Source organism: Diospyros lotus, chromosome 2 (genome assembly GCF_014633365.1).
Source record: "Diospyros lotus cultivar Yz01 chromosome 2, ASM1463336v1, whole genome shotgun sequence".
In the NCBI taxonomy this organism is placed as follows: Eukaryota; Viridiplantae; Streptophyta; class Magnoliopsida; order Ericales; family Ebenaceae; genus Diospyros; species Diospyros lotus.
The window spans coordinates 17,265,249-17,323,185 of record NC_068339.1 but is presented as its reverse complement, the minus strand read 5'-3'; the positions used below and the strand labels follow the sequence as shown (position 1 = coordinate 17,323,185).

The 57,937-nt window shown below is 34.4% G+C and overlaps 2 protein-coding genes and 1 long non-coding RNA gene across 3 annotated transcripts; 2 read left to right on the top strand and 1 right to left on the bottom strand.

Moving 5' to 3' along the window:
* The first annotated feature begins 38,234 nt into the window (after nt 1–38,234).
* LOC127795152 (aquaporin NIP1-1-like) lies at nt 38,235–42,140 on the top strand. Its single transcript, XM_052326640.1, has 5 exons — nt 38,235–38,612; nt 38,820–39,044; nt 39,806–40,003; nt 40,523–40,584; nt 41,767–42,140. The coding sequence occupies exons 1-5, from the start codon at nt 38,475–38,477 to the stop codon at nt 41,987–41,989; spliced, it is 846 nt and encodes a 281-aa protein (XP_052182600.1). The 5' UTR covers nt 38,235–38,474; the 3' UTR covers nt 41,990–42,140.
* Nucleotides 42,141–42,185: 45 nt separating this feature from the next.
* Nucleotides 42,186–49,930, bottom strand: LOC127795151 (seipin-2). Its single transcript, XM_052326639.1, has 2 exons — nt 48,606–49,930; nt 42,186–42,869 (listed from the first exon to the last, which is right to left on the bottom strand). The coding sequence occupies exons 1-2, from the start codon at nt 49,752–49,754 to the stop codon at nt 42,384–42,386; spliced, it is 1,635 nt and encodes a 544-aa protein (XP_052182599.1). The 5' UTR covers nt 49,755–49,930; the 3' UTR covers nt 42,186–42,383.
* A 3,427-nt stretch (nt 49,931–53,357) lies between these two features.
* On the top strand, nt 53,358–54,066 carry LOC127794174 (uncharacterized). Its single transcript, XR_008021580.1, has 3 exons — nt 53,358–53,427; nt 53,507–53,575; nt 53,864–54,066. It is a non-coding gene; the product is annotated as an uncharacterized LOC127794174 (long non-coding RNA).
* The last annotated feature ends 3,871 nt before the right edge of the window (nt 54,067–57,937 follow it).

The window sequence follows — 57,937 nt, the reverse complement described above, 5'->3', positions numbered from 1 at the left end:
CCTATAGCAATGCAACTCACTTGTCTAGGCCCACTTCCTTCCGAGGGGGAGGGGTGTAGCATCCCGGTATTTTGAGGAGAGAATGAGTTCTGGAATTATTATGATTTAATTAATATTTGTGATCTAGAGAAATCTAAAAGAAAATATTAAATTTATTACATTTTTGAATAGGGAAGTGATCGAAAATTTGTAAAGTTTTAGAACCTAAGTTAGTATTTAATGTTCAAGGTGAATGAACTATTAATATATTTATATATAAAATAAAATAATTAAATGAAGGAACCGGTAGCAATTTAGAAGGAGGTGGCCATGTGTAATCGTATGTATCTGTACATAATGATGTAACATATAATATCTTATGTTAATGTATTATATTAACATCATATATTATATTAAGTTAGTAAATATATTGTGTGTTATAAGCAGGGAATGCCATATCAAGCATTATATATATATATATATATAAATGTAATGGTGTGTGTGTGTGGAACGCGTGGCAACGGCCTAAGCCTCAATTTCATTCTACTTTTGGAGGAAATTTCATGTCCAAGGCTTTACTTTCTCCTGGGAATTGTCAATGAGCTAGAAAGCATCTGGAGTCCTCTCTCTCTCTCGTTTAATTGCAGAAAGCACGCTGGGCGTGCATCTCCCTTAGGGCCTCTATTCCGTTTTCTTCTTTCTCTTCTCCTCTCCTTCTCATCTTCTTTTACTATCTTCCAATCTTGTTCTACCAATTTAGTATGGATATATATAATAAACCTATTATATGTAAAATAGGTGCTGAGATGAAGGAGAGGGCAGCTACATGAGGTAGCCGCATGAGCCATTCTATGCATTCGTTTCTTCCTTTTTCTAGTATAAGAGTAGCAGCGAGTTGGAGCTTTAGTTCCTCGAGTCTTCTTCTAAGTACGGTAAAGAAGTTAAGCCAAGTTCCTAATTCTCTCTTCATGAGCTTTAATTCCTTTACAAGTCCTTGCCATTATTCATGTTTTATTCCTTCCCTTGCAGTTATTTGGTTGCACGTATTAATTGTGTAATTGCGCGTGGCAACCATTTTTATCATAGGTGTAATATTTCTTGCTAACCGTCACGAGGCTTTGTATCGCCCCATTTCTTTGAAAATGATGCTGCACCTGGTTGGGTTAGGTTCCAGAAGGGTGTGTGTGTGTTCCGATTGTAGATCTTGGGTCTTTGTGTGTAGGATTATTATTTATTTAATTACAGTTGATGTTGACAATGTGTGTCGGGGTTGGGTTGCATTCATTGGGGACACATGCTTTGTGTGTGAAGGGGTGCGTGAGCATTAGTATGACCCGGTTGGTCTAAGAGCCAACTTGGGTATACTAGGTGAGCATATACATTTAGAATATTTCGCATGTGTGTATTCCTATGTGGGCGTAGCATGGCCTGATGTTTGGTTTATGGGGGCATTGCCATCACATTTATGCTGCAGAAGCCATTGCATTTCTTATGTGTTACATTGCATGGTTCTATGCGCGCGATGATTCTGGTTTCTTGAGGTACCTCTTTCGAACGGGAGTATCGATCCGAGGTTTTTATCACAAATGGGAGGACCGTTTAGTTTCAAGCGGGAGTATTGACCTAAGGTTAACATTACACATAGAAGAATCATTCTGTTTCAGGCGGGAGTACTGACCTGAGGTTATATTTGGCTCGTGGTTTCTTGCTTGCTAGTTCATGGCAGTTGCAGGTTTGTTGGGGACTTGGGTGCCGGTATCTTCTGTGTGGGCCCAAAGGACCATTATGCGCATGTTTATTTATACGATTTTCATTTGAATTGTGGTTCATGTTGTGCATGTGTATGCCTTGGGCACGGCGGTGCGGGTTGTTACTTGTTTACATGTGGTGTGCGAGTGGTTTGGGGGTTATATCTTCAACTATACTAGCCTTGTTTTTTGTTATAATTGCTGAGTCTTGTAACTCACTCTTGTTTTACCATCATTCTAGGCAAAGGAAAAGCCAAGGTCGAGGGCCAGGGTGGCGGCACGTAAGTTGACTAGATAGAACGGTGTACAGGGAAATCCCAGTCATTCGAGTCCTGTGGCGTCTAGAGTCTCTGGGAGTGTCAGAAACTTATTTTGTCTTTTCTTTTGTGATATGCCAATATGGACTTTGTATATATGGGCCATGTAACTGCGGGGGTAGCGGTTGGCTATGTATGTATGTATGCATTTTGCGGCTTCGTTTCCGTTATGTCAGGTTTCGTTTGTGCTTGCCGCGTGGATGTTTTGTTCATGTCTGCTTTTTTGCCACTGCGTGACGACCTTCTTACGGATCCCCTATGCTAGCGGGAGCTCTGGGAGGCGAGTCGTTACAAAGGGTTTCTTCTATAGGCCCTTTTGAGCTTAACCTTGGGATAACACCATGAACGGGGGAAACGCATCACCTGTTCTCAAGAAAAAGCACCACACCACACCCTCGCACACAGGTGTCATGTGTCCCTATCCCTCTTTGATTTCTATTAATAGTCTATAACTCTTTAGTTTTGGGGAGGGAATGAGAAACAGTGGTAGAAAGGTGGAAAATGAGCAATAAAATCTACACACATGTAATACCCCGAGAGCCCAATGTCAAGTCTAAGAAGGGACTCTAGAGAAGCTAGTATATATATCGAGGATACTAAGGAAGAAAATAATACTAGTTGGATACCTTTTGAGCTGAATATGGATAAAGAACTCCGGGTTAAGTGTGCTTAAGCTAGGGTAGCTCAAGGATGGGTGACCCCTGAGAAGTTCGCGTAGGCCCATCAGGGTAAGTTGATCCGGTCCTTTTTATTGCTCGATGCAGGATGTTACAGGTGGTATCAAAGTTGGCCCTTGAAGAAGGCAGTTCAATGAGGACGGGGAGTGGCGCTAAGGCTTGAACAAGGAGCAGCTCCTGGCAGGCTTCTAGGATGGTAGCCCCCAAAGGGGAAAAGATCTAGGATCAGTTGTAAGGTCACATGACAAGGACATCATGTGCTCAAGGAGGGAGAATGTAATACCCCAAGAGCCCAATGTCAGGCCTGAGAAGGAACTCTAGAGAAACTAGTATATATATCAAGGATAGTAAGGAAGGAAACAGCACTAGCTGGATACCTTTTTGTGCTGAATGTGGATAAAGAATTCTCAAGTTAAGCGTGTTTGAGCTAGCGTAGCTCAAGGATGGGTGACCCCTGAGAAGTTCACGTAGGCTCATCAAAGTAAATTGATCTAGTCATTTCTATCGCTTGATGCAGAATTTTACACAACACAAGGCTAATACATTTCCACCAACATCTAAAAAATAAGTGACATTAATGATTTTGATGTTATATGCACATAAATATGTTACGCGAACTTATTCCTAACAATTGTAGTACGCAACTTGACAACTAGATTGCAGCAAACTTCACTTCTTGGTTTAAAGAATATATAAGTTGCATTATTCTCATATGTTTCTATTTTTCCATCTTCCAATATGTAAATGTAATTAGCAGGCATTTTATGATTCTAGGTTTTTAATCCAAAACATAGGGTTGAAGACCCTTTTCTAAGGAGTTTGGCATGGGGGCATTAAATATGGTTGCGACAGATGTTTTGGTTTTGATTATGCAAAAACTATTTGTCTTATATGTTATCTAATACCTTGTCTCAAGCAAAAAAAATCAATTTCAAACCAAAAATAAAATTTCATTCAAACAACTTATTTCTTTGCCACAATTTCTTAATAGAGATTAGAAAAACAAAATAATTTGTCTCAAATATATCTTCCAAAAAGTTTTTCAAAAATTGATTCTTTTAAAATCAACAACTTTGGAGAATAAAAAGTAAATTTTTTAAAATCAAGAGACAAGTTGCCGACCGGTTATATAAAACGATCGACTGTTTTGTCATGTGTTGTCGATCGGCCATCATATGCTATCGACCAGTTGAATTGAGTGTTCTCAATTGTTTGCTGTCGACCGCTCCTACATCAGGAGCTATCAACTGTTCTTAAGAAACGGTTGACCGCCTTGATTCACATGTTGACTGTTGTTTAGACTTTTGAACTAACCGGTCGACTGATTTATTAAACTTGTCGACTGTTCCTATAGCAGAAAGTTCCAACGGCTAGTTCGTCCACCCATCCAAAGTGCTCTTTCCACTTTCAACGACTATATTCTCACAAGATCTCATCATGCACTATAAATTGAGGATAGATGGATGATTCAAGATGCCCAATTGATCTTATTACAAGCTCTCAAGTGCTTATTCATTTTTGTACTTGATTGCTTATTCATTTTTCTCTCCAAGACTTTGTATTCACTTTGTATAATTTTATTTCAAGTCTTGCATTCATTCTTGAGGGAAATTGTAACTAAGAGTATATACTCTTAAATCCTCTCTTCTGACTAGAGGAGCTACTTGTGTTTGAGTAAAAGGTTTGATTTTCCTATCTTGTTTTGCTAGAGGACCTACATTTGTTTGTAGGATGATTATTTTTTCCTAACTTGTTTCTAAAGGGCTTACTTATCAAGGCAAAATGTTATACATTTTTAGCTTGTTGCTAGAGGGTCTATTTGGAAAGATAAGAGGATTATAGTGAATTGCTTGAAAAATTCTTAGTGGACAATTAAGGGAGTGGATTAGGTTTTTTTTAAACCGCACCACTATAAATCATTGTGTACCTCTTTCAATTGTGTTCATTGTTTCATTCATTACTCTAAGCATTTCATTAATCCTCACTTGCATTAAAATCTCATTTTTCATAAAAAGCAATTCAAGTTTTCAAACAAATTTTTAAACAATCCAATTCAACCCCCTATTGGGTATTGGTGTCATTGCTATACAATTATATCAACGACATAGTCTATGTACTTTCTAAATGGCTATAAGTTTCATACAAAAGACTGGAGTGAGGGGATGTCTACTTCTAAATATGGTGTGTGCGTTAGAGGTTCAGACTGTGGGCAATCAAAGAATTAATTTTATGGAATATTAAATGATGTTGTAGAATTGAAGTATACTAGATAGCCTATAAAAAAATTAGTTTTATTCAAATGTCAATGGTTTGATCCAATTCCTAATCAAGGGACAAGGATTAATAAAAATTATAGGATTATTGAGGTAAAAGCAAACAGGAGATATAAGTCGTACGATTTGTGTTATACTTACAGAACAAGTTTATTATACACCTATCTTAAAAGCCATCAAAGGTGGTTATGTGTTGTCAAGACAAAATCCCAAAATATAGTTAATGCTCCATATGTTACAAATGATGAAATCAAATAACCATAACAGGATGATGAGTCACCCCAAATGTAGCTTACAATATCAAATGAGGTTATAAACCAAAGTCTTGTAGATATAGATGATGACGCAATAGAAATGGATAGAACACATTTGATTCAAGCAAACTTAGAATGAGAACTTGTCAACTCCATCCAATATTAAAGAAGAATTTACTAACAAAGAGTCCAATTAGGTTAAATGTGTACTTTATTTCTTTGTAATTTTAATTGTCTATTTTTCATTGTTTATGTATTGTACTCTATCAAATTAATACATCTTAGTTGACACTTAATGTATTATATAAATGTTTTTATTCCATATATATAGATGGCAGATCAAGTTAGAGATGGGGATAAGGGCCAAGGAAGAGGCTAAGGTTAACTCACCCCACACATTAATACATCCCCCGAGACTTCCTTACCCTCCCAACTCCCTAGCACTCTTGTCACACAGCTTTCTTTTAATCCCACCTAGTTTCCTGTCACTCTGTTGACTTCTACATCCACACAGTTGTCTCCCCAACCTCTATTTGGGGAGATGGATTCTATAGACCAGTGTATATGGATACAACATGTCGTTGGATTAGAGTAAGTATTTATAACTCAAACCATATGTAGCTTTTAATTATTATATATATATATATATATTAGTCCTAACATATATATGGATGTGGTTGGAGGTCAACTGTTAAGTACCTCTTATAGCAACATATATATGAATGTGGTTGGAGGACGAAATAGGAAGAGACATGTTTCTAGCATCATGACAACATTCTTGGAGTACAATATGACACTTTCATCTAGTATAATTTTGTTTCCAAATGAGATAGATGCTATGCACCAGACACTCTCTAGCTTAACTTTCGAGGTACAGTCACAACAACAGATGATATGTGTAACATTCCAAAATTTTGGAGACGATAATAATTATTAAATTCTAGTATTTGAGGTCTGTATTGAATATTTGAGGATTTAAGGTAATCAAATAATAGTAAAAATAATACCAATAATAATAGAAATCATAATAATGGTAAGAATAATACTAATAAAAGAGATAATAATGATAATAATAATAATAGTTATAATAATAACAATATTAGGGATAATGCTAATAATAATAACAAATTTATAAATTATATTAACTTAACTTAAATTAATAAATTAATATATAAATATATATATATAGGTATAGGTGCGTGGCCCCCAAGCATGCTGCAGGGGGTCATATTTTTGTTAAAATCAGAGGAGAGAAAGAGGGAGCTCAAGCATTATATATATATATATATGTGTGTGTGATATGGTGTGTGTGTGTGAGACGCGTGGCGCGTTGAGGGCCGCCCAAATTGCCTTGGCCACCAAGCTCTTTCGCTGTGTCATTTTTAAGGCCAATTCGGCCATTCCAGAAGCCCAATTCGAGCAAAATAAAGACAGAAAATAGAGAGGAAAATGGAAAGGATTGAGAGAAATAAAGGAGAAGGAGGAGGAGGCGCACGGCAGCTGAGGAATAGGAGAAAAAAAAGAAGAAAAATGAAAAAATTAAGGGCTTTTTGAGACTATTCAGTGTTTAAAAATATTCTGGTAAGTGGGTTAAATTACTAGAGGTATTATATATGCAAATCATAGATTTTTCACGGTTGGATTATGTTGATTATGTGGTTAAATTTAATTAATTTGAACCGTTAACTTGTTATTTTATGTAGAACGTTTTACTTCGCATCGGGAGCGTAGAAAAGTCAAGAATCAACCATTTTTAGGCAAGCTCATAACTCTCTCCTCATGTTCTTCATTACCTGTGAGATTCTTCGTTATTTTTCATGTTTTAAACCCTCTCTTACCGTGACTCGGTTCTATGCATAAATAATAATAACCCGCGTAATAACTACTTTATGACTTTTATTTTATTAAGGAGTTTATTGTTAATAGAATGAGCTAAACAATGATATCTTGGTGTCTTTCTTTTCGACCGTCACGAAGCTTCGTACCGTTCTGCTTCCCTTAAGAATGATGTCGAACCTGTTGGGCTAGGTTCTTAGAAGATTGAACTACAGTTTAATTGGGATATGTGAAAAGTCTTACTGGGAGAAATGTAGTGTGTGGTAACATGTGTATTGAGATGGTTTCCTATGTATGAGAAGTGATGAGATCGTGAATGTCATAATGGTGTTTAAGTTGTCATGGATTAAGTGTGCGAAATGTTAGGTTTAAGTGACTAAGTTTAATGTGTGTCTTAAGGGTATGGGATACAAAGCCACTGACTGTCGACCGTAGGTCATGGCAGTTGATGGCGGGGTATATGAGCGCTAGTCATCGGCAGTTGATGACGGGCCAAAAGAGTTAGTACTGCTAGATTCCCGCCTTGATTGTATGCATATCATGATGTGTGTGCTGCATAGGGATTGGGTTGCATTCACTTGGGGACATGCTTTGTGTGTGACGGGATGTGTGAGCATCTGCATGACCCAATTGATCTAGAGCTAACCTGGGTTCTTTAGGTGAGCCAGTGCATTTAGAGCATTCCACATGTGTGTATTCCTATGTGGGCATAGCATGGCCTGATACTTGGTTTATGGGGGCCTTGTCATCACGTTTATGCTGCAAAAGCCGTTGCATTTCCTAATTGTTGCACTGCATGGTGAGAATGTGTGGTTATAGGTGATGAGTATGGGTGGTAGGTGTGGCTCACGGTAAGACCTTGGAAGTGAGACCCACGGCGGTATGGCCCACGGAAAGACCTTAGGGTGAGACCCACGGCGACAATAAGACCCTGGGGTGAGATCCATGGCAACATAAAAACCTTGGGGTGAGACCCACGGCAACAGATTATGTTGTGAGCGACAGAAATGGATATGTAAGGGAAATGGTATGGAGGTGGCTTATAAAAGACTGCTAACAGGTTTGTGTGTTGGACTTGGGTGCCAGTGTGTGTTTTATGTGGGCCTCAAGGACTGTTCATGTGAAATTTATTATATGTTTGTGCATCTAGAAATAAGGTAGGTATTAGGCATGGCATGACATGACGTTGCATTGGCATAAATTGCATGGGGTATTATGGGAATAGTCCTGTTTGTATCCTACACCCTTTCTTTCTAGAGCTTGTTGAATCTTGTGACTCACGTTTGCTTTCCATCATTCCAGGTCCGGGACTTATTTGAGTTGTCAGATTCGTTCAACAGGTTTGGGTCTAGACCATCGAGTCATGGTAGCAAGTGCAGAGCCCTCCCGAAACTAGATCCTGGCTGTTATGGTGCTTGTGTTAAGAGTAATGTCTTATGTTTGTAAGATGGAGGTATGTTAGGTAAGCCCAAGTGGGCTTGCATTGTAAATAGTTATGTAAGGATGGTTATCATGAGTTATATGATGTAAAAGAAAAAGCATAGTTTTAATAAGGGTTGTAAGTGTGTTTAACTTGTGTTATTGTTCGATATCATTTAAGTAAATGACCCTCTCACGGATCTTCCTTGTGCACGGGGAGGATCCGAGAGGCGGGCCGTTACAATATGCGCCATTTTCCAGCATTTGGGGATCACCCAGATGCCCCCAAGTCGTCTTTCACTAGCTCCCACCCCTCTAGACTCAACCAATTGCTCCATCCAACCCAACCGATCCAACTCATCATGACCTAAGAGACGACACTCATGGGTATGATGATGAATTTGATGATGACTATTAATTGATGAATGCAAAATTTATTGAAAGACTGTTATATATTTGTTATGTATTTTGAATACTTGTTATGCTACTTTATTTAATTGATAAATTTGTTTATTTGGAACTATTTGTGTATTTGTAGATTATTGGTGTGATTGGTGTAGGAACTGGAGATATTACATGTTAATAGGTTCTGAATCAATCATTTTTGGCAAATTTGGGCCAATTCTAAAGATGGAAATGGATTTTGTCTCTAAAATTCGGCTTAAAGTTTAAAGATGGAATTAATTTCCATCCCAAATCTAGTTAGAGACATATTAGAGACGGTTCTATCTCTAAAAGCAAAATTTTTCATCTCTAATTGGGTTCTGTCGTTGATTTCAAAACCAAATTAGAGATAGAATTTTTTTTTTTCATTTTGAGATGGAAAAAATTTCATCTCTAATTGGTTAACAATAACCCTTTTAGAGATGAAAAAAAATTCGTCTCTAATTTCGTCTTTAAACCTTTAAGGACGAAATTTTACAAGTTTAGAGAGGAATTTTTTCTAATCTCTAAAAATAGTTTTTTTTGTAGTTAGTGGAGAGCGAGAATAATAGTACAGCATGGTTCCTCAGCCATTTGAGCTAATCGGTTGTTAAGGAGCATAATGATATTTGTTTAATCTCTAATAGGCATACGAACATACTTAATGCATTGGAGAACTCACAAAATAGGTGGTGTGCGCCAATAGGACATCATACGTACTACTTATGTTATTTTCTCAACAACTTCATAACATATTTCAAGAATAAGAAGCTAAAATAATTTATATACCATTCTATAATTGAAGAGCAATTATGAAAATTTGAGTGATTTATGAAGATATTAGAGATGAACTATGCAGAAGTATTTGAATGGATAAGCCAATTCCCAATACAAAAGTGGTCGAAGACACATGATAAGGATCATTGTTGGGGACACATGAACACTAACTTGCTAAAGGCCATTGATAGTGTGCTTAAAGGTCCAAGAAACTTAATTATAGATGCACTCGTTGAGTTGACATATTACTATGTGGGAAAAAAAATTTCTCACAAGTTCTAAAATGACCTAATTGATAAAGTGCATATGACCATGATTTTGTCCCATGATTGCAAACAATTTTAAAGACTTACAATTGCAAGTCCAACTACCACAATCGCAATCCCCTATAAAAGCCCTTATTCGCCCATCATTTGTTCTGGACCAACTTCTTGGACCTACATGTCATAATTCTCCCAATCAAGCAATGCTCTGAGAGAAACCTAGGGAGACACATCCCCCACTTGCATTATCGCGTAGCAATGCAACTCACTTGTTCCTTCCGGGGGTCCTTTCTACCGAGAGGAGGGGTTTCTCCTATAGGCCCTTTGGAGCTTAACCCTAAGATAAGACCACGAACGGGGGAAACACATCACCTTTTCTCAGGAAAGAGCACCACACCACACCCTCACATGCGGGTGTCATGTGTTCCTATCCCCTTTTGATGCCTATAAATAGCCTATAACTCTTCAGTTTTGGGGAAGGAATGAGAAATAATGGTAAAAAGGTGGAAAATAGGCAATAAAAGCTACACACAACACAAGCCTAATACATCTCCACCAACATCCATCTCATATGACATCTCTGCATTTTCTTATATTTCTTATTGCGTGAAAACTTCATCTGACTTAAGCATTGGAAAGCCCGCACAGGAGAAATCCCCATGCATCCCTAACTGTTTCCTATCTTATAAACCTGCTCACAAGATAAAAGATCTCCCAACACCTCTCAGCAACCTCAGATCTTTCAATTCCACAATTCTCCCTCCAGCAGATCAAGTCTTTTATGGGGGGCCAGTAAACCAGGTCCACCTTGAATAACTTCCTTTTTTCCCTAGGTCCTATGATCAAGGCAAAATGGCCAAGGGACCCCTCTTGTTCTTCTGATTATTCATTGAGTTTCCTTATAATAAATAAATTTTAATTATTATATTTCGACAACAATGAGGAACATAAGATTAAACTAGATGAAGTTACATGATCTTGTCAAAAATGGTAGTTGGAGAAATATCCTTGCTCTAGGATTATATGAAATCTCCCTGCACTTAGGATTATGTGTAACTTACTCTCCTGTACTTTTAATTGCATCAAAAAATTACCTTACACTTTCAAAATATTACAATTAGCTACAATCTATAATTATTTACATTATTTTGTACAATAATCTGCATACAAAATACATAATTCTATATAGAGAATTTAAGTATATCAAAAAAAAATACATAATTTTGCATTAATTAATCAACCAGTAAATTATACAAAATTATGTAAAATAACAATAAATTGTAACTGATTACAACATTTTAAAAGTGTAAGGGAGTTTTTTTATACAATCGAAAATATAGAGGAATAAGTTGCACATAACCCTAAGTACAGGGAAGTTTCATATAATTTACCCTACATTCTATTTATTTTTGTAACTATTCTATAACTGTAATAGTATTAGTTTTGAACCACTTAACTCTATGTTGTGTTTGGTTAATCTATATAAATTCACATATTTAGTGAAGCATTTTATATTCCTTGTTGATGTTTACTAATAAATGTTCAATGTATTTTGAGTAGAGTTATGATGCCTTTGATGATGCATATGACTAATATCGACACAGGTAGTAGCCTGTATGGGCTAGGGAGCCTACGACCATATTACAAAACCGATATGTAGATAAGCATTTGCTAGTAAAAGGAGAGTAAGTGCCCCACGGATGACTTTTTTAGCATATGTTGAGATGGTTACATTTGGGCACGTGCATGGACTGAGGAGGGTAAGGGTGAGGTTGGACTTGGCTTTGATTATAACACTAGTGGAAAGATAAGTCGAGTGAAATACACATCAATTCTTTAAAAATATGAATTTAATGTATTTTGTATATATAATAAAAAAAATTCTAAACCAAGAGTTTAATGACTGAATTACCCCTTGAACTAGTGACCCAGTACTTTGCTTGGTGGCCGGTTAATGGTTATGGTTGGTTTTCTGATTTTGCCTATTCTTATTGTTTTTTATTTAATTATGATTACACTAGTAGTAATAATAATAATAATAATAATAATCATAATCAAAACTCTTATTTAAGACATGAATTTTAAAATTGAAGATAAGAATAAGAAGAGTGTTGATTACCATCTAGTCGATCGGGGGGCTACCACCATGAAGTTGGAATGTTTTTGTTTTAATTTTTTTGTTTTGTATAACTATGAACTATCTAACAATAAATATGATCTAATATAAAGGGTAAGACTATTCAATCTATTAATATTAAAATTACAATCAAAACATCAACATCAACGTCAATGTCTTTGATGTGCCTGATTTGATGTTTTTCTTTCTTATAATAATTAAAAACAAACAAAAGAGAGCAATTTTATTTTGTCAACTTGGGCCGCACACGTAGATGCGACCCGAACGATATCTAATAAATTATGTTTATCGTAATGTGCACTTTTAAATTACACGTAAATAAAAACTATTTTTGATACAAAAAAAAATAAAAAAGAGATAGTATTTTTTAAAAAAATAAAAATTCTAGATAAAATTTAAATTAAAAAATATAATTTTTAATATAAAAATAGTCCAAATATAATACAAATAAACATAAATAATAAATATAAATTTTATAATGTATTGAAATAAACATAAATATAAAGTCTACAATGTATTTATTTTAAGATAATATTTATTAATTAAGATATAAATTGAAAAAAAATAAGATATAAAAAATATTTTTTATATTTATTAAATTTATCTAAAAATAAAAGATAAAATGGTATTAAAAGCATCAGATAAGAAGCGTGAGCCCATATTAACAAAATAATAATATTTTCAAATTTTAATAATAGGACAAAACCAGACTTACATAGAATAGTGGAATCTTTGAACGTGAGGCGTGGAAGACGGCAAAAGGGAAAGGGAAAGGGAAAGGCTAAATTTATATTATTATTATATTAACTCTCAGTGGCGGTGGCTTCAATTTTCAAATTAGCATCATGATTCATGATCATGGTTTATCTTTAATTATATAATAATAATAATAATAATAATACTGTTATTATTTTAGATTAGCTCACCCACTGCCACATGTCAAAACCATCAAGGACTAATAGTAGCCAGCCAGCCAACCAACCAACATTTGTCATCCTTGGAGGTTTCTTCACCTAATCTCACGTGACATCCAAATTCAGCTCCTTTCGCATGTGAATTTATAATAAATAAATTTTATTTTTAAATTTCAAGTAATTTTATTAACTAATTAAATAATTTAAAACGTCATACTACTGCTATTATCATAATTAATAAAATTATGGGGGCCGGTTCATTAAAGTGCATTTACTGCACTCATTTTCAAATAAATTGTATTAACTATACTCTCTCTCTTTTTTTTTTTTAATATCCAAACACTCTTATTGAGTACTAAAATGTTACAAAATAATATGTTAGTATTTTACAAAATAATAACTAAATTTAAGGTTCGATTTAAATATTTACAATTAATTATATGGGATTTTTTGAAACTGGATATGAGGTTTCAAGTTGGGTATATGCCACTATGTAATTAAAGTTCAAATTTGGATTCAAGGCTCAATGATTTGGATGTTTGTAACTATATATTCTTCAAATCTTAGTTATGATTGATTGAGGTGAATTTGCTTGCAATTCAAGTTAATAAAATTAATTTGGATTCAAGGCTCAATAATTTGGGTGTTTGTAACTATTCTTCAAATTAATCTTAGTTATGATTGAGGTGAATTTGCTTGCAATTCAGGTTAATAAAATTAAACACAGTTAAGTACAACTTATGACAACATAAAATATTATGGTAATGTCACTCCAATTTAAAAATATAATAATTTATTTATCTTCTTTTAAGATATAGTGACTAATTTGTTTAAGGTTTAAATGTATAATGGACTATATTGTCAATTTAAAAGTAAAAACTTACTTGATCCTCCATCCAATTATAATTAAGATAATTACTTCTCTAGAAATTATAAGTTAAATCGGCTAAACTAGAAGGAATCCAGGCTTAGATAATCTTAGTACAAGGCATAAATGGGCTTACATAGGCCCAAGATGTTTAATGGAATACAAACTAGGCCTAATGGGCCAATGATAGAAGTATTTTAATGACAGTTGGGCCAAAATTGGGCTCAATCTCCTTAAAAGAAGCCCAATATCATAAATATAAGAAATCTGCCCAAACTTGTGTAAGAAGAGGCATCCCCTATTTTTATTAACCCAAATTGATTGGGCCTAAATTAGGACCCAATAAATTGAAAATTAAAAAATGCAAATCAAGAATAAAATAAGTTTAAAGTGTGTTAGGAATATGGATGACAATAGGTCAATAATAAATGAGTCTCAAATAATTGTGAAAAATTCATAATTTGAGCCATAAAAATAAAATTTATTTTGGGTTCATGGTATCAAAGATTGTCCTTATTAATAATTGGACATCCTTCATCATTGGATTGTATTTCTGTAATTATCATCAATAATGGATTCAAATGCAATTTTCTTTTTTTTTTTTGGATGAGTGATTTAATTGCAGTTTTAGTATGAAACTTAATCAAGTACTTTGTTTCTTATACAAGTCATAAAAGCAATTCCTTCTTTCTTTTACTGTTTTTTCCTTAAAACATCCTTAAGAAAATCACATTTGTTTTTGGAACTAACAAATAAATTACTTTTTGAGAATAAGACAGTCAAAACCTATTAGATGTTAAAGGGAATTAAAGTATTTTTCAATGCCTAAGTGATAATTCTTCTTTGATGCTATAAATAAATTGACACAGTTCTCAACTAAGTGACACGACATATGGCTTATTATTTGGTATAGTTGAACTTGTGAGATATTTGTTGATTTTGTGGGATAGCAGCATGGTATGTGGAGCCTAGAAGATTGGCCCAGTTATATAGTATATTAGACAGTTATGCCGGATAAAAATCTTAATGATCATCTAAGAATCTGATAATTAGGTGTGAGTTACCATCGCTATTATAATAAAATTTAAACTATCAAATCAAATTTGTGCATAATTAAATTAATTGATTACATATATTTACTACTACTACAAATTGTTTGGATTAGTCTTCAATTCCATAAGAAACACTCAACTGTCACCAAAAAAAAAAGTTATAGTCACTTAATTGTAAAAAAAAATATTAAGTACGCATAAGATTTATACTTAAGTAGCATTTATTAAAATGAGCAAGATAAAAAAAGTATCAAGATAAGATCGTAATAATTTTCAGACCAATATATGGAATGGTCAAGATAACGTCGTGAATCATTTCAAGATTTTTATCAAATTGCTTATTAAATTTTTTGAAATGCACTAAATAACACAAACGTCATTTTTTTTCTTATATGTAAGAACCAATATATCCTTATCTTGAGAAGAGAGGAGATAAACATATCATGACTTCTTTTCTAAGGGTCACCAGATAAGTTTAACAAGCACGTTAGAAATGTCAAACGCCTAGAATGCTTCTTATATCTAATCTTTTCCATCACATATCTTGATTAATTTTCAATCATGATGATTTTGTGTTATGAAAAAAAAATTCGTGCCATATCGAGATTAAAAGATATGGTTATCTTGAATTTTTCAATTATGAGATAAGTCAAATAGAGATAACGTTGATCCCTAGTTATTGGAAAAAGATATGAGTTAGGTAGAGATATGGCCTCTAAAGTGCTTGGAGATATGATGAACGGGTAGTTGTCTATTAATAGTCATCTTGTTAGTTGTTGTCTTTCAAACCAAACTAGGAAAAACTATGCTCTTCCCTTATCCTTTAATAATACAAACTATCTCTTAATTATATGGGCACGTGGTGCGATAAGGTTTATTGTTTTTTCAAAAATAACTTGATAATGTATTTTAACCTTCTAAATATTTCCACATTATTTGCCCTCCACTCCTTGGGTTGATCCATTGGGTCAACTTGGGGAGCCGTAACACAATTAGTTTCACTTCATAATATGATTCTCTTTTTCTCTCATGGTTATTTTCCTTTCTTTTGTTTCTATTGATTTTTGTCTTGTGGCTTGATAATTGATCAAGCCACCATTTGTCATTAATTGACTCCTCATCTCGTATCCTTACCCATTAATCTGTTATTAGTTTTCAATTATATATTTGATCCTCAGATTAGAGGTGATAGAGTTGTCTTGTGCACTGGCATCGGAGATTTTCTGTTGAGCAAAATCATCCAGTGTAAGAGGTGAAAATGCTCTCTGTGTGAGTTTTGTACAGTGGTGTATGAAGGTAAATTCTCACCAATGAGATCCATTGACCTCCATTGTGAGGGTGAGCATCCTATAAGGTCACAGTTACTTGTGGTTGGAAAAGCCCTAGCCAGGGTATGCATGATCAGAAAGAGTTTTTGATGTTGGAAGGAGTTCCAATATGTCATCTTGACTACACCGTATTGGATCTTGGAATAATTATCGAGTCTTGTGAGTTTAATAAGTCCATAACTCTCACTCAATCGGGATGTTAGTCAATAGAAAAATTATAGTGCACGATAATCGAGAGCTCTAATAGGTTTATTGAAGTATTAACTTCATTACCATTTTGATTGTCCTGGCATTATGCCAAAGGTCACTCAAGACCTTTCGAGGTGTTGTGAGGAAATGATGAGTTTCTCGTAGTAGACCAAAGTGTTTAGTCAGCATTAAAGAGTTTGACGTGTCATGATTACTACATGATGGTGAACCTAAAAAGTCACTCATATACTGAGTAATACATTGGATTAGTGATTCCTTACTGTCATGTGTTCTAAATCATTATTAAGAGTTAATGATGATGATGGATATATTGTTAAGAGTTAACAAATGAATCAATAAATTGTTAAGAGTTAATAGATAGAGATCGTTAAAAGTTAACGAGGCATATCGTTAAGAGTTAACAGAAGGTCTTGGTTTTATTAAGAGTTAGTGGAATGGTCATTAAGAGTTGATGGCAAGCCTTAATGCAATTTGGTGAAACTTGAAAATAAAGGCCTAAAACAGTCCACAGTGGTTCTTGAGCTGTCGATAGTTTGCTTGAAACTGTTAACTGGTTGTCTTGAACGATTGACAGTTTCACTCAATGGGATTTAATCCCATGTGCTTTTCTTCTATCATTTCAGTTAACAAAGAATTAAATGACAAACCTGAATATATATCATAATATTCATTTAATCCCATGTGCTTTTCTTCTATCATTTCAGTTAACAAAGAATTAAATGACAAACCTGAATATATATCATAATATTCAGGTCTTAAATATATCATTTTTATAACACAACACACAACAATTAACAATGTTAATATTGTTCCAATATATGTATGTATATATACGTACGTCCTGAATGTGAAAGATGCACTAATCCCGGAAGATCTTTGAGAGACAGAAGAATAATATTGTGAGGAAAAGTTTAGCTAGCTAGCAACACGGACGGACATATATATGTATATGGGATATGTACACTTCACTTGACCCAACTGAAAGCACTGCTCCATTTAATAATTCCTTATCTACTAATAACTAGGTGGCTTTTGAATTTTGGGACTGCATTGAAACCTGCACTTTTATTAGGCGACAAGTTTAGGGTCTTTATTTGTGATGTCGTTGCAAGACCGGGACTCACAATTAATGGTTTTTTGTTAATTTTTTTTTTTTTTTTTTTGTAAGTTTGGGGTTGCAATCCCTTAAAAGGTAAGTTTTGACAATCAAGTTAGTATATGATAATATATAGGAGAAGGACAAAGTAACAAATATATTAGTAATAAATAATTATTTATTATCAAAGAATTAAGGATTTTTATAACTTGATCTCAATCATTAATCATTGAGACATGATTAAATATTGCCTCAAATGAGAGACATGATCTCAATCATTAACCATTGAGACATCAAATATTTCCTGAACTAGAACTTAAAACAACAACAACAGTAATGATGATGATGATGATGATGATGATAAATAATGCAGATTTGTTGAGATTCAACCGCATACATGATTAAGGGTTGATTATAGAAGGTTAGCATAGGCCAATTTCTATTAGTGGTGATTGATTTAATTACTTGTGGTTAATAGTATTGCATCTTTCGGAAGATTGTTCTTGCGCAGTGTTTGGTGTTCGTGTTTTTAATTACATTAGAGAAAATAAATTGTAAGTTAGACCTTTGACTTTTGTGCAGGGCAAGGATCGAACTCGCAACTCACTAAACTAATATTAATATATTACTCATCTAATCACTCGACTTATCTCCCGAAGACATAATAATACTGCATCTCTATTTGTGTGGACATGCGGTGTGTGCATAATGTGAAACATAAAATAACATCCGTTTTACTTACCGACAATTTTGATGAATAATCTTCATAAATTAATATAATATATATAAAATCAACCTCTTTTCTGAATGTGTTAAATGGTTTTGGAAAATAGTCAACGACCAGAACATATGGTGCCTTTATTTATGAATGAATTGATATGTGGACTCCAAGTTTGAATCTTTCCTATATATTGACCCTTTCAACAACTTTCCTTCCAGAAAACGGTAAGATTAATTGTTTAGGGTATTATATTTTTTATAAATATTAGTTAAACAATAATAAATATATTTTATTTCTCAATAAAAGAGTAAATGCATTTGATTTTAAAGGTAATACTAATCATTGTTTTAAATAAAAAATAAATAAATATATTTTAATTTTAAGGGTAATACTAACAATAATGATAAAATAACATTTTAAGGTAGCATTCGTTAATCAAAATATAGATAAAAAAAATGAAATATGAAAAGTATTCCAAACAAAAGTGTTTTACATTGTATTTGTTAAATTTTTTGGAAAAAAAATTACATGACTTGTTATTTTAAACTTTTAAGATAAATATCTTAAACTTTATAAATAAATTATCTTAATAAAAATTTATTTTATTTATTTTAACAAACACCGCCTAAAAGAACATAACTCCACACTTAAGTGTATAACCCTTATTTTTTTTTTTTCTTATTTTTTGCTAAGATTCACATAAAGTTCTTGTGCATGATTAAGGTTTAATTACACCATCCATCCTATATAAGAGTAAAATTAAGAGTAGAGGTCAATTTAAGAATGAAGAGAATAGGAATTCATTTTCCAACACAAAGCATGGCCCAAAACATCATTTTCTTCAACGTTCAAAATTGGGCCCTGTGGTGCGCTTCTTTCCAAGGCTTTTGACAATTTCTTCTCTTCCGAGGAAATATGGTTTCCAAGTTGGAGGATGATTGATACTTAGATTTTTTTTTTTTTTTTTTTTTTTTTTTGGGAGGGGGGTCGCATAATCAGTCTTCAATATGGAGTGCCCCACTCTCTTTATAAATTCACAATTTATCTGGCATCTATCTCGAGTGCTCATGGTTAAACAAAGCACCCCTATATCCGCAAAGTACTTGTATTATTGAAAAAATGTGTGGAGCAATAAGCAATCTAGAAATCAGTTCGAGGGAGTTATGGCAAAGCAAACATTAAACACCATTAAACTATAAAACAAATTGGATTAATTGCAATCAATGTTTTGAAAACCGGACCGGATAGAGAACCGGCCTATTAATTGTTATATATGTTATTAAATAATTAATTAATAATTAAAATTTTAAGAGTGAATGAGGGATGAAAAAATCGAGGTCAACCCAATTTTCAATTTACCAGTCCGATCGCACTTTGACCGATTTTGATCGAGTTAAAAGATATTTAATATTTTTTAAGTCAAACTGAACTAGATAGAATACCGATTCTCGGTTAAACCAGTCCAATCGGCTGATCCAATTCAATTTTTAAAACAGTGATTACAAGAGAAGCAATGTAACACCCCAATTCTCGGGAGGGCGTTACGTAACGTAAGATTCCGGGGATATATTTTTTTTTTCCAATCAACAACAGAAAACCAACACAAACCGTACCCCGAAAATCCCGTTACACCTTCTCAGTATATCAATTATGAACCATTAATAAACTAAGACATGTTCACCAACTCAAATGCGGAAGCTAGATCGAAACCTTAACAGGTCATAACCAAAACCACTTTATTTATATATAAAGTTGCACCAACGTTTACATGACATTTTCAGAAGTAAACAACATTATTGAAAGGACATAATGTAAACTATCCATTAATCGCCATCACTTCTCGCCAATTCCCTTTCGTTTCGCACCGCTGCCTTCACCTGGAACGTTTGAATATTCTAGAGACATAGTCCAAATTAGATGATGAATCATCTAAGTGAGAGTTCAAAATCACATTTTTCATGAATGAATGCAAGACACAAAATAAACCAATACACCCGATAAGCCCTAGCCCAAGAGAATCCCCAGCGCTTAACCCTACCACGGGAAAAGAGCAATCTCTCTAAAAGCTATGCCACCATATCGACTCGATGACACGACGCGATTCTAGCTTAAATGGGGTTGCCAACGCATCTCACCAGAATACGTTCCCACCTTAAGCATCCAGGAACCACCATACAATCCTAACTCCAAAATTTCACATGGACCACCCAATCATTCTAGTGCAACTTCCCTGGCCAAACTGCCTGGCACGAAAATCAAGGCGACTATCCTGGCATGCTTACCAGCATCAGATACCCATATTATTCCGTCACGCCCTTGGAGAATTATGGCTACACTATCTAGACAACATCTTAGGCTGACATCCCACATGAACAACACAGTATGCACTACCTAGTCGTCCTAGTGCAACTTCCCTAACCAAACAGTCTGGCACGAAAACCAAGGCAGCTATCCTGACATGCACTCCAACATCAGATACCCATATTATTTCGTCACGCCCTTGGAGAATTATGGCTACACTATCTAGACAACATCTGAGGCTGACATTCCATACGTACGCACAAAACTCAAGACAATATCACATTTCACAATTCAATGCATCATATAAACAACAGCTTTATAAAATGCAATGCACAATTTCAAAACATTTAGGGACGAACCTCCCTCATAAAACCAACCGTCACCGGTTATCGTTTCAATGCACAAAACTATTTTGCATGAAATCTCCACATGTTCAGATAGAACAAGCACAATAAATCAAGTTTTGGGGGCGAACACTCACAACTTAAAACCAAGTTTTCAGGTAGAACACTCACCTCGACGTATTCGGATCGCCTCGATCCTCGTGCATGACCTTATTTTGCGCGCCAAAACACAAGTACTCGAACTTACAGTCAACCTCGAACCACAACATTTCCTAAACACCATAATTAATTAAGAAAACATTAAAATCCATTTTCCTCAATTTTTCCACAATTTCCTCTATTTTCTCCCAATTTTCACCTTGATAATTCCAAAATAACTATTTTCTCAAATATTTTCTCAAATATTTCAACACAGTAAATCCTAAAATAATTAAATAAAAATTATGGAAGTGAAATTCCCAAAATGCCCTTGCTCACGCGCCCTCACGCACTTGGCGCGTATGTGAGGGTGAAAGCTGGCGCATGGCTGCACGCACCATCGTCTTCTCCAAAGATCTGATCGCCGGCAGTTGCTCTGATGGCCCTGAAACCGGTACCCCCTTAAAGCCCTTGAAGAATCGATCCTGATGGCACTAATTTTAGGCCGAACCAATACCGGAAAACCCTCCAAACGGCCGGTTACAGGCGGCGGTAGGTGGACCGCCTCCAACTCACGGCCAACTTCGAATAGCCTTCAAACGTACTCCAAAACGCTTCAAAATGAACCCAAAACGATCCTTGGTTCCTCGCAACCAAAATCCCTCTAACAAATCTATCAAAATCACTCCAAATCGTGGTTGATTTGTGCCTTCATTCTCGGCTGAAACCCTTCCCTTTTATAGCCAATTTTCGGCCAATCAACGACCAAGGCTTGGCCACCAAGCATCCTACACCGTATAAGACCTCCCCCAAGCAAGCCTCGGTCTTCCTATCGCCGGAAACGATGGCCACGTGCGGTGGTCGTTTTCCCTTTGTGTTCACACTGCCAGACTTTGGTTTATTGCATTTTCACCCTTCTGATTTTATCAAATCTCATTTTGGCCTTTTCCTTGATACCCCTGATCTTCCCAACACCATCACTAAGACCTACAAGTCTTGTACTTTTCACTTGCCCCTTGAAACTTTCAAAAAATTACCGTTTTGACCTCCCTTGGGCAAAATTAGAAAATTACACTTAGGCTTGGCTGGTCAATTTGACCTTAAATCCATTTGATTCAACCCGAAATCACTTAAGGGTTGTTCTACACATAAAATATTGGTCCTTGACACGCTTCGTTGATGTTCTGCATTTCTCCTACGTCGATTCAGTTTTCTCAACCCAATCAACAACTATACCGAAAACTATTTCCGATCCAACATATTATGCCGGATAAAATCTTAATGATCATCTAAGAATCAGATAATTAGGAGTGAGTTACCATCACTATTATAATAAAATTTAAACTATCAAATCAAATTTGTGCATAATTAAATTAATTGATTACATATATTTACTACTATTACAAATTGTTTGGATTAGTCTTCAATTCCATAAGAAACACTCAATTGTCACCAAAAAAAAAAAGTTATAGTCACTTAATTGTAAAAAAAAATATTAAGTACGCATAAGCTTTATACTTAAGTAGCATTTATTAAAATGAGAAAAATAAAAAAGTATCAAGATAAGATCGGAATAATTTTCAGACCAATATATGGAATGGTCAAAATAACGCTGTGAATCATTTCAAGATTTTTATCAAATTGCTTGTTAAATTTTTTGAAATGCACTTAATGACACAAACGCCATTTTTTTTCTTATCTGTAAGGACTAATATATCCTTATCTTGAGAAGAGAGGAGATAAACATATCATGAGTTCTTTTATAAGGGTCACCAAATAAGTTTAACAAGCACGTTAGAAATGTCAAACGCCCAGAATACTTCTTATATCTGATCTTTTCCATCCCATATCTTGATTAATTTTCAATCATGATGATTTTGTGTTATGAAAAAAAATTCATGCCATATCGAGATTAAAAGATATGGTTATCTTGAATTTTTCAATTATGAGATGAGTCAAGTAGAGATAACGTTGATCCCTAGTTATTGGAAAAAGATATGAGTTAGGTAAAGATATGGCCTCTAAAGTGCTTGGAGATATGATGAACAGGTAGTTGTCTATTAATAGTCATCTTGTTAGTTGTTGTCTTTCAAACCAAACTAGGAAAAACTATGCTCTTCCCTTATCCTTTAATAATACAAACTATCTCTTAATTATATGGACACGTGGTGCGATAAGGATTATTGTTTTTTCAAAGATAACTTGATAATGTATTTTAACCTTCTAAATATTTCCAATTTATTTGCCCTCCACTCATTGGGTTGATCCATTGGGTCAACTTGGGGAGCAGTAACACAATTAGCTTCACTTCATAATATGATTCTCTTTTTCTCTCATGGTTATTTTCCTTTCTTTTGTTTCTATTGATTTTTGTCCTGTTGCTTGGTAATTGATCAAGCCACCATTTGTCATTAATGGACTCCTCATCTCTTATCCTTACCCATTAATCTGTTATTAGTTTTCAATTGTATATTGAATCCTCAAATTAGAGGTGATAGAGTTGTCTTGTGCACTGGCATTGGAGATTTTCTATTGAGCAAAACCATCTAGTGTAAGAGGTGGAAATGCTCTCTGTGTGATTTCTGTGCAGTGGTGTATGAAGGTAAATTCTCACCAATGAGATCCATTGACCTCCATTGTGAGGGTGAGCATCCTATAAGGTCACAATTTCTTGTGGTTTAAAAAGCCCTAGCCAGAGTATGCATGATCAAAAAGAGTTTTTGATGTTGGAAGGAGTTCCTATATGTCATATTGACTACACCTTATTGGATCTTGGAATAATTATCGAGTCTTGTGAGTTTAGTAAGTCCATAACTCTCACTCAACTGGGATGTTAGTCAATAGAAAAATTATAGTGCACGGTAATCGAGAGCTCTAATAGGTTTATTGAAGTATTAACTTCATTACCATTTTGATTGTCTTGACATTATGCCAGAGGTCACTCAAGACCTTTCGAGGTGTTGTGAGGAAATGATGAGTTTCTCATAGTAGACCAAAGTGTTTAAATCAACATTAAAGAGTTTGACGTGTCATGATTACTACATGATTGTGAACCTAAAAAGTCACTCACATACTGAGTAATACATTGGATTAGTGATTCCTTACTGTCATGTGTTCTAAATCATTATTAAGAGTTAATGATGATGATGGATATATTGTTAAGAGTTAACAAATGAATCAATAAACCATTAAGAGTTAACTGATAGAGATCATTAAAAGTTAATGAGGCATATCGTTAAGAGTTAACAGAAGGTCTTGGTTTTATTAAGAGTTAGTGGAATGGTCATTAAGAGTTGATGGCAAGCCTTAATGCAATTTGGTGAAACTTGAAAATAAAGGCCTAAAACAGTCCATAGTGGTTCTTGAGCTATCGATAGTTTGCTTGAAACTATTAACTGGTTGTCTTGAACGATTGACAATTTCACTCAATGGGATTTAATCCCATGAGCTTTTCTTCTATCATTTCAGTTAACAAAGCATTAAATGCTCTTTCGAACCCATCACTTGCGTCTTATACCCGTTAAAAGAGAGAGAGAGAGAGAGAAAGAGTAAAAGAAAAAGAAAAGAGATAAGAGCTTGCACGGGACGCCTCATCCTTTTTCTCCTTCGTCCAATTTTCAACAAGGGTTGCCCATCCTCTTTGCTATTTATCTTCTTTTTCCTTAGCTCCATTAGCTCATTCTCCATATTTCTATTGGTCCCAAGGTCGTGAGATCACCTATTCATCCAAAGAGAGCCTAGCTTAGCTCAAAGTCACTTTCATTCTCGCTTATCTAGCACGTGGGTGAGATGAAGGGTTCCGGTGTGGACTGACTTAGTCCCCTACATCTATAGGGGTTGGCTTGGTCAGCCATGAAAGCAAGTATCGAAGAAGATCAGCTCGGCAAAAGCTGTTCGTGACTGAAGGAGTTAGGGTCAGATGCATCACAAGCGCAATCGATAGCAACATCTTAACAGAATGAGGTAATAGTTACTTTTGTATTTCGTTTTGATATGTATATATTTGCATATGGCTATCTATATCTAGTCTTACAAGGGTCATTTTTGTATATTTTCTGCTACGTTTGTGTGTTTTGAAAAAGTTTTGAAAACCAACAATGACTCCCTTGCATAATACACTAAACGTTAATGCATTCTTTTCAACTCCTACTTAGAGTGATGAGAGTTCTAATTTCTCTATTCTTGTCCTTCCTCTTGTTGGCGTTGTTGCTCATGCTAGTGGTGGTGGTGTTCATTTTGATGGTGCTACTACTCACTCTTACCAATGTATCCTATGAGCAACTTAAGCAATTGTTGGATCGAGCTAGGTGATTAAAAGGCGAATAAGGGTTCTATGGTGGTAGAGGATTCTCCTAGTTGTTTCTACTTATCCGACTATGAGATGGATAGGCCATGGTAGTTGAACAACTAAGGTTGGAAGGCTTGATAGTGTTAAAAGGCAAAAAATAAGTTAGCCCCATGGTGGGAACCAAATGATTATGGAATTAAGGACTGATCACCACATCTCTGCCTCAAACTAAACACCTATAAGAAAGGTAGGGGTTGGTTCCCTTGATATAACCTCCAACACTCAAGTTAGTAAAATAAATAAGCAATAAAGAGTATTGAATGCTTAAAGTTATTTGATTTACTTGTGGAAATTCCATTCATTTATATAGGTGGAGGGATCAAAATACTCGAAGTTATTGAGATTCTCAGACTTGATGACTTTGTGCAATGAGAAATTCCTTGTGTCAAATGGAGATGGAAAATAGATGGTTATCTTGAAATTTTTGGTTATGAGATAGCTAATAAGTAGCGATAATGTTGATCTCTACTTATCCAAAGAAGAGATGGGTTCAATAGATATATGACCTTTGGATTATTTGAAGATGTGATGAATTAGCGACATTTGTTGGCAGTTGTCTTTTATATTGAGTTGGGAAAAATTGTATCATTCCCTCGTCTTTTAATAATATAGACTCTCTTAATGATATGGACATGTAGTGCAATAAAGTTGATTGTTCTTTCATGGATAACTTGATAATTTTAAACCTCCTGAACAATCCTGCATCATTTATATATTTGAATCAATTTAGTTTTTTTTTTAGCCACATAATGACTACAAAATAATTGTAAACTAGTTGTGTTTCAATTGTGTTAAAAGCAGTCTCACTATTAGAATTAATATTGTAAATTTCACAGAATTATTATTTCCAAGTGATCAGGTGCAAGCAGTTGTGTGCACAACTCAACTTGCTCGACATCATTACTACTTGGTGTTAGATATAAATATTTCACAGTATATATATTGAATGCACATATCATATAAAACACTGATATCAATAAAGAAGAAGAATACCTCTATGCTCCATAACAGTAATAAAGAAATTTGATCGCAATGGTGAGCACAAATGCACTGCACCAAACCAGATCTTCCTCTTCTTCTCTACTGTTATGCCTTAACCTTTTCTTAATGGGAAGAAAATTGTGTAACAGATTAATTAGAGAGAAGAGGAGACCTAGCCATATATATATAGAGAGCCAATAGGGTTTTACCCATCACAAAACCCTATTGGGCCTACACTTATTCCACAAATCAAATATATATATAAATAGGCATAAGCCCAATAAGGTACACCAAGCCCAATGTCCAATTATGATCACATATAATTCATTTGGGCCTCCAGGCATTGTTAAGCTATAGCCCAACTGGCTTTTTCTTAAAAAACAAAATCCAATTAATATTGTACACATAATGGAAAAATTCTAACATTCTCCCACTTGTGCAATATTAGTTGATGTTAATATATATATATATATATATTTATATTTTTTGAAATTGACTTTCCAGTTGGATAACAAGTATTTGAAAACTTGAGTGGCCACTATTTTGAAAACATAGCTTAACAGATGATCACCTTTAAAGATGTTCCGTTCAACCTAATTACCAAAATTAGATCATAGCCGTCAAAATGTATTTATTTCCATAAATTCGCACTATAGTCATAATTTTGGCAATTAAATTACCATGAACACAATATGATTTGAAAGTGTAGTACAGACAATAGCATATACCTTATATGATCTTCATGCCAAGTCTATATCAGTCCTTTAACTATCACTATCCATGAAAGCTGAATCTGAATGCCTTCAATAGTGATAAAAGAAACAAGCATAATAGCTCCAAAACATACAGTGATATCACCAATCCAATATCATGAAAAGATACATCAGCATGCATATGACTTTAAAATTTAACATGGATCCGTGGAACAAAATAATCGAGCTCATTACATAACAATGATTGGGAGTAACAATTCAATAAAATAACAACTCCCACTAATCAAGCACATCAAAAGACTCTAAAATCCCCATATTAACAACGTGCCTCTTAAAATCAATAGGTCGAAGTCCTTTGGTTAATGGATCAGCAACCATAACCTGAGTATTTATGAGCTCCACAATAATATCACATTTCTTGACCATGTCTCTGACTGAAAGATACTTGATCTCTATGTGTTTGGAACCACTAGAACTTTTATTGTTTTTAGTGAAGAAAACTGCAGCACTATTGTCACAATAAATTTTGATTGGCCTTGAGATGGAATCAACAATCAAAAGCCCAAAAATGAAGTTCTTCAACCACATAGCCTGTGATGCCCCTGCATAACATGCTACAAACTCTGCTTGCATAGTAGATGAAGCCACAAGTGTTTGTTTTGCACTTTTCCATGAAATTGCCCCACCGGCTAACATGAAAACATATCCAGAAGTAGATTTTCTTTCATCAAGACACCCTGCAAAATCTGGATCTGTATACCCAACCACCTCAAGGTGATCACCTTTTCTATACACTAGCATAAAATCCTTTGTTCTTTGTAGGTATCTCATAACTTTTTTTGCCAACACCCAATGCTCAGGCGCAGGATTAGAAGAAAATCTCCCCAACACACTAACTGCAAAAGCAATATCGGGCCTAGTACAAACTTGAGCATACATCAAACTTCCAACAGCACTAGCATAAGGCACATTTTCCATCTGTTGTTGCTCTATTATATTTTTGGGACAATTTTTCTTACTAGGCAATTCTCCCTTAGTTATAGGCACTTCCCCAGCTCTACAGTTTTGCATATTAAAGCGATTGAGAACACGATCTATATATGATCTCTGAGAGAGTCCCAACAAGCCTCGAGTCCTATCCCTGTTAATTTCAATACCAAGAACAAATGATGCTTCACCAAGATCTTTCATGTCAAAAGTCTTGGAAAGCATTTGCTTAGTATCATGAAGCAGGCTTAAATCATTACTCGCAAGGAGAATGTCATTAACATATAGCACAAGAAGAACAAATCTGCTCCCACTGATCTTGAGATATATACATTGGTCTATCTTATTTTTAGTAAATCCAAAGGAAGTAATTACCTCATCAAACTTCAAATACCATTGTCGAGAGGCTTGTTTTAAACCATAAATGGATTTCTTTAACCTGCATACCAAATGTCCTTTGCCATTTTCTTTGAAGCCTTCAGGTTGTTGCATATATACTTCTTCATGCAAGTGTCCATTTAAAAATGCTGTTTTAACATCCATCTGATGAAGTTCAAGATCAAAATGTGCCACTAGAGCCATAATGATTCTGAAAGAATCTTTTGAGGAAACAGGGGAAAAAGTTTCATTATAATCAACTCCTTCTTTCTGAGTAAAGCCCTTAGCCACTAATCTCGCCTTGTACCTTTCAATATTGCCTTTTGAGTCTTTCTTAGTTTTGATCACCCATTTGCAACTTATAGGCTTAACTCGTTTAGGCTGTTCAACCAGTTCCCACACATCGTTGTGTGCCATAGATTTCATTTCATCCTCCATTGCTTCCAACCATTTATCAGAACAAGTACTTGAAATAGCTTGGTTATATGAGATCGGATATATAACATGACTAACATCGTAGTCATTTTCACCAAGGTATACCACATAATCATCTGATATAGCAGATCTTCTTTCTCTTTGAGGGCGCCTATCATGAATTTCAGGATGTGAAATGTGTACTAGAACATCTTCCTGGTGGGATACTTCTTCTGTTTGATCTGGTTGAAACACCATCCTTTCATGTACAACTGGTACTGGCATTATCATAATTTCCTCTTCCACATTAACATCCCTTACACGAGAACAAGAGCATTCACTTGTATCATTCTCCAAAAATTTTGCAGTGATAGAATCCACAATCTTTGTGCCTCAACTAGGGCAATAAAATCTGTATCCCTTAGAATTGTCAGGATAACCAATAAAGAAACAACGTGTAGTTTTAGGATCCAATTTACTCTCAGAAGGATTGTAGATTCTTACCTCAGCAGGACAACCCCAAACTCGGAAATGATTTAGGCTCGGCTTACGACCAACCCAAAGTTCAAAAGGAGTCAGAGGCACAGATTTACTGGGAACTCTATTCAAGATATACATTGCAGTCTTTATGGCTTCACCCCAAAAAGACATGGGTAGATTACACCTACTCATCATCGTTCTCATCATATCTTTTAGTGTGCGATTTCTCCTTTCAGCTACTCCATTTTGATCTGGTGTGCCAGGCATGGTATATTGAGCAACTATCCCACAATCTTAAAGATACATGGCAAACGGACCCATACATTGTCCGCTAGGCCCATGCCTGCCATAGTATTCTCCACCTCTATCAGATCTCACAACCTTTATACTTTTCTCTCGCTGCTTCTCAACCTCAGTTTTGAATATCTTAAACTTTTCGAGTGCTTGAGATTTATCCGCAATAAGATATACATGTCCATAGCAAGAAAAGTCATTCAATAAATGTGAGAAAATATTTGTTCCCACATAATGTAGAGACATAAGGTCCACTTATATCAGTGTGGATAATTTCTAGAAGCTCATTACTACGAGTTGCACCCCTTTTCTTGGTTTTGGTGAGCTTTCCCTTTATGCAATCAACACAAGTCCCAAAATCATTGAAGTCAACAGCAGGCAAAATACCACTTTTAACAAGTCTTTCCATCCTTTCCTTGGAAATATGACCCAACCATTTATGCCATAAGGTTGAAGATTTTTCTTTAATTAAGGTTCTTTTAACACCAACATTCTCAACGTTCAAAGAAGTAGCCATGGAAGAAAAATTTAACTTATATAACCCATCACACAAGAGTGCAGTGCCAACAATAACTGAATTAAAAATCAAATTTAAAATTCCATTACCAATACCAAAATGATATCCCTCACAATCCATCTTAGAAATGGAGATCAAATTCTGCCTAAAAGACGATACAAAAGCAACATCATTCAAAACAATGGTATATCCAGTTTCTAATCTGAACTCTACTGCTCCCATATCTTCAACTTGTACTCGAATGCCATTTCCAACCACCAGCGTTCTCTCATGATCATTTGGTTTTCGCTTGCTCTTGAACCCCTGCAAGGTATTGGCCACATGAATGGTTGCCCCAGAATCAAACCACCAAGTATTCAATGGAACATCTATTAAATTGGATTCAAAACAAACAAAAGCAAGTGGTTTACCTCCACTTTTGTTCTTTGCCAACCAGTTCTTATATTTGTGACAATCAAATTTCTTGTGACCCTTTTTCTTACAGAACCAGCAACTGATCTCTTTCTTGATAGCAGGTTTGGGGACATTGCTCTTCTGATTTTTGATCTTGTTGCCACCTTTGTTATTTCTGTGATAATTGTGGCTTGAGGAATGCCCTTTCACGTTTGGTTGACTCACAAAATTCACACTACCACCAGAACCTCTAAGGATCCTCTTTTCTTCTTGGTCACAGATAGAGATTAGCTCATTGGTATTCCACTTATCTTTCTGAGTGTTATAAGAAGTCTTCAATTGGTCAAACTGTGAAGGCAAGGAATTAAGAGCATGATGAACAAGGAATGACTCAGTAATGGGGATCTCAAGCTCGGTCAGTCTAGTAGTTATATCAACCATCTTCATAATATATTCTCTAACACCACCCACCCCATCATACTTCATTCCTGTCAACCTATCCATAAGTTCTCCAGCATCTGCTTTTTCAGATGATTTGTATTTTTTAGCTATATCATCAAAGAATTTCTTAGCATTTTCTGTCTTAGATATGGCACCAATGAGAGTATGGGAAATGGACATTTTCATTATCATCAAAGTTAAACGATTCGCCATTCCCCATTTTTCATACCTAGCTTTCTCTTCGATGGAACTCCTCATAGTTGGCTTAAGAGGCTCATCCTCATGTAAGGCTATGTCAAGATCCATCAAACCCAGTTGAATTTCAATATCTTCTTTCCATCTCTTAAAATTGGTTCCAGTAAGAGTCTCAATGGTCGAAGTCTGATTACCGACATTGAAAGCGCAAGGGGCTGTATATATAAAAAAAAAAATATCACAAGTGAATATAGGCAAAAGATAAACAAGAATAAGCCTGAAATTTTTATGGCATTATTCTCACAAAAACTTAAGATGCACATTATAAAATCACCTTTGGGCAGAAAATATAATATACAACTTAAATTCTCAACTAAGTAAATTAAGGGCAAAGGATAAACAAGAATAAGCCTTAAACCTTTATGGCATTATTCTCACAAGAATTTAAAGTGCATATTATAAAATCACCTTTGGGCAGAAAATATAATATACAAGTTAAATTCCCAAATATGAAAACCAGGTAACTCAGAAACAATCTCCTTTGGGATAAAAGTTTCAAGTCACAATGTGTTTTCACATTTACGTCATGCTATCTAAATTAAAATACATAATTAACACCTTTGGGCAGAAAATTATGCACCTCAATTCAGACAACAAATATCCGAAAATAATAAAGTGAAATCAATCAACTTAAATTTCTTTCTTTTCCTCCTTTTTTTTTTTTTTTTTGGAGTAATGGATTTATCATTTAATTATTAATTTTTTTTTTTGGGCTCAAAATAAAATTTTAATTTCAGACCCAAAAATATAGTTTAAATAATTAAATGAATAAGGCTCATAACAAAAAAATATATATATCCCAATAAACATATGGGCTAAGTTAATAAAACAGGTCCAAATAATCAAATTAAAACCCATAACAAAATAAGCCCAATAATTAAAATTAGCCCACTTGCTAAAAGGATTGCCTGAGCCCAGACCCAATAAAACAAACTTTGGATCTGCTGGAACAGATCCATTTATGGATCTTAACAAATCGGGTCAAACTCCCAGATCCGACCCAAAATTTGGCCCAGCTCCTCATAAACCCCATCTTCTTCCTAGGGTTTCTTCTCAAAAACCCACTGCCTCCACAGCGTCTCCCTTTCTCACTATGTGCCGTCGCTGCTTTTTCTTTCTCTCAAATCCGTAGCAGTGAACAGATTGTAGAATAAATATATATATGTGTGTATATTGTGTTTAGTTGCAGAGAAGATAGGGAACGGCATATATATAATATGTATCTTGTATGTATATATGTACTCACATATATAAATAAGCATTCATGGAGTTTACAACATGTGGAGACTGCACAGAAAAATTTATAATGTATGTATTGAAAGCTCAACAGTGCGTGTAATCAGGTTCTATATGAATGTGTTTGCTCTGATACCACATGTTAGATATAAATATTTCACAGTATATATATTGAATGCACATATCATATAAAACACCGATATCAATAAAGAAGAAGAATACCTCTATGCTCCATAACAGCAATAAAAAAATTTGATCGCAATGGTGAGCACAAATGCACTGCACCAAACCAGATCTTCCTGTTCTTCTCTACTGTTATACCTTAACATTTTCTTAATGGGAAGAAAATTGTGTAACAGATTAATTAGAGAGAAGAGGGGACCTAGCCATATATATATAGAGAGCCAATAGGGTTTTACCCATCACAAAACTCTATTAGGCCTACACTTATTCTACAAATCAAATATATATATAAATAGGCATAAGCCCAATAAGGTACACCAAGCCCAATGTTCAATTATGATCATATATAATTCATTTGGGCCTCCAGACATTGTTAAGCTATAGTCCAACTGACTTTTTTTTAAAAAATAAAATCCAATTAATATTGTACACATAATGAAAAAATTCTAACACTTGGCACTTATAAACCCTTAATATGGTCCAATATTTCTTACCCGATTAGAGTTTGTTGGAATAGTCACGAGCTTCCAGAAGAAAGATAAAAAGGGTGTTGGCCTTATCGTCACATTAAGGGTCTTTGCCTCCCACTTCAATGAAAAGGTGGAGCAAAATCAGCCAGCTCCGTGAACCATGAGATGAAGAGATCAAGGTCCACATTTTTATTATCTATTTTTAACATTAGTAAGTATACTATATATCATAATATAATATTCAGGTCTTAAATATATCATTTTTATAACACAACACAACAATTAACAAGGTTAATATTGTTCCAATATACGTATGTATATATACGTACGTCCTCAATGTGAAAGATGAACGAATCCCGGAAGATCCTTGAGAGACAGAAGAATAATGTGAGGAAAAGTTTAGCAACACGGACGGGCATATATGGGATATGTACACTTCACTTGACCCAACTGAAAGCACTACTCCATTTAATTCGTTATCTACTAACTAGCTAGGTGGCTTTTGAATTTTGGGACTGCGTTGAAACCTACACTTTTATTAGGCGACAAGTTTAGGGTATTTATTTGTGATGTCGTTGCAAGACCGGGACTCACAATTAATGGTTTTTTGTTAATTTTTTTTTGTAAGTTTGGGGTTGCAATCCCTTAAAAGGTAAGTTTTGATAATCAACTTAATATTTGATAATAGAAGAAGGACAAAGTAACAAATATATTAGTAATAAATAATTATTTATCATTAAAGAATTGAAAATTTTTATAACTTGCACAATAATTGTCTCCGTGTGATTTTCATTGCGGATCTCATTTGAGACATGATCTCAATCATGGTCATGACGTGCTATCAGGGGCTCGAACTATACTCATTAATCATTGAGACATCAAATATTGCCTAAACTAGAACTTAAAACAATAATAATAGCAATAATGATAATGATGATAAATAATGCAGATTTGTTGAGATTCAACCGCATATATGATTAAGGGTTGATTACAGAAGATTAGCATAAGCTAATTTCTATTAGTGTTGATTGATTCAATTACTTGTGGATAATAGTATTGCATATCATTTTTGTGCGGCTCTCAGTGCTCGTGTTCTCGATTACGTTAGGAAAAATAAATCACATATTAAATCTTTGACCTTTATACAAAATGAGAATCAAACTCGTAACTCATCGTAATAACATCGATATATTAGTTACCTAACTACTAGATCTGTGGCTAAGGCCATAGTAGTAATGCATCTACACTTGTGTGAACATGGGTGTGTGCATGATGTGAAACATAATATAGCATCCGTTTTAGTTACCGACAATTTTGATGAATAGTCTTCATAAATTAATGTAATATATATAAAATCAACCTCTTTTCTGAATGTGTTAAATGGTTTTGGAAAATAGTCAACGACCAGAACATATGGTGCCTTTATTTATGAATGAATTGATTTGTGGACTCCAAGTTTTAATCTTTCTTATATATTGACCCTTTCAACAACTTTCTTTCCAGAAAAAGATAAGATTAATTATTTAGATAGTATTTGTTAAAATGAGCAAAATAAGAAAGTATTAAAATAAGTTTGAAATAATTTTTTAATCAATATATGAAATGGTCAAGATAAAGTTAGAAAGTATTCTAATATTTTTATCAGATTGTTTGTTAAATTTTTTTGAATGTATTAGAGGACACAAATGTTATTTTTTTCTTATATGTAAGGACCAAGATATGCTTATCTTGAGATGGTGGAGAGATATGCATATCTTGAAAAATCAAGATAAGAGATCATTAATGATTTTTTCAAAAATGATCAGATAAGTTTAACAAACATGTTGAAAAGAATAGAAGTCCGAGATGTATCCCATATCTTGGCTATATTTTGATTAATAAATGCCCCCTTAGGGTATAATATTTTTTATAAATATTAGTTAAACAATAATGAATATACTTTATTTCTCAATAAAAAGAGTAAATGCATTTGATTTTGAAGATAATACTAATCATTGTTTTAAGTGAAAAAAAATAAATGCATTTTAATTTTAAGGGTAATACTAACTATAGTGATAAAATAACATTTTAATGTAGCATTCGTTAATCAAGATATAGAATGGAAAAGATAGGATATGAAAAGCATATCAGACAAAAATATTTTCTATTGTGTTTATTAAATTTTCTAGAAAAAAAATCCCATGACTTCTTATCTTGAATTTTCAAAATAAATTTATCCCTTTCTCCCCGTTGAATAATTTATCTTAAACTTTATAGAGAAGTTATTTTGATAGATTGTTATTTTACTCGTTTTAACAAACACTATCTAAATGAACATAAGTCCACACTTAAATTTATGCATCATGAGTTATTGCACATAGTGTATAACCCTTTTTTTTTCTTATTTTTTGCTAAGATTCACATGAAGTTCTTGTGCATGATTAAGGTTTAATTACACCATCCATCCTATATAAGAGTAAAATTAAGAGTAGAGGTCAATTTAAGAATGAAGAGAATAGGAATTCATTTTCCAACACAAAGGCATGGCCCAAAACATCATTTTCTTCAACGTTCAAAATTGGGCCCTGTGGTGCGCTTCTTTCCAAGGCTTTTGACAATTTCTTCTCTTTCGAGGAAATATGGTATCCAAGTTGCATTGATACTTAGATTTTTTTTTTTTTTTTTTTAACATGGAGACTCAAGAATCTCCTCGTGTAGTCAGTCTTCGATCTAGAGTGCCCCACCCTCATTATAAATTTACAATTTATCTAGTATTTATCTCGAGTGCTTATGATTAGCTCATGGTTAAACAGATCACCTCTATATCCGCAAAGTACTTGTATTATTGAAAGAATGTGTGGAGCAATAAGCAATCTAGAAATCAGTTGAGGGAGTTATGGCAAAGCAAACATTAAACACCATTAAACTATAAAACAAATTGGATTAATTACAAGAGAAGCAAGGCTGCCTACTTCTTCTTACTTATAAAACAATAATATATAAATAGATAATTAAGGTTAACTTAATCTTCTACTTTTAAGATTAATATTAGAATTAAAACTCTTCCTAACAAAGAATCTCAATTACATATTAATCACTCAGCTCAATATAATTAATTAAAATAATAAATTACAAATCACCAAATTAATTATATCAAGTACAAGTGAAGGTGAAGTTAAAAATAAATTAATTTAAAAAAGAAAATCATACAAAGCACATAAATTAAACCCACCCAAAGAAGAAACATCATTAATAGGTGGCACATGATACGTGAGGGGCATCCGAAAGTGTGAAATCACAGTTACTTTAGGAAGTTGGAGTTTGGGACTTCATTGAAAGAGATGGCATTTGTCAACATTGATTTATTCATATATCATCTTCCTTTTCTTCTTCTTCTTCTCTGTATTTCCGGTGGGTCGTTGGATTGGCATTCAATGCCATGATCATCTTTGTCACGTCACACTTTTCAACGCTATATATATATATATATATCTCTCATGTCCTAATTCTAAATATATGTTTAAAGACTAATTATAACACGTGAAAGCTAAACTAAATGATGACTCAAAGATTGACTTAGTTTTAATGAAGAAATTCGTGTTAAAGAAACAACCAATCCTACACCCTCAGGTGGTAACAGGAGGAGGACCTCAAGATTCAATATCCCTAACAAAATGAACATAAAAAAATCCAATATCGCGACCCATTGCCATTGACTTGTGTCTAAATCATGCCGCCTGTGGAAGATTGAATCAAGGCATATTTTACGTAAATAAATTCTTATATTTGCTCGCTTAATACATATTCACATAATTAGTAGATTGTAGAGGGTGCTTGACAAATTTAACCGATACATATTTATGTAAAGAATAGAGATCGATTTAGAAAAAAGTTAGACTGGGTTTTAGGTCATACTAGTTTCAGTCCAGACATCAATATATATATATATACACTGTAACTCTTTATCCACTTTTTCTAATTTTTTATCTTCTGTTCACTCCATACAATCCACTATCCACCTGTTCTTTTTGCACTGGTTCAAAATAACAATTATGATTATATACTAACAATAATATTGTAGCCAAATATTCATGTTATCATGAGATGTGGGTGGAGTAAAAATGCTATATGATAGTCAAATAAAAGATAAAAGGAATCTTACAACCCATGCCATCATGTTAGTATAAATCAAATCATAATTAATTAATTAATAGGCGCTTACAACTTAGAAGCACAATCTTTGCCAAAATTAATTTTCTTAAATGGGAGAGTCCAAGATCCTCTTCGTTAGCAGTAAGAAACTTTATATTCTAATCCCAAGATATAATCACCTCCTCAATCTTACTCAATATATATATATATATATGCTGCTCCCTAAATACACCAAAAACAATAGTGATTGTGATAAAGCTTGTAAGGAAGTTGCTGAAATCACGCCTTCAATCGCAAAAACATGGAATTGTAAACTGAAGGGTAACTGAGCTTAATGAAATTCTCGATCTCTTTGTCATGGAATTGTAAGGAAGTTGCTGAAATTCTCTTTTCTCAAGGAAGTTGCTGATCAAATCACGTCTTCATAATGCTAGTAATTATTATTATTATTATTATTATTAATCTTTAGGTTTATATATGCTTCTTCCCACTGCTAAATTTAAACTTGTGATATTTTAGTTTTCTTTTTACTTCACATATTTATTTTTAAAATTTTGGTAATAACCTAAAATGGAAAAGAAAAAAAAAAAAAAACATATAGTTGAGACTTGATGATGATGAGAATGCGAAATAATTATTAAATAAGTTATTTTTATTTTTATATTAATTAATCAATAACCAAGTAATGAAGAGTTGCTAGCTATATTAGGTTAATTATATATATTGTCCAAAATGGATAGAGATCAAAAAGATTATATATTTATGGAATGGAATGTGATTGGTTTAATTAGTCTTGTTCAAATTTTTTTAATAACTTGATTTGGTGTATTTTGTAATAATGGGTATAAAATCCCTGAGAAGGGTATCTTTGTAATACTCCGTTGAATTGGAGGTTCGTTCTTAAATTTATATGACAATATATTGGCTTGGGAAATATCGTTCAAATAAAATTTAGTCCCACCGGTAAATTGATTCTCGTCTTTTTAAGCTTGCCTGGTTTTGGCATTTAATTGCTTTCTGGGTATGTGTGTGTATAAATTCCAGATGTTTTGATGGCTTCTTTCTTCTCCCTCCATTGTTAGACCTTGGAAACCCGACCCCCCGCCCAAGCCTCTCCTGTCGATATATATATATATATATATATTTCTTGCTCTTCTTCTTTATGCGAAGTGAAACTCATGGGTGATCAGATCTCAGGAGTTAACGGTAACCATGAAAGGGCTTTGAACATCAAAGATGATGAAACTAATTCGTCCCAAACCAATGAATTAGACTCCGGCGCCACCTGCTCTCTCTCTGTACCTTTCGCCCAAAAGGTATCTCTCTCTCTCTCTCTCTCTCTCCGAAGTTAAAGAAAAGAGTACCCAAATTAACAATCTGTCGGTTAAGAAACCAGCGTCAGAAGCAATATAACTTTTCATGATTTTCTCTGCAGCCAAACAGATCAAGAGTCAGAAAGTTCATCATTTTCTCTGATTGGTTAATAATACGTATAATGATTTTGATGTGTGTTTCAAGTGCAGTTGATAGCGGAAGTGTTGGGCACCTACTTTGTGGTGTTTGCCGGCTGTGGGGCGGTGGTGGTGAACTTGGACAGTGACAAGGCGGTGAGTTTTCCGGGAATATCCATAGTGTGGGGGCTGGTGGTGATGGTGATGGTGTATTCCGTCGGCCACATCTCAGGCGCCCACTTTAACCCCGCCGTCACCCTTGCTTTCGCCACCTGCAAGCGCTTCCCCTGGAAGCAGGTAATTTTTTATTAGAAGTAAATCCATTTCTTAATTTCTTCCTGCTTTCTTGGAAATTGGTGAACGGCACTCAACCTACTCCCTGCATTCATGGTTTCTCTTCACCTATGTGGTTATAGAAAGGCGAGTTAGGCTGCGGTAGTAATTGATAATTCCTTTATCCAACAAGTATCCCTCATCCATGTGATGTGAAGGGTACGTACAATTCGCTTTTATTTCTCGACTCCATCGACTCAAATACACAACCATAGCTCGTTTCATATCTTCATTCCTCGACTTGGGGTAAAAACTGTACTTGTCTCTTAAGACATGTCCGCTGATCCCTTAAGAGCCGATCGAATTTGCTTCTTGTACTAGTTCCTCTCCTATACATTGTACGAGGTGGGCATGGTCCACTTCTGTAACTCCTTCGAGTCGAGTCTCCTCCGAATCCAGCATAGAAATACCCTTATGGTCTCGTCCCTCTCTCTCTTCTCTTTTTTCAATGGAGATAATTGCAGAAAAGAAAAAGGCAGAGCTAAATAGAGATCACAAAAAGCCCACCAAACTTTCACTTTGGGCAATTTCTAACTAGAAGAGACATGGCACCCTTTCTGCTTTTGGCAATATAAAACGGCCCCAGCCAATTTTACTCTTGCTAATTAACATAAATGTCGTTTGTTTTTCTCTAAACCAAAATATCCATGTATGTGTGTTGAGTGTGTATGCACGCGAGACTAAATATTGATCCATTTGGGTGTTGGTGATACATACATATATAGGTACCAACTTATATATTCGCACAAGTGCTTGGATCAACGCTAGCGAGCGGAACCCTTCGCTTGATCTTCAATGGAGAGCAAGACCACTTTGCAGGAACACTTCCGGCTGGCTCCGACGCCCAATCTTTCGTCCTAGAATTCATTATCACATTCTACCTCATGTTTGTCATCTCCGGCGTTGCAACCGATAACCGAGCTGTTAGTTTTTCTCTCCTCCTCTCTTTTCTTAATTGACAAACACGAAAAAATTAGCAACAAAGGGGCATCTTCGGTACCCCTTTAACCACTTTATAAGTTGTAGAGAATTGTCCTTGTACACAATCTTATACTCAACTTACAAAAAATATATATATATTTTTATAACTCAAATTAATCACATTTCAATTGAAAAAGGGTAATCTTTAACATTTTTTCTTTTTATATAAAAAAATGTCCTAAAATCTTCGGTCCTTATTTTGTTAAATGGGTAGTTTAGGAATGTAATAAAGTCCAATCCTTAGCTTTCTTGGCAACTAATAAAATATAAATAAAGTATTAATCAATCAGACTAGTACACGACATCTCCAAATTATTGCATTAGAAAAGGGTGCAAGATATTGACCCTTTCAAAGCCTTTCATTCTCATCCGGAATGATGCAATGATTTGGGGCCTTTTAGTACCCACGTCGTCGCTTGATGGTTTCTTTGTCTTTTCATTTGTTGTATAATCAAATGCAGATAGGAGAACTTGCTGGGCTTGCTGTTGGAGCTACCGTTTTGCTCAATGTGATGTTTGCAGGGTAATCTTCTTCATCTTCCAAATGTTGCATTGACAAAGCCTAGGATCAGGTCACCAACCATTTTCGAAATTTAGAACTTGGGTTGGTAATCAAATGCACCCAATACTGCATCCTTTGAAGCCAAAATAGTTGTTAATTTGTAAGGAAAATGTCAACCAACAAAGTTGGTAGTGCTGCAGTAAGGTTTGGAAAATTCACCTTGTAAGACTGAAATTGTGGGTTCAATTCTTAGCCCCACTAATATTTGTGTGGTCCAACTCAAATGGTTCATGAGTTTAAGTGGAGGGATCAATCAGGCTAATACTGAGATTCTAATGAAGTATAAAACTGACTAATTGCATTAGGATAACGTGTACTGTTTCTTAACTCTCTTTTGGGTTTCTTGACAAAGTGGCCACTTTAGAAGGGTAGGGGGTTCAAACATATCATCTTGTGAATTTGAAATTGTGAGTCCAATTTCTCATGCTGCAAGATCTATGAATTTAAGTGAAAATATTAACAATGTTGTCTATCAAATCTTACCGGAGTACGAAACTCGTTAGCTGGGTTGACATTGCTTCTAATGTATGAAAACACCAAAATGATACTATTTCAGTGTTTTTGAAATGTTTCTTACCCCAAAACGTGATGAAAACATCAAAAATATATTTTTGAACCATTTTTATAATTTTGAAAACATTTTGGAACCATTTTACAATATTTAAAAATGAAGCAATTTTATCTCTACTATCCTAGCAACTAGGTTAAAGACAAAAACAAATTGTGTTTATATTTACTTGAATAAATTATTTTTTATAATTTTTATATTAAAAATTATATTTACAAAAAAAATCCTTGTATTTTTTTATATAAGCTTTTTTCTGCAGTTTTACTACTTACTTTTTTAAAAAAATATAGTTCCTTCGTTTTCATTTTATTTTATATTGTATTTATTTTTTGTTTCCGATTCTTAATAAGCTAGTACCTAACAACTAGCTACCACCTAGACATAAAGCTTTTGAAGGTCAGTTTTGGAAAAGTTGATCCTATAATGGGACCAAAAACATGTGCATCATTCGCCATGATCTTATCATGCCTACTTGTTGAACTCAAATGGGACCAAAAACTTGTGCATCATTCATCATGATCCTATCCTGCCTAATTGTTTAACTTTAAATGCTGCTAAACTTAGCTTGTTGGCAGGCCTATATCAGGCGCATCAATGAATCCAGCAAGGAGTTTGGGGCCAGCGATTGTGTCAAACCATTACAAGGGAATATGGATATATATAGTGGCACCCACTTCCGGGGCCATTTCTGGAGCCTGGGTCTACAATATCATCAGGTTCACGGAGAAGCCACTGCGTGAAATCACTAAGAGTGGGTCTTTTCTCAAAAGCTTTGGCCGCAGTTTTAGTTCCAAGTAACAGACACAGTCCCCAATACTTGTATCATTTGCATTTATTTACATTGAAAGCAAGAAACTTGTAATTGAAGTCTCACAAGATACAAAGGACTGTTTCCATAAATGAATGTGTTGTGATATAACTAAGAGGTTTTGGCAGAAAGAACCCACAAACAAATCCCTGTGGAAAAAATTTCAAACCAACTGAAGAAACAAGAAGCGCCTTTTACTAGTATGTACATGCTGAGTTAAATTTCATTCTAGCATTTGAGTATACAATGATTATGACGTTTATGACATATATTGGTTGGTTGAACGTACAAAAAGGGAAAAAAAAAAAAGCCAAAAAAAAACCTATATTGCAAAAGGCTTGAAACATTAACAAATTAATACAATTGAGTTCAAACCAATACCTTTCAGCTACTTAGAGCTGGGTGATTGATTTGAGCAGCATTGCCGGGAGAACCATCTCTTGGCCTTCCTCTGGGCATAATGATAGGTCTGCAGAAGAGAAAAACAAATAGCAACTCTGCTGCAAACATAGTCATGCCAACCCAGATAAATAATGTTGTCTTCCAACGCCATATAATTCTTTTCAGAAGAGGAAGTTCTGACTCGAGAAGTAAAGATGCATCATATATTTCAGGGATGCCAGCTCCTGGTTGAAATTCTGCTCGTTGCTCAATTGTCACCCTTAGACATGCAGTAGGTATATCCCCTTCGGCAAAGCCTCTGAATTTGAAAGTCAAAGTCTGGGTTTCTGATGAATAGCCAGCAACAAGGGGAACCGCTTTAAGGAAAGTCAACAGAAGGCGGATGGGTGGGCTCTTGAATTGCAACATGCACGGACGACTTGAACTTGCAATGGCTTTGCCACTAGCGGATAGGAAGTCCACCCTGACCTTTGGGGAGAAAATTGAGTTGATATCATATTAGTTTTCAGTAAATATTAACTAAAACTGAAGAATTGTACTATAAATAAGTCACAAACTTTAAAAGAGTGTTGCTAACCCAAGAGAGATCTTTTTCTAAAGTGGGGGGATGGTGGGGAGAGGATAAACAAGAGAATGTGATACAGTATAAGAAAAAGATAAGAACAAGCAGTTCTGCATAACACAACTAGTGCAATTTCATCTAGGTGTCTTATTCTCTCTTTTCTACACATTGGGATTAAGGCTTTGATATGTTGTTTTATTCTATCTTTCCCAACCAGCATGACATGACTGGTTAGTTGGAAACCACCACCTCCAACACCCCCAAAGATCACAAACAGAAAAACAATAACAAAAGAAAAGATAAAAAAAAAGAACAAATAAACAAATCTATTTACAGCAAATGAAATGAATATCAATTACCGTACACACCCTGCAAATTAGGGGTGTGCAAAAAAACCTGTCCACCGTGGCAACCGGTCAAATTGAACTGCGCCAAATCGAACCTCGCAGTTTTGGGGGGTAAGCAGTTCTGGACGGTTTGAGGATTTCTCAAACCATCAGTTTGCGGTTTGAGGGTTGGGCAGTTCAGTTCAAAACCGAACCACCCGACTAGTATTTTAATAATTAAAAAATTAAAAATAAATTAAAATATAAAAGGGGTAGGGGGGCTTGCGGCTTCGTTTCTTTCTTGTTCTTCACTCTGTTCTGGGTTCTGGCTCTCGATCCAGCGCCGACCTTCCCCTTCACCTTCGCCGTCGGTTAATCCGTCAACTCTGTCCAAGATTTGGTCTATCCATCGCCGCCGATGAGTCGCCTTCGACTTCGACAACTTAATATTTCGTTTGTTTTTCATTTTGTGTTAATCACAGAACGGCCAAGATCTGGCCTGAACTCTGAAGCGACATTTGTTTCTTTCTTGCTCTTTGGTTCTTCCTCTCTGTTCTAACTGTCGACCTTCCTTTTCACCTTCAGCAACCCACATATTCAGCAAACCACAGAAAGCACACCACACCGCAAAATGCAGTGCGGTTTCCGCGCACCAAACCAGACCATTTGGTTTGGTTTTATAGAAAAACCGCATATGCGGTTTGGCACACTAAATTGGCCAAAAACCTGCCAAACTGAACCATGCACACCCCTACTGCAAATATTCCCCCCCCACCCCCCCAAGGTGACACCATGACAAAATTTTAATCAGAAACTGTTAGAAGATAAGGCTTGAAGGAGATAGAGAAGGTAGGAGATAATTATTCCAGCTATTCAAACACTTATAAATAAGGATAATTCACCCGAGTTATCCCAAGTTATTCTAGCTGTAAATTAGTTAAGTTCTATTGTAATCTAGTGCTGTAAATTAGGAGACGAGATATCTTAGGAGAAGAATGAGTAATAGAAGTCTTATGTACATAGGAGATTTGTATATTTATATTTTCAGAGGTAATGGAGAAAAGGCACGGTAGTTCTTATCTTCTCTACCGAATTTCTACAGAAACCATACACAGAAGTTGAATTTCCACACTACTTTCCACACCCCAAACAAGAAACCCTCTATTGTGAATTTCATTCATAATTGGAAGTTTATTTCTGATCATTTTCCAGCATTTTTCCAGGTCCCTTCTCTAAAATGATAACTTAGCATAGGGCATAAGACAGAAATTTGCATGATGTAAGATTTTGAAATGAATTCTACAAGCTGCAGCACAGCATGCAAGTTTCATTACCATATGTACATGTGGTATGGGATAAATAGACAATCACTAATTCTCTACATAAAAGTGCATGCATTGCACATTATGATCCTTAGAACACATTTCTTAATCGCTCCAGGAAATGTTACCTAAAACACTAATTTGTTTGCTAAAGATAACATGTACAAAATGAAACAACTAAACTCCAAGCATAGTCCACTCACCCTTAACTAAACAAAAGTGTTGTCACTTCTTACCATTCATATGATATAATTACCACCCGGCCAGGGGGCTGTGGTACACATGCATTCCTCGAGTTTCAATTTTGGTGGAAAAATAATTAAATGTTTTTGTAAATATTAAAACTGTTGGTAAGCATTTACTAGGATAGAAAGCAAACTTTTACTTCGGCATTGAGACATTATGATCCAACTAAACCGTTCCAGGAAATTTTGTTACATACCAAACACTAATTGGTTTACAGATAAAAATAGATAATACTTAAGGACTGAGGCAACTAGCTCCAGCATGATCCATTCACCACTTCATTTAATGTCATCACTATTTTACCAGCCTTATGATATACAGTATTCAATATGTTTAGAGGTAATTGGTAAATATGATTTAAAAATTTCTTTTTTGATAAGTAAATATTTGACAAGTTGACAACTAGGAACAATGTTATCAAACCCAGATCAGACCAGCCAATTCAACTGGGAAACAGAGAACAGGCAGGCAGGCAGGTCCTATTTATCCTAAAAAAATCCACCCAACTGGGAAAACAGGGAACCAGCCATCAGTCTGGTTCAATTTGTCCTAAAAAATCCATCCAGCCAAAAACCAACTGATTCTTTGTTGAACCAGGTGGTTCATCTAGGACCTAGTGGAACCATCCCAGCTCAACTGTTGGATTTACTAGCTAATAAAAGGAGAAAAGAAGGAAGTTACTAGAGAATGCTCTATGTATGCATGTGTGTGTGTGTGGCATAGAAGAGCTTTATGAGGAAGAGTGAAGTGCAAGAGTGGGAGAGAAAGGTTGTGTGATCACTATTATTGACAAACTCAGGAAAAACACAACAAATAGAAGTGAAGCAGAGCAGTGAGAGCATGAATTTTTAGTTCTTCACTGATTCTTGAATCTTCAGTTCTTCATGGTGAGAAAACCCTCTTGGTTCCAGCAACAAATCCAACCAAGGAAGTGGCCATCAATACAACTCCTTCACCACTTGAAATTGGAAGACCATGAGAGCCTGCTCACCACTCCACAAAGCAACTGAAAAAGTTGTGAGATTTCCCAAAAAGTTGCCAATATTGTTAATACATGTACCAGGGAGGTGGTGGGGAGGAGGAGGGTATAGAAGTAATGAAGTGCCTTTGGCTCTTCTGTTAGATCAAGATGTAGAAATCAAATGAGTATTGACAGATCGCTTCCCACAAGATTGTATAATTTAGAAATCACTTAATTCCCTATGGATATGTATGTATATTTTGATTTGACATAAGATTATATTTTGGACTGGCCTTTGCACCTTTTATTGGTGAGTGTTTTTATATGCATACAAATATAATATTTTATAAAACTGATTTAAATATAGAAGAATGTTATTAAAGATTATATAATGTATTTTTAATTTTTTTCATTTTTAGATAATAAATTTGATTATGATGTATTTATGTATTCAATAATTATGTATTTATTTACTTATTAAAATTACATCCACTTCAAACCTACTTCGACCATTAACCCTTGACCCTCTTTTTTTTTTTTTATTTGATACCCCTGTATGGGTTTTAAAACATCAACCAGTAAACATAAAACTTGTATTCTGCGATTTTCAATTTTGCTGGAAAACAATAATTGGACACATGTTTTAAAATATCAACATTATACCCAACATTTACAGGACGGAAATTTGAGAATCTTTTAGGGGATGTTTGAAAGACTTGCAAATTTGCTATTTTTAGTTTTTACTTTCAGTCTTTAGTTTTTTTGTGTTCAGTTTTTACTTTTTATAAAGAATGAAATAAAAAATATGTTGCTTGATAACTTAACCTCTTTATTTTACAAAACTTTGAAAATAAAAACTAAACATAGTGTTTGATACAAACTTTATTTATGTTACACAATGATTTACTCTGCTTGTGGAATGAGGAATCACCCTAGTACTCCTATTTTAAGATATAACTCCTTGTCACACTACAGCCAGTCTCAATACCAAATCCAAATAAAGGAAGAGGGCTGCATTAGGTAAACAACAAATAGTCAGTAAAAAAAATGTTAGAATTTTTAACATGATTTCTAGCAGCAAGTTTCCATGTTGTACAGGTTGGTTTCACAATATCAACCATGTGGTGGAATACGAACATATCAATATCTTCATTCAACACCATCCCATGAAACATTCCCACATGAAGGTGGTGTTAGAAAATTATTTCATTATTCTTTCACTACAAGGTTTCGCCAATTAGGGTATCTGACAAAATTTTGCAACACTATTCTTTTGCAAGGACTTGTATTGTCAATATGATTTTTTAGAAGTCAATTTATATTATAAATGTTGGGTCATCAACCCTACCTTGATTAGGATATGGTGCAATTCACGATGACGACCACAACGATGATTTTAACATGAATTCTAGACATAATACATGGTTTCAACTCGTGATATTGGAAAAAAATAGCTTTGACCTAAGCAATTTGGCTGGTGAGCCAGTGAGGCCTTAGCTTTTTTCTTCTTCTACTCCACTAGTGGGAAACCTTACCTAGGTTAAGCATTGAGATTTGGTATGGCCAAAAAAATAGAAAGAGGAGGAGAAGAGAAGAGGAAAAAAAGGCAAGATAAGAGAACTGGAGAGAAGAGAAATGCACTGAGAAAAAGGTGTCAAGCGGCTTCTAAAAGAGGGAGAGATGAAAGAAATGGGAGAGTAAATGTTGTTTCTTCCTTACTTTTTTTTTTTTTTTTTTTGGTTTTTTGTTTTTTTTTTTTTTTTTTTTTTTTGGGGGGGGGGGGGGGGAGGAGAGAGAGACTGTAGAGAACTGGACTTAGGAAAAAAAAATGAAAACACTCTCTTGGATGTGCTTATTTTTTCAACAATTTCTAAAAGATTCAATTTTTTAAAAAATGAAAACAGGCAAATAAACAACATTTTTATTTTCATTCTCAACTTCTAAAAGTGAAAACAGAAATTGAAAATGAAATGGATATCAAGCAGCCCCTTATCAATTCATTATGGTCAAATGACATTATTTGAAGCCTAATCCTCTTACCTCTTAAGACCTAAAGTTCCCATCACAAACAATTATGAAAACCTAAAACATTCTATGTGGATACTAAAATTCATTAAGGCAAGATGTTAATCACAGAAGTAAAGTATAATACTTTAAGGTAGAGAAGTGCTTCAAGTGCTTTATACAATTATAACTTATAAGATCCCTCTGGAGCTAAAAGAAAAATTTTATTGGATAACTGCACAGCCAGCATTGTTGTACAGTACAAAATTTTAGGCAACTAAACACTAACAAAAATAAGATAAAAGCATCACTAAAATAAAAATGTTACAGTGAATGTGTTAAAATTGTTTGATCACATGAAATGATCACATGAAATAAAAGACCAAATGAAGCCCCTGTGAAGAGAGTAAATGGATTACCCACGTTGGGTACAACCAGAACTTAAGAAACTTAATTGTCTTTTCTTGGGGTATAATAGTGAGATGAAATGCAAGATCTCTGTTATATACATGACTCTTGCCTATCTCCAAGAGTCATACTCAATGTGAGAATTTTTTTTTGGTGTTTCAATCCTAAAAGGTATTTCTGTTCGCAATGGATGCAGATATTTAATTTTTATAATAAAGCATTCCCAAAAGCATTTAAACAAAAATCTCAATTAACGCCATATAGTATGATTCAGATTCAGAAAATTGCAAACAAATAAAAATAAAGTTACATGATATTTATCAAAACTCAACATCTACATGAAACATATTTAAGCGTATGCACCCAAGGACACACCTGAAATATCCCAAGATTTCTGTTGTAATCTGACTCGGGTAGTGTCAATGAAACAGTGACTTGCAATTTGTGTTTTACAGGTATAACCCTTGGACCCCCAAGGCTTCCAACTTCATTCTTGTCTCTATAAGGCACACCATGACGCTCTCTGGGACAAGAACTCATCTGCACAAAAGCAACAGGACTATTCTTGGTGTAATCAAAAGTCAGCGTCTCCTTCATCTGAATAGGCTCCTCCACCAAATGCCTCAAAGTAAGACCACTAACTACAAAAGCTGACACCAATAAACTAACCAAAACAATACACACGTAAGTAGCCCACAAAAATCCCCAGCCAAACCGTAAAGCTAGTTTCCAGATATGATTGTATTCCTTCAACCATTCATACACAAATGGCGAAATATTGTCGCACATAACACCCCACATTCCCAATACTTTGCCCATCAAGTAATCTCTAACACGCCTTAAAGCTCCAAATGGATCGGCCACAAACATAAATGAACAGCATAGCAGCCAAATTGGAAATGTGAAAAAGCTAACCATTAAACTTATCTGAAACCCAATTGCTTTGATCACCAATCCAGCTAAAACAAAAAGGAAACTAGAGGAAGATTCATCATTTCCTCCAGAAGCCAAATCTACTGCTACCGACTGATTGATATCATCATCATTTGCAGCAGTAACCGTAGAAGTCTCTTTACTCTCTTCATCCACTTCGTCCACACAATGGCCAGGACTTTCCGAGTTTATCCGAACCCGGGAAAACTCAGGTTTCTCACTTCGCCTCTCATTCTCCTCGAAATTCCGGAAAATCCTACACTTCCTCTCCGCAGCAGTCGCAGAATCGGAACTCAGCGAAGAATTAGGATTCGAACCTGTGGAGCCACTGCCGGGGGCCTCTTTGCGAACGTGATGTGACAACGAGCGCCGGCGCCGGAGACCGGGGGGAGAGAGAATTTCCGGCGACGGCGAGGGTTGCAGCGACACATCAGCATTGGTCTCGAGTTGAGAAACTGAGGGGGAGCTGGAAATGGATCGCTCCGGTTCAGGGGTGTCGATGCAATCGTAGAAGGGGAATTCACAGAGAGCGTCGACGAACTGATGGTCGTCGTCGTCGTCGTTGGTGGCGCTTAACTTGGAGTCTTCCATATAAAAGAGAGAAGATATGCGTATGTATGTATGTACGTGGGAGAATTTGGAGGTTAGGGTTAGGTCTCTGTAACCAGTTGGGGACGGAAGATTGGGGGGGCTTGGGAGGAGATGGACAACATTGGAAATTTGGGAGAGAAGTTCGGATTCTGGACAAATTTGGATGCTGCCACGTAGATATTACTCGATTAAGCCTTGTTTGGATGGATATACGAAACCCTCCCAATAAGAAAGGATTGTCTCCAGCTTAATGGACTAGATTTGAGGAAAGAGGAGTAAATGGCAAGAGAGAGTTTAGTTAAGTTAGAATTACAATAGCTATTGCCACTTGAAAAATGTTATTGGTATATTTTTATGTATTCTTTGAACTACATAAAGATGTACCAATGATAAAAAAGTCTATCATGAGGCACATAGAGACGTGTGAGGCGCATGTAAAGTGCATAGTATTTTAGTCATAATACCCCTTTATGTAGCTTAAGATGTACAAAATGAGTACAAAATGATTGTACATCTAGCATGATTCTTACCATTTTTCGTTTGTTTGAGATAGAAGAACCTTTACACCTGAGCTGTCATTTGCTATTCTCTTTCTGCACCATGATATTCGCCCATGACTTGTAATGAGTTGATGCGTGAGAAGATGACAACCAACCTGTTCTTATTGCCATTCGTTGGATTACTATTGACTTTGCGCGATTTTTGATTTTTAATTTTCGTGTTTTGAATTTTAACAAAAGAATTAAATTATAAGTAAAAATTTTATTTCATTACACAGAATACAAAATCGAACTCACAAGTTATGACCACGACACGGTGTTAGGTGACTAAGTTACAAGCATATGTGGTTGTTTTGAGGGTTAGTCTTAACACTAAGGCATGGAAAATAATAATTGGTTGGTATGAGTGCATTTGTTTCTTTTTTTTTTTTTTTATGATACTCTATTGTTCTTTTATAATGATTTGCCTAATTACATGTAGAATTTATCAAATTTTAATTTTAAGTACAATTATAAAATGTACCAAATCCAAAATAACAAACCATTTAATGCTACTCTCGCTCTATAAAACAAAATTAACATATTAACGTATTTCATTCTCGTTCTTGTACCACAGCTCCAAAAATACCACCTTCTTGATAACTATAATCATCACCAACTCTTTTCTCTTTTTCCTAGTGAAGTTTTAATATAAATTAAAAAATATTAACACAAGTAAAATTGAGCAGAGAAGTTTGAAAAAGGTTATATAAGACAAAATTACAATTCACTATCAAAAAATATATATTTTTAAAGACAAAATTTATTTTCATCTCTTAGAGAGACAGATTTTAAATAAATTTTGAGATAAATAACTAAAATTTGTTTTTAAAATGAAAATTTTTCATATCTAAATCAGAGACAGAATCATGATTAAAAAATTATGTCTCTGAAATTTTTCAAAATTTGAGATGAAAATTTTTTCGTTTATAAATTTTGTTTGATATCAGAGACGAAATCAAAAAAGAAAATATTTCTATCTTTAAAGACTTTTTAAAATCAGAGACAAAAAAAGATTTGTCTCTAAATTTTTTTGTTAGAGATGAAATTAGATTTTTGAGGCAAAAATTAGATTTCCATCAAGTTTTTCCATCTTTGGTGGTTATTTCAGCCAGAAATAAAAATTAAATTTTCTTAGAGATAGAAAATATTTAAACAAAGACAAAAATTAGATTTGAAAAAAATTTCAACTCTAAATCTCCTTATATATTTTGTTATGTTCTCCTACTTCTCCTCTTTTTCTCCACCTTCCTTCCGCATATTGATCTCCCTCTCGCTATGTTTCCTTCTCCTTTTCTTCCCTACTCAATAGAGCAGCCGACTGTTGGCTCATCTTCTTTTTCTCTCTCCTCCAATCACTTGTTATTGTCCAAGCTGTTGGCAACCAGAGTTTTTTTTTATTTAAAGTATTAGCTTAATATTTTTTTTGTTTAGATCTAGTAAGATCCAACCATTAGATTATTTTGATTTTTGGGTATGTTGGTCACCAGACGACTCCAATGAAAGATTTTGATTGTTGGAATCTTCCATAGACAGTGGCCGACGACACCCTTCCAGAAACGAGTAGCATCTTTTGAAAATTTTAATTATCAAATATATTAAGATACGATCGTCAAACTATTTTGATTTTTGGATATGTTGGTCACCAAACCAAGAATTGATCATCGGAATCTGGTATGGACGATGGCCAACAATGCCCTTCTACATACACATTCTTTTTCAAAAAAATTAATTTTCAAATCTATTGACAATTAAATCATTTTGGTTTTTGAGTATGTTAGTCATCAAGGCAATTCCAATTATCGAGTCTAATCATCAGAATTTGCTATGAATAGTGTGTAACACCCGGTGTAACCGGTGTTAAAAGAACAGGAAATGAAGTAAATAAACTTCCAAAAATGCCCTTGAGGAAGTGATGATCCTTGAGATTGAGAATGCCCATGAGAGGGGTATTTTGGTAATTTGGATAGAGAAATCCAATAAAGGGTATTTTGATAAATTAAAAATAATTCCTATGTGGAATTAGGTGTGTAAGTGAATAAAAATCCCAATTTGGTATTTATGTGAGATATATGGGATTAATAAATTCACAAAGAGTATTTGGGAAATTTGGAATTTAATTCCATAAAGCAAATTTAATTTTGAAAATAGGAAAAATGGTGGATATTAAATTATTTGAGGAGAATAATTATATTTTCCCTAAGTTGTGAATTAATGTGGTAATGCCACTTGGAGATATGAGATTAAACTTGGAAGCCAAGGTTTGTGTCTTGTTGTGACACTTGACATCTTGTGGTTCAAGTGTAATTGAGTGAATTAATTAAATGCAAAAGAAAGGATAATTGGTCTTTCAAGCATTTAATGAGAAACATTATGGTGTTGGATTAAAGAAAATCCAAATGAAATGGGAAAATAGTCACCATTAATGTTTGAAATTATGGTGAATTAAATAAATGGAATGGAAAATGGGAAAATGGTCACCCATTAATGTTTAGAAAATATGGTGATTTATATAAATGAAAAATGAGGGAATTATGTCTCTCAAGTGTGATGGATGTGAAATTAGTCCCATTAATTTAAATGGGAAAGAAATGAAAATTAGTCACTTATTTATGAGTGAAAATGGGAGGATTTATTTAAATGAGAAATAAATAGAAATCTCCAAGTGATCCAAGGGTTAGGATCAAGTCTTGAAAAGGGTGAAATATATTCAATGGCTTGGATTAAGTCTTGAAAATGGCATATAATTGTCTCATTAAAGTAAATGAGAAAGAAAAAGAAATGTCCAAGTGATCCAATGGTTATGCTTAAATCTTGAAAAGGTAAAATAATCCAATGGATGAGATTAATCAAGATGAAGAGCATGGATTGTGTTTTCTCCAAGAGAGGAAACTTGTTTATTTGAAATGAGTGGTGGAGATTTAATTCTCCTTAAGCACATGGATTGTGCTTTGAATAGATGGTGGAGATCCATTCTTGAAAATGGGAAAGGATAGTATAAAAAGGCAAGTGTGGGAGACTTGTCTCCCTTTTGGCCATTTGTAGAAATGAAGAAGGAAGGAAAGAAAGAAAGAGAAAGAAGTCTTCCATGGAGGGAAGAGTGAAGAAAGAAAAAAGATAATGAAGAAATCAAGGTAAGTATGCTTTCTTCTCTTCATTTTTTTGGTATGCTTGTATGCAAAAATTTAGTGGCTTGTTGAAATACCATTTTAGATGGGAGCAAATGAAGAGGGAAGCTCTCTTGAGAAGAAGAATTAAAGCTTCAAAGAGAAGATTGTTAAGGTAAGGGATGATCCCAAGTGGTGGAGGCCTTGCATTGCATTGTAAGTAGGTTGCATAAATCTTTATGTATCTCTTTGCATGTTTTATTTGTGCATGAGACCTATGGCCATGGGGGTGGGAAAGAAGTGGTGGGTTAATGCCTCAAACCATGTTGGGTTGTGAGGATGGAATAACCTAACCATGCTTGCATGCATTTGCTATTACATAAACTTGTTATGCTTGTATTTACTTTGCATATGCACCCTTACTGAGCTTTTGAGCTCATGAGGTTTTATCCTCCCCTTGTAGGTTGTTCTTATGCCAAAAGAAGAAAAGGGAATGTGTTGCAAGCTTGTGGTTGAAGCTCATGGTGTATCATTTATTTTGTTGTAAAGTTAAGGCTTAAAGAAACCTAGGCATGTGATTATTTATTTGTGACCTTATGGCTTAGGGAAGCCTATTTGTTGTATTTAATCATGTGTGGTGTTTATTTATGGATGTTGTTATGTGAGCAACAATAGGTTGTGTAAGGCTCATGTGTGAAATGGAAGGAGACTTTGAGGTATGTTGTGTAATATTCAAGAGGTGGTTTAAGCCTTAATTTTTGGAGAAAAGAGGCTAAAAATTATGAAAAGTGAAGTGTTTTATTTATGTTATTTTTTTGGAAAAATATGGGTTTAAATGCCTAAGAGAAAAAAAAAAAAAAAAAGGGAGAAAAAAAGAAAGGAAGTGTGGAAGGCAGCTGGAGCAACAGAGGGCTGCCAGCTAGCTGCAGGCCGCAGGGCGGCCGCACGCGCGCACGCGCGGGCAGGTGCGCTGCCGCGCGCGGCATACGAAGCCAGCCCGCGCGGCCAGCTGCCAGTGGGGCCCTGCTCGGGCCCCGCCGGCTAATTTTTTTTAAAAAAATTGGAATTTTGGGAGAAATTTGGGCATTTCTTTATTGATTTTGGGCCCCGGAGGAAATTTCAAAAATAAAGGGATTTTTTGGACTTTTTGGAGAAAATGCCAAAATTTTTGAAAAGTTAAAATTTGAGTTTTTCCTCCAAATTTGGTAATCAATCAATAGAGTGATTTAAATAGTGATTTTGTGGAGTCCGGTAAAAATTTTTGAATGGGAAAAGAATTAAAAATAATTGAGACAACGGCGATTGGGTGTCTAAACGAGATTTCCTTCATAGCCAATGCGGTGTGGCTAAAGCCCAATTCTGCTAGTGAATCCTGGGGTTTAAGGGAAAGGAAGGACAAGCATAGTTCCCACCTAGGGCGTTTCGTCTTGAAACATGGTCCACCTTTCGCCAAAAGCCGAGCAGGTGGATAATTCGGGTGATTGTTCACGAGTAACACCCGTAAGTGGGAGCGGGGCGTTACATAGTGGCAAGTGATCGATAATTTTTTTTAAGTCCATCTCTAACTTTAAAAATGGAATTTTTTCCATCACTAAATGTAAAATTTGATCAATTTTGAGATCGATTACACAACTAAATTAGATAAGATTTTTTTTAGACAAAAAAAATCTTTTTCTATAGTTAGAGACGTAATTTTTTTTTTTTGTTTTTAATAATGACGAAACAAAAATATTCGTCGCTAATTGTTTAACAACGATCTTGTTAGAGATAGACCAAAATCCATCTTTAGTTCTTTTTTATAAAACATTAAAGACAAAATTTTATGAGTTTAGAAAAAGATTTTGTCAGTCTATAAACTCGATTTTTTTTTTTTTTTTTGCAATGATTAAATCATGATACTTAGTCTATAATTTTGAATTGGTAACGGTTCAATCGCAATTTCGCAAAACATAACTAAATCAACTCAAATTAACCAAAATTGGGAATAATTAAAAGGAGTTTTGTTCCAAGACCTTCCCAAAAGTTCATACTTGAAAGTTGTAATGCACCAAAAACTAAGATGTATAAAACTTGTCCTGGCATAAATTATTAATCAACACCTTAAGAAATACATACAAACCACTTCAACGAGCCCAACTTAATTCACCAAAAGCAGTTCAAACTAAATTATGCAATCCAACAATTAACAAACTTTGTCTCTTAGTTTGAGTTGGATCAAATAGTCTAATATAAATCTAAATCAATCTCAATCGGGTCTAATTTTTTTAAATTAGATCCAAATAAATCGACCTATTCACTTTGGTTTGATTGGTTCTTGAGATGCCTTTTTTTATGGGGGCTCTCGTTACTCGATCTCATGATTTTTAATAAAAGAGATAAATCTGAGTCTAATTCATAGTGATTATATGAGGAGTGAATTCGAATCTAGAGCTTCGCTTACCACTCTCTACTCACCACTAGACAATCCCAATAAACTTGATTTTACCGGTCTTCATTCAAGCAAGGTGTAGACAAGTAAAATTGAGGTTTTAGGCTACAACCAAACAATCCCATGGTTGGGCCAGCCAAGGATGATACAGCTCAATATGCTTTCTCTGAGCTGGATATTGGGCTTGGGTCGGCCCATTTAAGCCTTGTTCGGCTCCTGGCGGGCCTGCACAGGTTCCGAATGGCCCCTATAGGTTTCTTTCTCTTCAATTCATGTAGTTTTGTGTGCTTTTCCTGTGGCTTGAACCCACTAGTGATATTTTTCAATACCTTTTATTTTAAATTATCAAAAGAAAAATACCGTATATTTTGGACTAAAAATAAATAATATTTAATATTTTTATGTTGACATATAATCTTGTTTTGAGATGTGAGCATCCTCTATTCGGTCCAATTTTAAAAAATTTAGAGATCAAACGATGATTTATAATTTGTTTATATGGTTAACCATTTTTAATAGCTAAATAAATCAATAAAATTACGGTATGATTTAATTTAAATTGAGATTTGGATAATATGAAAGTAATATATTTGTTTTCGTGGTATCTATATGAGTTATTATTTTAAGTATTTAATAACAAATTTATTTATTACACATTTACAAAATACTAATTAGGGGTTATTGTCAATTCAAAAAATAAAAAATAAAAAAGAGTCGACCAAAGTCAAGGCAAAGTAATAAAATAAGGCCACTAGGGAAATCTCTTGTTGCTCAGCAACAAGTATTCTAACTCTTTGAAAAGTTAATAAAATCAGCGGCTGGCAAGCAAATGGTGATGTTTTTCACAAAGGGCTTTCGTGAAGAAAGTGCTAGCATCAGGGGGTTTTGACGTCATTTTGATCACATCTTTATTCTCCACTTCTCTTCTATTCCCCTCTTCTCTTTTTGTAGAGTTCTACATGCAATCGAGGCTGAGTGATAACGCAAAAACGAGATTTGCTAAAGGAAAATTTGTCAAACTTTGATGGTTTGATTTAATAGTTTTGATAGTAGTTTGTTATGAAATTGGATTAAATATGAATCACAATCAAATCATCAATCATATACACAAACATAAAATTTTACTTAAAAATCTCAAACTAAAAAAAATCACAAATAAAGAAAATAAAATATCACTAAATAAATATTGTTGATATAAAAGTGATATTGCCACACTAAAATATTACTAAAATGATATTACTGCAAGTAATTTCAGAGTATTAGATACCTATTGATAAACCTAAAATTATCTATAAATATACATAAAAAATTCTATCATGATCAGAAGATAATTTATAAGAATATTTTTTTAGATGAGATAAATTTTAATCAAAATTGAATTTAAAAATATTCTAATCACAGTTAAATTTAAAATTATAATCGTGAATAAATTATGAATTTTAATTTTAATTAAATTTAAATTTTAGATCATAATTATAATAAAAATCAATTTAGAAAACACCAAATTTCTGTACCGAACGTGTGGACTGGGTGTTAACCGGCCCTTTAAAGATAAGGCTGAGTTGTTTTGCACCCTCTTAATCAACTGAAAAGAAAGAAAAAAAAATTGGAAAGTAAGGTTTGAGTGTTTTATTATCATGCAATGTTTTTAGTACTTTTCTTTATGTTTTTGGATAACTGTGTTTCAAATATCAAGTGTGCTTTTTATATTTATATTGAATCTAATCAACAGTGTATACCAAGTGTTATTTATTTTCTTGACATTATCGTTTTTATGTAATTTCTCGTTACTCGTATTTTTAATTTTAATAGAAAAAATAAATTGTAAGTGGAGATTTTATTTCACTGTGTAGGACAAAAAATTAAATTCACGTCCTATTAATATGAATCTCAACTTATCGTGACTCAACCACTTGACATATATTATGAGGTGTATTAATTTATTATTTTCTTTTTTTGGACATCAATTATTTTAAGTAAAATTTTTGTTTTAAAAACTAAAATTGTTTGGTCACTGATTTTGTAACCTAAAAGCACTTTTTTTTTTTTTTTGGATAAAAATACAAAAAGCACAAAGTTGATATTATTTGACTATGATAAAAGAAGTTG

Excerpts from the sequence above, each read along its gene's own strand:
- LOC127795151 (XM_052326639.1), bottom strand. The coding sequence starts at position 49,754 with ATGGAAGACTCCAAGTTAAGCGCCACCAACGACGACGACGACGACCAT. Across the intron at positions 42,870-48,605 it reads GAAATCTTGGGATATTTCAG|GTCAGGGTGGACTTCCTATC; the intron begins GTGTGTCCTTGG and ends TTCTCCCCAAAG.
- LOC127795152 (XM_052326640.1), top strand. The coding sequence starts at position 38,475 with ATGGGTGATCAGATCTCAGGAGTTAACGGTAACCATGAAAGGGCTTTG. Across the intron at positions 38,613-38,819 it reads CTGTACCTTTCGCCCAAAAG|TTGATAGCGGAAGTGTTGGG; the intron begins GTATCTCTCTCT and ends TTTCAAGTGCAG. Across the intron at positions 40,585-41,766 it reads CTCAATGTGATGTTTGCAGG|GCCTATATCAGGCGCATCAA; the intron begins GTAATCTTCTTC and ends GCTTGTTGGCAG.